At 36.3% G+C, this 59,322-nt stretch overlaps 2 protein-coding genes across 6 annotated transcripts; one reads left to right on the top strand and one right to left on the bottom strand.

Annotated features, from left to right (window-relative positions):
* Positions 1-4,666: 4,666 nt before the first annotated feature.
* On the bottom strand, positions 4,667-22,560 carry MIMS1 (mitochondrial inner membrane scaffold 1). 3 transcript variants are annotated; one of them, XM_034429398.3, is made up of 5 exons: positions 22,317-22,560; positions 18,804-18,983; positions 14,999-15,494; positions 10,973-11,084; positions 4,667-7,623 (listed from the first exon to the last, which is right to left on the bottom strand). In XM_034429398.3, exons 3-5 carry the CDS (start codon positions 15,466-15,468, stop codon positions 7,324-7,326), a joined length of 882 nt encoding a protein of 293 aa, XP_034285289.1. In that variant the 5' UTR covers positions 15,469-15,494; positions 18,804-18,983; positions 22,317-22,560; the 3' UTR covers positions 4,667-7,323. The 3 variants fall into 3 exon arrangements, with proteins under 3 accessions (XP_034285289.1, XP_034285290.1, XP_034285292.1); XM_034429399.2 differs by having other exon boundaries at positions 22,194-22,545; XM_034429401.3 differs by having other exon boundaries at positions 22,287-22,510.
* Positions 22,532-45,601, top strand: RNMT (RNA guanine-7 methyltransferase). 3 transcript variants are annotated; one of them, XM_034429397.2, is made up of 11 exons: positions 22,532-22,665; positions 25,827-26,050; positions 27,532-27,652; positions 31,700-31,822; positions 33,192-33,307; positions 33,878-34,059; positions 34,993-35,157; positions 37,014-37,131; positions 37,799-37,900; positions 41,560-41,593; positions 43,826-45,601. In XM_034429397.2, exons 2-11 carry the CDS (start codon positions 25,850-25,852, stop codon positions 43,858-43,860), a joined length of 1,197 nt encoding a protein of 398 aa, XP_034285288.1. In that variant the 5' UTR covers positions 22,532-22,665; positions 25,827-25,849; the 3' UTR covers positions 43,861-45,601. The 3 variants fall into 3 exon arrangements, with proteins under 3 accessions (XP_034285288.1, XP_087747426.1, XP_087747425.1); XM_087891300.1 differs by having other exon boundaries at positions 22,563-22,812; XM_087891299.1 differs by having other exon boundaries at positions 22,571-23,051.
* Positions 45,602-59,322: the final 13,721 nt, after the last annotated feature.

Genomic DNA, 59,322 nt, shown 5'->3' with positions numbered 1-59,322 from the left:
TCTTGTATTTGTCTGAGTTATTAATTAGTCTGGGAAACAAATGCAAAGTTACTCTTGTGGCTTATACAATCAAGATGTGTTAGTTCTACTTAAAGAAACAGCTTTATCAAAACTGTCAGATAACTGCTAAAAGTAATTAAGTTCCTGCAATTGTTATTATAGTTGATAGGAAAAATATATGAGAAAGAATGGAGTTTTTTTTTTTTTTAAGTAACTAGTGAAGTTGCAAAAAGGGGAGCAGAATATTAAACAAATGTGATTCTCCACCCCCGCCATCATGAGAAGAAAAATATACCAATCTGAAAATGGACAAGGTATGTGATGTGAAGACCTTGGGCATATATTAGACAACATCTTATTAGAATGACATATGGGATCAATAAAACATAATATAAATTTAACTTTGACAAAAAAGTTGTAAAATGCAGTACCAAGCTAAAATAGAATTAGATCTATTTTAGATCTAATTCCCTTCTCAAAAGTTAATTCTTTGACTCAAAAGTTTTCAATAACTATTGACCAGTCTCTAACTTTTCTTTTTCGGGGAAGGCTGTTGAGAAGATGATTGGACTGTAGCTGAGAATCTTGAAGGAAATACCATTCTAGACTTATTTGTCTGGTTCCTGACTGGGATAGGTTTAATTGTGGCACAGCTGGGACGGATATGGTGCATCTATCCTTGTGCTCTTTATCTCTCAATGGTTTTTGATGTCATGATATCCTGAGATGGATCTGAGAGTTTGGGATTGGGGCATTGTTTTATGGTGGTTCTCTTCCTTTCTCCAGGGCCAATTCCAATTGGTGTTGGTCGGACGGCGGAGAAATAGTTCTACAGGCCTCAGGGTTCTATTCTCTCTTTCTTCTTTATCAGCTTCCGTATGAAATTATTGAATGCAGTCATCTGCCAGTTTGGAGATTGATATCATATTTTGATGATATCCAATTATATTTCGACCCCCTAATTGGCCAAATAAGGCTGTTGAGATTCTGCCCAGTGCCTGGAGGCTGTATAGGTTTGATGGAGAGGAATCATCTCCAACTCAGTCCTACCAAGTCCTATCTCCCTATCAGTCCTACCAACCATCTCCCGCTCAGTCCTACCAAGACTGAGTGGTTCAGGCCACCCAGATCTGACGATATTCCATATCTGACCTTGGATGGGATTGCACTTCCTCATTCAAGGGTGATATGAAAACTGAGGGTCTTCTTGGATTCACAACTCCTGCTTAATTAGCAGAGAGCAGCTATGGCCAAGAAGGCCTTTGCCCAGCTTCACCCAATGTGCTAGTTGTGTTCTTTACCAGATTTTTTTGGGGGGGCTTCAGACATCATTCATCATGAGTCCGAAAGGAGAAGGGCGGTATAGAAGTTTGAATAATAAATAATAAATAAATAAATTCATGCCCTGATCATATCATAGCTTAATCATGCAATTTGCTCCACCGACCTTAAAGACCATTTAAAAACTTCAACAGGGTGCAGAATGCAGTGGTATTCAGCAATGATGGTTATACCTTGGTATATCTACGTTACACAAGCTGCACAGGTTGCCAGTTTGCTTTTGTAATTCAAGGTACTGCTTGTTACCCATAAATCCTTACACGACATAGGGGCTGATTATCTGAAGGACTGTCTGTCTCATGAAGTAACAAATCTGGCAGGGTTGGGTTCCTTTAAATAAACAATGTCATCTATCAGGACCCCAGAAATGCATTTTCTTTGCAGCAGCCCAGCCCTCTGGAATGAAGTTTCTCCACCCCAAGATTTGGAGAACTTCCTCTCTGCTGGTGTTATGAAGGACCTTGAAGATCTGGCTCCTTGGCCAAGCCTTGTGAAGTCCCATTTAGATTTTTTTTTTTTAATTTGATTTATATGCCGCCCTTCTCCGGAGACTCAGGGCGGCTTACAATGCGCTAAGCAATAGCCTTCATTCTTTTGTATATTTATACAAAGTCAGCTTATTGCCCCCACAAACTGGGTCCTCAATTTACCTACCTTAGAAAGGATGGAAGGCTGAGTCAACCTTGAGCCTTGGCGAGATTCGAACCTGCAGTAATTGCAGGCAGCTGGTCTTAATAACCAGCTTAATAACAGGGTGCCTTAGACCACGGTACTTCCAGTTTATACACTGCTCAAACAACTAAAGGGAACACAAAACTACTGTATGTAATGAACAAAGTATTTAATAAGGCTATTTCATTCATTCAGATCTCGGATGTCTTCCGCTTGTGTTCCCTTTATTTTTTTGAGCAGTGTATATATGGGTATATTTCCATATTTAAACCAATGTGATTTTTGGTAGGATTAAATTATATGAAACAGTTTTGTATACCTCCAACCCCCTTTTAAATGTTGACTGTATTTAACTCATTTTCTTTTGTATGATTTCTTGTTATTATTATTATTATTTTTGCCAACAGTAGAGAGCCCCTTTTGACAATGTAATCAATGTCACCAGTTTGGTCTAGAGCAGTGTTTCTCAACCTTGGCGCTGGCTGGGGGATTCTGGGAGTTGAAGTTCACCCATCTTCAAGCTTCCAAGGTTGAGAAACACTCAAGGCACAAGGCTAGAAAGCAAGAGACCATGAACTTCACTTTAGCCATGAAAGTCAGCTAGGGGACCTTGTGCTAGTCACTCTCAGCCCAACCCACTCACAGGATTATTGTTGTGGGCAAAATGGAAGGCAGGTGTCTTGGATATATTGTGTGTGTGTATCACCTTGAGTTATTTGTGTAAAAAAAAAAAAAAAAAAGCTGAGTTAAGCAGTTGCTAAGTGCTTACAATCTTACTTCAGCTTTCCTTTCCTTTCTAGACCTGCGATGGTTGTAAATATATATGTATGTATGTATGTATGTATGTATGTATGTATGTATGTATGTATGTATATACTGTGCCTTTGTTTTTAAAAACTAAACCCGGAAGAAATACTGTGTCAAATCAGTAGTGGACTTCACTATGCAGAAATAATTCAGTCCACTGGTCAAACACAGGCATTTTGTTTAAATCTGAAAGATAATATACTTTCACCTTTTACTATGTATCAGTAAATGATGTGTTTTATGCAACCATTAATGCTGGCATTTTACATTAGATCTGTGGATTTAACATGTAGAACATGTACAAACTGCTAGCACTCATAGCAAGAGTACTAAGACTTACATACTGCTTCGTAGTGCTTTATAGCTCTCTCTAAGAGGTTTCCAGAGCCAGCTTATTGCCCACAACAATCTGGGTCCTCATTTCACCAACCCCAAAAGGATGGAAGGCTCAGTCAGCTTTGAACCGGTTAGGATCAAACTCCTGGGGGGGGGGAGGGAGAGAAAAAGAAAAGAGGGATACACACACACACACACACACACACACGTCCACTAATTACAAATTAAAATCTGAATGCAATTCTATTCTGAAGGCGCAGATAAAAGTTCAAAATTAAAACCTAAATTGACTGAAATGCATAATTTCATAGTTCACATGAAGCCAGAAATGTTTTGAATAAAATTCCTACATTACTATGAAGCATTTTTATGTACAGCTATTATACACAGCAATCTGATAGCTAAAAAGGCTGAAATAGCAAATATTTTGTCTTCTCTTTAAGAGTCCAAAACCTATGCACCTCTAAAACAACGTTTTACTACTGAGCCAAGATAGCGCTATACGGTTTTTCTATAGATAGCTTTGCTAAGGAATATTTCATTCTTTTTGGATATGAAGAGCTTTGATAATTCTCATTTGAATAAAGCTCAACACTTAGTGTCAGCTTAAGTCTTTGTAATGGAATATATGAATGACCTCCTTGGGGAAAGAGGGGAAGAGATGCTGCCAAGGAGACAATCAGACAAGTGAGGCAGGAGCCCTCAATGGATTAAGAATTAGAGGAAGAAATTTAGCAAGCCCTTCTCTCATTTAATTGTTCAAGTAGTTAAAACGGTCGTGGAAAGTTATACTTTCAAATGTGCAAGATTCTGTTAATGCAGCCTTATAAGAAGATAGAATTAGTTCACCTAGTTGTGTTTACTGCCTGATTACCCACAAAGATAAACTCTATTGTAGTTAACATTCTGCTTAAAATACAGTCAGGATGATTTGACAAGTAGAAAAATCTAGCTAATTTAAACTATACAGGCTGCACACTCACTATATGTGACATTGTATGTCAATTTGAATATTAATTTATGATATTTTAAAAAGGAGAAACATGCCCTGCCCTGCTTAAATGTGATGGAATTCAAGCTTCTCATTTACCCTTGGAACTCCTATCAGAAATTCTTCAGCATCCCCTCCTCCACCTGCTCCAGGAGTCTTTCCCAGTTGCATAGAGCAGATTTGGTGGGTCAAGACCAGGGGCCTCCAAACTTGCCAACTTTAAAACTTTAACTCCCAGAATTCCTCAGCCAGCTGTTCAAGACAGTCACTCAGCTTTTTGTTGATAAAGCTAGTTCCTTCGGCAAAAGAACAATCCTGACGCAAGCCCAGCATTGTTGAAGTCCAATATGACTAAGCAAATTGCCAGTGTGATCATTTTAACGCTGCTTTCAAGTTTGGGAAATATAAATACGTGTGTAAAGTGTGCGGACGTGATTTGTAGCAACTTGTTTGGGGAAAGATAAAATGGTGTCAGAACTAATCCCTAAGCCAATTATTCAAAAAGAACAGACATTGTGATATATAGCAGGAGTACTTTAATTCAATTAATGTCATCTGCACTATTATTTTAAGAACAATTCCTCTGCAGTGAATATAATGAAAACAAATTTATGAAAGAACTAAGCAGTGGTTTGATGAATATTATTAAATACTGCTTTGCCCATTCCATAGCAATGGGCCAATATTGCTTCCATTTATATCGATATGGAACTACTATTTTAAATTCCTGATGTTTTTACCAAAATCAAGTTGAAATATTGAAAGAGACATATTTTCATTCTGAATACACTGACATTAAATAAGAATGTTTGTTAAAAAATACTTAAAAGTACAGAAAATACAAGAAACATTTTGTTCACTTTTTCCCAGGAGAGCTCCCATACTATTTCCTATTGTATAATTTGATTATGTCTGTTAATTTTAGGAATTTAATATCCATGGAATTATGGATGAAAAAATTTCCAACATGCTGCTTCTACAAAAATGGAATACGTTTAAGTCCAAATCAGCTTTTCCAAAATGATCTTGTAGAGAAGGGATATATATTTTCTATCTGTTTTTGTGCTCTTTTCTTTTGATTGTGTTTGCTAGTTGCCAAATGATTTAATTCTAAGCTTCAAGTTAGCATTCCTCTCTCTGCAGGTTTAGAATGTAGTAGATGCTCTGAATCTACTAAGAGAGAAATAGCTGAAACTTGCAAATCACAAAGATGTTAAGTTACCTTTAATAAATGAGTAGCAATCTATTTTACATGCCACTGCTTATAGAGGCAAATCATGGATGTATATTGGCTAAGATAATGTCTGACTTTTATTAAGCATCTCTTTGATAGATCAGAAAAGATAAGCTTTTGTGAATATGTTCTCGCAATGCTAGGATTGCAACTGGCAATAAGAAGATTTGCTGAGTACAACATTCATTAAATTTACAAGAAAGCATACTGTACATTTTAAAAACTTACCTGCATATTAAGTATCCGAAACAAGTATTTTACAGGAGTAAAACTGTGCTTGAAAACAACTGTAGTATTTCTCCTATTAGAATAACTATTGCGTAAATATAGCAAGGTTTTATTTCATGGTTTCACACAAAATTGACTTCATGGGACACAAGAGTGCTCAGCAATGCTGTCATAAGAGTATATAACCTCATAACCAATTCTCAAAGCCATCATTTTACTTTTACACAAGTATTATTTAGTAGTGTAGTGCTTTTATATTGTCAAACTTTACCAATTAAAAAAATACATCTTCTAAACCACTCCTGCTTTATAGCTAGGCAAGGTTGATTTTGGTAGCTGGCTCCTAGTCATCTCCTGGGTCTCTATCACCTCAATAACCACCTTTTTTATTGCTTCCTGGATAAATAGCTTCTAAGACTAACTAGTATCAGATATTTTGTTTTAATTTAACAGAACTGAAAGAAACAAATTATATATTTTTTTTAAAAATATACAGTCCCCAAGTAGTTGAATTATAAACCAACAAAGTGTTTGACTTACATTAATGTAAAGCACTTTGAAAACATTCCTTCAAATCACAACAGAGGTAGTGATATAAACCATGGATCTTAACATGGAGGTGACAGTCATTTCTAAAGTTCTTCTTACCCTGATCTTTTCATCCCTTATACCAGGGGTCTCCAAACTTTGCAATTTTAAGACTTGTGGATTTAAACTTCAAGAGTTCCCCAGGCAGCAGGAGAATTCTGAGAGTTGAAGTCCATGAGTCTTAAAGTTGCCAAGTTTTGGAGATCCCTCCTTATTCTGTTACCTGCCCATGACTTTTTCTCATTACAGGAGAAATACCTGAAATGCCAATGTTCAAAGCTGTGATCACCAAAATAATACATGGAAATTATAGCCTCTTGATCCCAGCCGTCTTCCCCAAAAAATCCAAAACCCCACCTGAGATGAATCTATAGTATTCAATAGTACAATGATGTTGTGTTTAGCCTCTAATAACAATATTGGATTATTTTCTACAAAAATGGTTGCAGTGTTTCTTTTCTTTTTTTTCACTTGGCTAAAAAGATGTAAACATTTATTCCATGAACAAAGATAGATCTATCTCCTTTCTTTTTATAGCTTTATCAGTAATATGAAATGTACGACTTACTTTAGCCTAAAGAAGAATCAAAATCCATTTTGCAATATAAATATGCAATTGCATTTAGTACCATTTCATTGAGCCTCACGCATCATTTTAAGTCAAGTTTTTATAAAAGGAATATGGAACATAACATAGCTTTCTAATTACCTGATCTTTCTAGAAATAGTAAGATTAATTAATATACAAATAATGACACAATTTCTAATATTCAGGACATTGTTTACATGACTAAGCCATTTTAATACTTTGTTTTACAACAAGGTGAGTGATGCCAGGTAAGAATATCAGCTTCATCAAACGTGCAGAGATTCATTCAAGTCACTGATGGGATGACCACAGAATATTCTCTAGGAACTGAGTTGTGGAGAAAACTGTTGCATTTACTACATCGTACATTGGAAAATGTTGGATAATTTTTATTAAGGCCAGTGCAAGTCTTAAGCATTATCTTTTTAGCTTTCAAATGTCTAGTCAGCCTGTAACAAAATAGACATGAATAGTAGCAAGAACATACATTTCAGACATACTAAAGGAATAAAAATATCACCTTTCACTCTAACTTTCCTATTCTTTCTTCTTTATAAATGAAACTTTATCTTTGGTTTCTTGTATCTTTTCAGTTATCCTCTCTTTTGTTTCTTCCATTTTCTCAGTTAATTTTTCTTTTGTTTCTTCCATTTTGCCACTAATCATGTCTCTTGTTTCCTCCATTTTTCCCGAGATTCGTTCTTTTGTTTCTTCCATTCGGTCTTGAATATATTCCTTCACTGGAGGTGGTGTGGACATATATTCATGCTTGCGAAGATACTTCACAGTGATGGACGTTCCTCCTAATGTCACTGTGTATCTGGCTGGAGTTGCAATCTTGCCAATAAAAGAAAAGTGTGTTAAAAACATATAAAAACATTAAGGTATGAAGTGACTTTAAATTCAATTGTCCAATAGCATTCACAGGCTTGCTTTTAGCTACAGCTCTTTAGACACTGACTGTGATAGTTAAAGTACTAATATAACCCTAGCAAGGAAGTTCTCCAAGCTATTCAAAGCATTTCCTAAAGAGATAGAGGCAGATCTATGTATTTTAATAAGTCATTCAGAGACTATAAGAACAAGCTGCTCCCATCAGCAACATCTGTGCCTCCCAAAATCTACTCTGAAATGCAGAATGCATCATCTGCAAAGTACTTTAGAGAACTGTTGAAAATGGAAGAGAAAGCTGAATTTAGTCTCATGGTTTATCTGAATTATTTTATAGCTCTTAAAGCTTTGATAGTTGAGTTGTGCAGTTTCATTTGAATAAAATTAAAAATAAAATATAGTCACAGAAATTACATTTTCTATGGGGGTACAATGAAGAATAATTCCTAGAGAACAGATGAAAACTTTCAAAATATTTAAAGAAAGAAAATATTATCTCTGTATGAATTAAATAGGACTTCTATGCAGTTTTGATTGTCCTTTTCAATTTTGTACTTTGTGTGCGTCTTCATTTTTCTTCCTACCCAAATCATTATTTCCTCTTTTTTAGTTTTATGTAATGACATATCATGACATATTAAATGAGAAGACATAAACAAATTCCTTGGTTTATGGTTTGGTGTTTTGTATTCATTTAAACATTCTCACTACTTTAAAAATTAAACTTAAAAATAGTTTTAAAAAATACCCTCCTACTTTATTTAATAGTTTCTTATTGGCAAGTATTTAGCAAATACTTCAGCATGGATGGATGGAAGAGATTCAGTTCAAAATACGTGGCATTAAGCAGAGAAAAAGAGATCCGAGAAAAATAAAAAAGAATTATGTGTGTGAGCATTTAAAATATCCTAAATGCTATTGAGCCAAGAAAGTAATTATTTGTCATGCAATAAAAACTTTTGTCTTTAAAGTACTAAAGTACTGAGATGCAGAAATTAAAAAAAATAAAATTATGGTTTTTGTCAAGAAAAATACTATTTTCCAAAGTTGTTCTTTAAGGCTGAAAATCAGAAAATCCATTTCAAACTAACTATTGCCAGAAAATATATTTAAACCTAAAATTTAGAGTGTGTAAAGATTAACAATATTTTACGTCTGGGCATTTTTGTATTATTTTTAAGAGATAATTTTAAAATTATGAATAATTCCACAGAGCCAACACTTTTAATGTTGTCAAATGGCATTGATGATGAGAGTCATACGCTCACAGGCACATAAGCAAATTAAACAGTATCGCTTTGCAATTATTTTTCGCCCTTTTTTATTTACAAAGAAAGGTCAGGATGCATTGCAAAGCAAAACTATTAACATTCCATTATTATTCCACCGTGTGGCACTAATAAGGGTGCCAGAATAGTAATGGAGACACTGATGGGAAAGCAAGCTTTTGTTGTGCCAAAGGCTAATATAGGGAACTGCAAATGATGTTCCTGGAGCAGCAAATCTAATCTTACATCACTTGTTAAGGCCTTTGAATGTCTGAAAAAATTAAGTTTATGACCAACTAGATATTGCAAAAGGTCACATTTTACTAAACAAGACTGTATAGTATAAAAGTTGTGAAATATAGAAAATTTAAATGGAACATTTCCTCATGACAATAAATATTTTTTAGATAATGATACACTATCCAAGAGCCACTGTCAACCCTTGAAACGACTTCAGCCATGCTTACTTTCGTTTAGTTTCTCAGTTGCCACTCTTGGGGGGGGGGGGAGTCAGAAGGTATTAGAATGTGGTGCCTTAACCTGCTAGACAAAACATCTACCAGAATCCGCGTGAGAGCCAAGGTCACGGCAATGAACATCTGCTGAGATCATCTGCTGAAACTGAGGGGGAAGCTGCTGACGGACTAATTGGTTAACGTAACCTAAGACACCTGAGGGGATGGGAAGTTTTTATTCTTTTAACCACCCTAAAGTACGGGAATTACTGAGAGCTAGGTTCAACTTTCTACCTGCCAATATGATGTTCTCAATAAAAGGTCTTTTGAGCCTGACTGAAGCCTCAGAGTCCTGATTTGATTGGATTCATTACTCAGAACCATGACATCCACTCAGTGAGTCTGCTGTAGAAGTGCACTTGGACAACGTGATTTTCTAAGGTTCTCCTCTCCCTGCCTTGCCAGTTGCACCCCAAATCTCCTCTAGAGGATCTCATGCAGGGAGGAAGAAGGCAATCTGATGAGCAGAATGATGCCACTGAATACAACCCAATGTCTTCTTAGTTTCTAAACAGGTGTCCTCTTCATTATTAACCTTTTTCCTTTTTTATTCCTCCAGCACTGTTTTTTTTTACTTTCTTACAAACTTTTAAAATGTGTTTGCATTGAACTAAACATTTTCTGTCATAAGCATCAAATTATGTAAATAAATTTTAGCATATTTTCTTTCATCACTACGTAGAGAATTTATTTTATTCATTATAACATTATTGTATCTATTCAGAGCCTTCATGACAGAATCTATTCCTCAGTAATTACACACACAGACACACAATTGCCTACTTTGAATGCAAAATCCCAGAGGCTCACTCGTAATTTTGTAGGGATAGTCTGGGGTTGATGGATTCAGTTTTCCTTAACCCACCTCTGTCCACAAATTCTAGCAGTCTGCCACACATCAGAATGCCCCAAATTAAGGAGGTCTTATTATCTAAAGTGATTCTTGGTACTTTGCTCTGTTTGCCCTGCTAATATTAGTGGGTGGTGATAGTTTTCTCCTTGGCAATTCCTTGATTAGGGTACAGTTTTCTGCTCGTTTGTCTGGTGCTAATCCCTGTTTATCAGGGTATTGTTGCTGGAGTGGATGTGTTCTGATCTTTTTGTTTCCTTCTTAGCTTTTAACTATTTCTTTTGAATGGTTTGTAAATGTGGTTTATCTATATGACTATTGATAGCTGATGTGTTTAATGCCAAACTTCCAGGAATTTCCTAGTGTTTTAGAATTTAGTTTTCTCTAGGATGCTCACAGTTTTCCAGTTGAAATGATGGTTGAGTCTGTCCATGTGTTGTGAGATTAAGGAGCTTTCATTGTGTCTTCTAACTGCTAGTTATGTTCATGGATACACACAAATCCCACATTCAGATAAGGAAACAATGGCGAGCAAACAATGAAGCTCAGAGAGCACCAAGGACTTCACAGTTCAACTCTGAGCTATAGATATTCTCTTCTATTGTAACTGTACATTAAAATATTCCTGTGAGAAGCGTTAATAAACCCATGGATCTACTTACCTTATACAACGCATAGGCAGTTAATGCATTTCCACTTTGAGAATGCTTTAGGATGTTTACAATGCTTTCAGGCAACCCTATGAATTCAAGAAATGGAACGACATTTACTCCCCTGTAAAATGAAGACATATTAAAATAAATTACATCATTCCTATTTCAGTAAACTTTTTTGTAGAGTTATAATAAAGAAGGATTTTTACATTTGATAACAAGTTTTATTTTTTTTCCTCAACTGATACAGAGTAATGAATGAATGGTCAATAGGTTATAAGAAGGAAAACATGAAGTATATCACGTACAGAAGATTTCCAGTTTTGAAATTTAATTTCAATATTCTAAAACTATGATTTACAACCTGTGTTCCATGCCCTAGGGATCTGGGAGGGTGCTTTACATGATACAGCTTCCAAATGAAGTGTGCATGTATATAGAATTATAAACATATCTAAATAGCAAAAATACCACCAGATTGTCAATTTGATATTTCAGGTGGGAAAACCAGCAACTTAGAAGATGTAATGATTTTGTATGGCTCTGCTTATTTTTACCTAAATTATGAATCCTAAGAGCATCAAATGGAAGGGATCAAGCTTAACATAGTACCTGCAGGGGCCAGGTTGATGTTCTTTGACTAATATAGTGGTCTTCAAAACTGATGATGTAGTGCTATGCATTAAAATGTTAAGAATCATCTTTTTAGGCTATTCAGACATAACTGACTCTTAGAGTTATTTCACTATTGTATTTATTGTGGTAACTCAAGGCCAAGATGAATGAAAGAATTAGTCTCCAGGGCAGACTATATGATTCGCATTAAAATAATTTTGGAATGTTTGCCTCAACCATAAAAGCTAATACTGATCTGGCATATGTCAACTTCTTATCTAAACAAGCTACACAATAAGTCTTAAGAGAAAAATATAGTCAAGTTCTTCTGAAAACATGAATTAAACATTATTCTGAACATGTAGTCTCCATAAAATTAAAACTGAGTATCAAATGTTAACCTTGGTCCATTTGTACCAATGAACGTTAGCTGATTTCAAACAATACCTTAACCTGTGCCTTGGAGAATTATTGTTGGAAACTTTATTGGATATAACTCACAATATGAAAAAGTGACGTGTCACAACCCTACATGTTTGTCTGAGAAGAAATTCAATTACTGTATTTTTAAGGCTTGTCGACTGGAAAGTGGGCAGTTCGAAACCCAAGTACTGGGTGATGGGGTGAGCTCCTGTTCTTGCCCTAGCTCCTGCCAATCTAGCAGTCTGAAAGCATGCAAATGTAAGTAGATAAATAGATATCACTTTGGTGGGAAGGTAACAGGATTCCTTCCAGTATAGATATGCTGGCCACAAGACCACAATAGTATTTTCGAACAATGCTGGCTTCCTTGGATAGGAAACAGCAACCCCTAGAGCTGCACACAACTGGACAGGGGAAACCTTTACCTTTTTATAATGTAACCATGCTTTTCTTTTCAGCTCACCTCTTTGAATTCTGTCACTTGATAGATAGAATGATAGAATAACAGAGTTGGAAGGGACTTTGGGGGTCCAACCCCTTGCTTAGGCAGGAAACCCTACACCACTTTTGATTGGCAGAAAGTTTTCAAGATCTTGAAACAAAATTTGTTAGGATAGAAACTTAACTATTGATCTGTTTGGAAAGGGGTAGTCATTTACCCCTAGATAACAGTAAATAAACAGCTAATGAGTCAATTACTGGCAATGCCGAAGTGAAGATTTATTCACTTTAAATAGGTTACAATTTGTGGCCTCTCATAGAAGAGGTAGAACAATGATAATTAGTGAGCAGAAGGACAAGTGTCTCTGACATCAGAAGGTATTATAACTGTTTTAGTTATTCTAACCAGATGGCATTAAGTGCCCTTTCTAAAAGCAATGGGTCTAAATGTCATTCTAAATTTATCCCTTCTCAGGGTAATAAACATCCAAGCTGTTTAAAATTTTGTTTCTAGATATATATTTATCTTCAGGTTTTAAGTAAAAATAAGTACCTTATTTATAAGTACCTTAGATATTACAGACATTAATTGCATTTACTTCTTGATCATGTAGTTTGATAGTTTGAAATAAATCTAAGGATCTAAATTGGGACGCTAGAATATTAATGTTTGGGATGGTTGTTTTTAGTTTTCAACGAGATATCTTATTTTAAATCTACATAGACATTCAAATATATTTAGGATCCTTCTTGCAGAACTACTGAATTCATACAGCACAGAGCCTTTAAAACTCATTTAAAGTGCTAGTCTATTCATATGTATATGGGATTAATCCCGCTGAACTTTGTCACACTTTTGTATATATGGCAGGGATTCCAATTTTGTAACTTAAGCCAGAGATATTTTAAATATTCACTAGTAAGGTTTAGAGCATGCATGCAAGCATGCAACAGAATTACTGAGCAGAGATCCTATATTATATATTAAGTTCACAGCCCTAGCAGATATTTTCTTAAGTACTAATTCAACCTGTACTACTTATTCTAGCTTCATCATTAGCATTTTTACATGTTACACAATACAAGAAACTGTTCACCTTTTGAAATAAAGCTAGGAATAAAACAGAAAATAAAACATCAGAACTGCTATAAACACAAGTATAACTTCCTATTTTATATATAGACTCCACATACTATTTTTTTTCATAAGATGACATCTTATTAATTGTCTTACTTTTACAGGTAGTTTCGATTTATGCTTATAATTGAGCCCAACATTTCTGTTGCTAAGCGTTCACTGAGTTTTGTCCCATTTTACAACCTCTCTTGCCACAGTTGTTCAGTGAATCACTGCAGTTGTTAATAACACAGTTAAGTGAATCTTGCTTCCCCATTGACTTTGTTTGTCAGAAGGTTGTAAGAGGTGATCACATGATCCCAGGACACTCCAACCGCCATAAATACATGCCAGTTGCCAAGCATCCGAATTTTGATCATTTGGCCATAGGAATGCTGCAACGGGTATTATACATCACTTTTTTTCAGAACTATTGCTTTCAACTGTCACTAAACAAATGGTTCTAAGTCAAAACCTATCCGCAATGCAAACATCTTATCAGTTTTAAAAACATTATGTTTTATTGCACAAAGCAAATAACTACTTAAATGTTGACTTTGTAATTTTATTTTGAAAAGTAACCATGATTTAAAAATTGCTGTTTTTTCTTATCTGGTAGGCCAGGAACTAAATTTGAAGCTTTCTATAACCTAACAGAAGTTGCATGGAAATAAATGAAGTATGGCCTCTAACACAGATTTTCTTCACCACCCACAAATTCTACTTTCCACTAATCAATAAAGTGGCACAGAACAAGAGTGAAGGAAGGAGACCTCCAACAGAAAGAACATCCAATTTGGTAGATTTAGGTAAGAAAATCACAATGCAATTTTACAGAATTGTATTAAAATTCCCAGTGAGTTCAAAGGGCTATTATTAGTATAAATTTACAACTTTAGTTAATCTAGTAAAATCAATTTTATTTTAGAGTATGCATAGGCACTTTATGTGTATTTGGGCTTCCTACTCAGAAAAGTTACAATTCCTTTAAGTGTTTCATTACTTCTCTCATACATCTAAATGCATTCCTTTTCTCATACAAAATCAAGTATTTTCATACCAATTGTTCAAGTATGATTTTGATAACGTTCTAAGATTTTTTTTCTAATTTCAAATATGATAAGCTCCAGGCTCTTTTATTCTACTCTTCCTGGGGACTCTTCTAAGGCTTTCAATAAGCAAAATAGTGCTTGTTAAATTTTCAGTCTTTCCTGCGCTAAAGTTGTTTGCTCCATCCTTCACTGAATGCTTGGCCAATTAAGATAATACACACTGTTGTTTTGAAATGAAATACAAGGTAGCGCTGGCTCTTCCCTTTCTTCAGGTCCATCCTCCCCAAATTTATGTACAGTTTTTTTTTTTTAAAAAAAGAACACAACGTGAATTACAACAGAGAAATTATCATCGGTGTTCTGCATATATAATAGTTCTGTACTTACTTTAAAGCTGCATAGTAAAAAGTTCCAAACCATATGCTGGAGGTCAAAAGGTGCACGGGAATCAGAACTTTGCCATACTGTTTAAAAGTTTTCTTGAATCTTTGCACAAGGCTAATGGATTTATCTTGTAAAGGGTCAAGTTCTACAGAATTGGGCTGTATAGGTGTTCCACTGGCAAAATTACCAGCCGATGTGGTAAGGTTTTCTCTCTTCGGTTCTTTATTTTGAGGGTCTTCAGGTTGGGAAGATGTCTTGTCCACCAAGCCCCCTTCTTTGGAAACCCAAAAAGGAGTGGACATATGCAGATATTGACTTTGGCAGCTCAGCACCCGGAACATCTTTTTCTGCCTTATTGGATGTAAGGATGTTTTCCCTTTGATGCATGGAAAGATACAGGAGCGATAGGATAGCAAACAGGTCCTAATTGCCAGCTGAAACGGTTTCTGCATTTTGGTCGATTGTGGCAGCATTGTGCTGATAGTTCTGTATACAGCTCCTAAGAAATATTAAGAACTGAATTGTTAAATTAAGCGAAGAATTATCCCTTCTATCATAATTACATTGTAAAAGCAAGAAAAATTGAGTCACTCCCTTAATCAAATTTTAAGTTAGTACAGTCAAATCTTAAGGTATGTAATTTGCAAACCTGATTTATACAAAATTCACATACAGTAATTCAGAAGGTGAACAGTTCCTTTCTCCAAGAATTCAGTCTCCCTGCTCTGGGTTGTTCACCAGCTATAATTTATGTACAAATAATTTATTTATTGAATTTATATTGCTGCCTATTCGCCCATGGCAACTCAAGGCGGCTTACAGAATATAAAGCCACATTTAAAACAATAAAAACTAACAAAAAGAATCAAATAAATTAATATAGTACTATAGACCTCCCAGCTCCGGTGACAGCAGATCACATGAGCCATTTAATGGGCTCCATCCCGCTCTGGGTTCCCCCAGGCCTGCATAGGATTATTATAATGTACTCTTTCTTCATATTTCATATAGCCCATAATACAAAATCATAGTAAAATAGCATCAGAATCCATCCAAGCGTTGTAGTGAGAATTAAACCCAGCACATTTATTGAAACACTTTTGTATATCAAAATCTTTCAGTTCTTTCCGCTATATGTTCCCTGCATTTTACAAGGGATCAAAGAAGCCCAGATATTTATAAAATACCAAAAATATTAATTACATTCTATTGGCAAATGCTTATGTTGCACATTATTATTAGTTGCACATTAATATTAGTTGTACATTGGTACAATGCATTAGACATAGCAATCTGAAGTTATAGCCTGCCCTCTAATGTATCACTTTAGCACTACAACAAGTGTTGTGAATGACTAAGAAACTTTTCCCATGCAAAGATTTTCCAGTGGTCAAATTACAATATAACTGTGGTTTTGTTTTCTCTTTCCTAAATAACAATTACATAACTTTTTCTGAGAGTTAACTCCATACATAATGAAATATACTAAACTCTGATAAGTTTTACTTAATTAAATAACTTTCAAATTAAAATGATTACATTTTCTTAAGTGTGACCAAATGTTGTCATGTAATACATAAGAAACATGCGTGGCAGTTTATATATGCAATGTGTTTTATCAACTGATCCATAATGATTCTTCTTCACCTAAAATGCTTTCTAATTTATAAAACATAAGAAAGAGGGGTAGTTTTGATATAATTTTATTCCAATGCAGATTATGTGAAGAATAATGCCAGCAACAATAATTTATCAAATATACCAAAGCAAAATTTGAACTCCCAATTTGAACTTGAATTCATATCAAAGTTACTTCTAAAATTGGATTTAATTTGCTTTATAGACTTGAGCAGTAACAGAATAACAGAACTTGAGAAGTAAACATATTATGACTGGAAAGTCAAGTTCAAAACATACAGAAAATTAAAACTAAAATCTTACTACTTAAATAATGCAATCAGTTTCTTGGATAATTTCCTACTGTTAAATAAAAACTTCAAAGTCCCAATATATTAAAGTGATGCTTTTCTTTGACTATTAATTAAACCATAAAAGTTACTGTACCGGCCGATAGCATTGTGAAACTTCACAATGCTATCAGTACAGTATAGGACTTATTATAAGGATTATAGATATTACAAAGACAAATTACAATGCTTATACCAGATAAAAGTCAAATGATTTTTCTGTAATAAATTAACAGCACAGTCATATCATTAATGTAGTGGCATACAAAAAAGCCATCTGAACTTCAGAAATATTGCACTATTTCAATCCATTTTTATTAGCTATACTTGATTCCAGCTGGTCAAATCACTCACTTTTAAACTTATGGTAATACTTAAAGCTCCTTACTGAATTCAAATATGTGATGTTATTTAAGGCTCATTGCCACTGAATGCTAATCTTGCTGCCCATACATAAAACACAAAAAAATCCTGTCTTCAATTAGATGCCCATAATAATTGTCTCTTTAAAAAGGACAGCCAATAGAACCACAGAACCTAAATAGAGTTTGTTAATCAGCAACATCACCCATAATTAAGAATAACTTTGGAGCAAAAATACCGTATTTTCCGGCGTATAACACGACTTTTTAACACATGAAAATCTTCTCAAAAGTCGGGGGTCGTCTTATATGCAATCAAGCAGGCAGGGAGTTGTGGACTTCAACTCCCAGAATTCCTCAGCCAGCAAAGCAAAGCTGGCTGAGGAAATCTGGAAGTTGAAGTCTACAAGTCTTAAAGTTGCCAAGGTTGGAGACCCCTGTTCTATTGGGTAAGTTTTTTCCCCCTTTGGGAGCTTTAAAAAAAAGTTAATTGGGGTTTTTTTTAGTTGTTCTTTTTTTAGACCTAGCCATTTAAAGTTTAGGAAGTTTTAAATGTAGCTGCTTTTATATAAAAATAAAATAAAATAATTTTTTTGTGCAGCTTTCTGAGATTTAGTGTGTTTTTGTAGTGTTTCACAAACACACAAAATCTCACAAAGCTGTATGTGGAATTTTGTGTGTGTAAAGTGTGAAAGTTGGTTTTTTGGACTTTTTGTGGCTGTGTGAGGTTCCTGCTTGTTGCAGGGGCCATTTTGGGTCTAGCACAGCTGCTTTTACATTGTGGGTAAGCCAGTTGTGTTGTGTTGTGTGTGTGTAAAGTGCCAGGGACTTCCCCAGCACTTGCTCTCTCTCTATTGTTTGTTATCTTCCTCCTGTCATCATCAGTTACAGTTTGATTGACAGCTTAGAAAACAAACAGCATGGCAGCTCCCATGGGTTTATTATCTTATCCTTTCTTTCAGCTTTAGAGTGAATTAGGAAAAGTTTAATCCAATTGCACTGTTTTATGTTTACATGTTTGATGACAAACAGCCTTATGTTTATAAGTGACAGTTTTCCTGCTAAGTACCTGCATGTCATAAACATTTGAATTAAAATTACCATTTTGAAATCAAATCTGATGTTTTTAAATTTTTATTTGGTGTGCATTGGAAAAGGGGTAGTTTTATATGGTGAGTATAGCCCAAACCCTGTATTTTAACAGGAAAAGTCGGGGGTCATCTTATACACCCAGTTGTCTTATACGCCGGAAAATATGGTACCATAATTTGAATATTTGAAAAACTTGTGCTCTGCAAGTGATATTTAACTGTGAGAAGATTACTATCGTAGAAAGCACACACATATTCACTTGAAAGAGAATATATGCTATGGTGCCTTTATGTCCAAACAAGTCATTAATATAGAATATCAAATAAGTAATCTAATTTGACAATAGTTGTACAAAGACAGCTATAGTAAGGAGAAAAAATTCCTCACCAGTTTACAGCACTCTTGGAACTAATTTGCCACTAGGACAAAACATTACAGATGTATTATACCATTGGAAGAGAGTCATGATCAAGTCATTGTCTTCAGGTATGTCATAAAACCTCACAACGAATATATCTAAATATTCCTTCAACCAAAAGGACCTTCAGCTTCCAGTAAGAGCAAAACCTACAAAAAAGATTAGACATTTTCAAAACTCAGACAATAATATCCTCACTATAATAAATTAGCTACTTTGGCTTACATTATAGACTAAGACAGACTTGATGTCAATTACTTGGCATTACACAACATTATTTCTCAAGTACAAGATAATGATATTATGATTATAAGCTAAGATAAAGTGCATTCTTGAAGGTATCCAAAACTTAAATTGTAAAGAAAATCTTCACAGTCCTTAAAATAAAGTCTACTCCTTGGAAAGCCTAAGGACTCAATGTAATGTAGTTTCAGTTTTGATTCAGTAGAGGGTAAGGGGCTGGGTGTGATTTTTAATAAAAACAGAAAGGCTAAGAGGAATTTTCCCACAATTGATTCTTTTTGAATTTAAAATAACATTTCCCTCCCCTCCACCCACATCTTCCCCTTGCTTATTTGGGAAATTAATTCCAATTAAGATGAACCTGATTGAACATGAGAATTGGGGCATCCAGGGAACAGGGAATTGGGGCATCGAACACGTGTTTCTCCTGTAGTAGCAGCAGAAGGAAAGTTTATCTCTTGCCCACAAAGCAACATCTGTATGGATGGCTTACTTTTGTTTGGAACTTCAAAACTGACTTTCATGTCATCATCTATCTTCTTGCACTATGCACTATACACACTGCATTCTCTCTTCCCTTTAATGAGATTCCAAAATGTACCTAAACATTCAAAAAGATTCTGTACTGCACTTTTCGGCTTGCTACGATCAGATCTCTGTGCACTTTGTGTGTGTTCTTAGTTCTTCTGGATATTTGGATTCAGGATACCAGTGTAATAACTATGTCGTCTTCAGAAGCCCTCCAAAAGTTCAATAACCATTAGGATTAAAAAGCAAGTAGAGTATGCATTTGTATCTAAGCTCATTACCTCCCCCCCACCCAAATTCTGTGTTGATGCTTTAATTTGGAGCACACTTTTGGAATTTTGATTGTGATGCTGTAAGATACAACTGAATGATCTAAGTTATACACCTTCACTCGTGACAATGTTAAAGTGTCTAAAGACTTTACAGATTGACCTTCTGTATGGAAATATGTACTGTAATGCTGTCTATGGTGTATTTTGCTGAAAAGACATTGGATTTTCTGGTTTCATTTGTTTGCCTCTGTTTTTTTTAGTACTTCAGGTATAAAACTTTTCCTGGAGTGTGTGTTTTGTTCTGTGTTCTATCAACCTTGCACATGTTATTTATTTGTAGGAAGCAAATGATGGTAGCCAAGTAGGGACATTTTTAGTATTCCAGGCTAGCCCTGTCTTAGATAATTATCTTTGCTCATGTTATCAGATAGAAATTAGCTTTGGCAGACAGCCAGGGAATGAGGGATAAACTCTGCAGATAAATACAGTGGGGAGGGGGGATACTAAGTCACATTTCTGTGAATGGCTGCAATGTTAGTTTCAGGAATAGTTTTTTTCTTATGCCATTGAATCACTCTTGACTTCTGACTGACTTGGACAGTACCTGCAGTTTTCTTGGCAAGATTTCAGAAGTAATTGTCTATTGCTTCCTTCCTAGGGGTAAGAGAGCATGACTGGACCAGAGTCATCCAGGTAGCTTCATGCCTAAAGCAAGACTGGAATACAGTCTCTAATTTTGAGCCTGGTGCCTTTACCACTACACCAAACTGTGTTCTTATGTATATCTTAGAAAAGAAGGTTTATTTTAAACAATTTTTAAAGTAACATCTCAATTGATAATTTAATATATAATGCCAGGATGTCCTCCTGCTCTGGAAAGAAGCAATTGCTTAAAAGGATTGTGTCTAGAGTGAGAGATCAAGAACATATAGCCTGTCAATTTATCTCTCTTCACATTTCATTCAGTTAGAATATTTTTATAGTCATGGCAAATGGTTGCTCTAAGTTCAAGACTAGGGCGAATTCTGACCTGTAAAAATTTAATAACCACTAGGAGGCAGCAGCTGTATTTAATTTATTTGATGCCTGCTAACAATTATCCAGATTTCTGCAGCCCAAGGGACTTCTTCTAAACCTCAGTGTTTCATGCCTAAAAGTGTTCTGAAGTTTTGCCTGGGTTGATGCCCAGAATGGGAAAATCACCAGAGATTTTGTTTCACCTCAATTACTTTTTCTCTTTCATGCATTTTCCTGAAAAATAACCTTTTCTTTTCTAAATACTCCTAACAGATAGTGGTTATTGCAACCACTTTAAAACAAACAAACTGCCATTCAAAAAAACAAACAAACTTTGCAATAAGCTAATGATTATGGCATCAAACCTGAACAAAAGGTTTTGTTGAATTTCTCACCTCACTCAATAATTCCTACGATTTATGTGCAACAAATGCTGTACTTCCAAATGGATATATAAAAACCTTTTAGTGCTCTCACACAACTGGGCTACTACAAAGAGAAAAAAACACTAACCCAAGCTATGCCAAACCTTTCAAGAAGGCGTTTCCAAACCTACACGGGAGAAAACTTGTTGGCTCTGTCTCTCTCACACGCTCCAAATAAATACAAGTAGCCCTCAACTTACGACCACACTTGAGGCCAAATTTTCCGTTAGGTGAGACATTTGTTAAGTGAGTTTTGCCCCATTTTATGGCCTCTCTTCCCGCAGTTGCTAAGTGAATCACTGCAGTTGTTACGTTAGTGACACACTTGTTAAGTGAATCCGTCTTCTCCATTGACTTTGCTTGTCGGGAAGTCGCCAAAGGAGATCACATGACCCTGGGACCATCATAAATATGAGTCAATTGCCAAGCAACTGAATTGCGGTCACGTGACCCCTTTGGGGATGCTGCAACAGCCATAAGCATGGGAAAAAAAAGGTCCTCCGTCCCTTTTTGTTCAGTGCCCTTGTAACTTCAAAGGGTCACTAAACGAGCTGTTGTAAGTCGAGGACTATCTGTAAAGGAGCTCAGTCATTCAAAAAAACCAAAAAAACAAAACCACCCAGTCTCCAACTTCAGGCACTGAAATGCCACCTGGTGCTGCAGTCACCGCCCAGGGGCATTTAAGGCGGCCTTTTCGGAGCAGGTGCAGTGCGAGCTTGCAAGTCCCAACACGCGCACATCCTAGCTGGGGATTATGGGGACTGGAGTCTCAGCATCTTTGATGCGCTTCGGACGGGAAAGGCTGACGTAATGCTACAGCAAGGCTGGCTAGCAGCGTCCGCGGAGCTAAGGCGACCCTCTCCCCGCAGCTTACCCGACAGGGGCTTCCTGGCAAGCACACAGGCGCCCCCGGCCCCAAATCCGACCCTTCCCCGGGTGGCTTCCTCCGGGCGCAGACCAGACGAACCTCGCCTGCTCTGCCCGGACCTCTCGGTACCTTTCAGAAGAGCTCTCCCTTCCCCTCGCAGGTGCAGCAGGAGAGCCGCCAGGCGCGCCGGGCCCACAAACTCCCTCCCGGCTGCGCCGCTCGACTCAGGCGGCCCACGTGCCTTCTTCGGACGTCCCGACCCTCGGACGCGCGTTTTCCCTCCCCCCCACCCGCCCAGCGCAGGAGCCCTTCTAGGATCTTTTCCGCTTCCCGCCCCGCCGCCCCGCCCACTTTCCCTGACCTTCCCGGAGAGGAAGTGGCCGGGGCGACCCCGGATGGAAAACGGGGGAAAGTGGCGCGGCGTCTCGTTTTCCTGAGAGCGGGAGGCCGAACGTCGCCGCTCCGGTCAACCAGGAGGGTGAGCTTGCGCTGACCTGCGGGCGCGCGCGGAAAGGAGCCGTTGCGGCCCAGCCTCAATTTTAGCATCTTTTCTCTCAGCCCGAGAGCGGGGAGGTGGGGGGGCTGCTTCTTCTTCTCCCGGTCTGACTGACCGCCTTCTCGGAAGGTTATTATTATTATTATTTTTAAGTGTCGCGCCAGGGAAAACGGGGCCTGGCTGGCCCGTTACCGTTGAGCGCTTCTCTCCTCTATTTTTTTTATTTTTATTTTTTTTTTCCCTCCCCCGGTCGCGTCTCCTGGAGGTCCCGGAGATGGAGCGGCCGCTTCTGGGGTCAATCAAGGACCCGAGGCGCAATGAGCACAGCTGCCAGTGAATCAATTGGACGCCAGTGTTGGGGATTGCAGGTAGTCCTCGATTTAGGACAGTTCGTTTAGTGACGGTTCAAAGTCACAACTTTGACTTGCGACTTGCGACCGTTTTCCCCCCTTTTGCGGCATTTTCCCCCCATGGTGATGTGATCCAAATTCAGATCCTTGGCAACTGGTTCTTGTTTATGATGGTTGCTATGTCCCAAGGTCAGGCGATCCCCTTTTGCGACCTTCTGACAATGGAGAGGCCAGATTCACTTAACAACTGGGTTACGGACTTATCAACTGCAGGGATTTGCTTAACAACTGGCAAGAAAGGTCGTAAAGTGGGGCAAAAGTCACTTAACACACGTCTCACTTAACAACAGGAATGGGGGGGCGGGTAATTGTGGTCCTAAGTCGAGGACTACCTGTATTACATGTCCCCCCTTTTTTTTAATACATAAGGCCATGAAGATAACTAATACCACTGACTCTTATTTTCCTCACAACAACCACCTGTGATATTGTCTGCATTGATAGAGTGTGTCAGGGCCTAAAATTACCCAGCTGGGTTTCATACCAAGAGAGGCCAAGGATTCCTAGTCTTCGCACCTTCATCAGAATTACATCAGCATCAGAATCAGAATAGAGCTGGAAGGGGCCTTGGAGGTCTTCTAGTCCACCCCCCTGCTCAAGCAGGAGAGCCTGCCCTATATTATTTTAGTCAAGTAGATTGTCCAATCTCTTCTTAAAACTCTAAAAACTTTTTAAAAAACTTTAAAAACTCATCCTCATAGCTCAGCACCTTAACCATTACACCAAATGAGCTCTCAAGATCCTTGCTTTCACCTCTTTCGCAGCCCAACTAGCCAGGAATAACCTCTTAAGATCCTAGTTAGATTAAGTCATGGGAGTGTTTCCTCTGAGGCTTATGCTATTTTGTTCTGTGGCTACCGGGATGAGGAGTGCCGGTTTGTTGTATGTGCTTAAGGCATCAAACCAGAACGTGGGAGATTGTGATCTCTACTCCTACCTTAAGGCACAAAACCAGCTGTGACCTTAGGCCAGTCACTGCCTCAGCCCTAGGAAGGAAGCAGTGGCAATCAATTTCCAAAATCTTGCCAAGAACATTGCAAGGACTTAAATAGGCAGTTTTCAGAAGTCAAATCTGACTTGAAGGGACTAAAAAAAAATCTTGAGATGATTGGGAATACCCTTGGTGATGGCTGAATAAAGCATATGTAAAGAGTGCAAAACAAGAGGAAGACCAGAGTTTAGACGGACCTTGCCATTTCAATAATTCAATCCTCTGGCTGTGTTTAAAATGTACCTATTTCCTAGTTCTTATTATATTTGGGAAAACTAGTTCCCCAAAAGTAAAGTAGTTCATTTATGGGCTACTTCAAAGAGTCAGTGCAGCCGAAATTCTTTTGATAAGGCAGTTGTTGTGATGAGACCTCTTACTGAGTTTATTCTTTTCCTGACTTGTGCCATTGCATTGTAAGCCCTTAACTTCTTTTCCATTCTCCAAGAATTAGCTACCATGAAGCTACCATTTTTTCTCTTCCATCTGCCTACCTACTGATATGAAGAAAATGAAATGAAAAACAGCTTAGGATATTAAAAGCTAGAACGGTGCAAAGTGTTTGAAATTGTTTTGTAGCTCACATTAATAAGAATGAAGCACCTCTTTGAACTAACAAAGCTGTCTTTTTTTTTTTTTTTGCAAGATTAATGAAGCTGCTTCAAAATTTAGCCTATGTTCTTTATGTGCATGCACAGGTGACATTTTTTCTGGATTTACCAGTAAAAATAGGATGAAAAATATAAATCTTGTATCCCAATAATCCAGTGTGGGTTAAGGTGCTTAGAGAGGAGGCTTGTGAGAAGAAAACTTGGTTGGAATGAGTTGTATTGTAATAGGATATTCTGGAAAGGTATAGGAATCAGCTTAATGTACATGATTTGATTGATAAAGCAGAGCCTGCCACTGCCTTTACTTACCAGAATAAGCAAAAAACTCATTGCAGTAGAAGTTGATGTGGATGTAAATAAATTGATGATGCAGCTTTAAGATTATATCAGTACGTGTTGCTTTAAATAAATTTTAGTATCAATTGTTTTGATTTGTATTTAAAATATTTAATAAATATTTAGTAAGGCATACAGGTAGTTCTCGACTTACAACAGTTCGTTTAGTGACCGTTCAAAATTACAACTGCAATGAAAAATGTGACTTATGACCGTTTTTCACAATTACAACATTTGCAGCATCCCCATGATTATGTGATTAAAATTCAGATGCTTGGCAACTGGTTCACATTTATGACTGTTGCCGGTGATCACATGACTGTCCCAAGGTCATGTGATCTCCTTTTGCAACCTCACAAGCAAAGTCAATGAGGAAGCCAGATTCACTTAACAACTGGGTTACTAAGTTAGTGATTCACTTAACAACTGTGGCAAGAAAGGTCATAAAGTGGGGCAAAACTCACTTAACAAATGTCTCACTTAACAGAAATTTGGGGCTCAATTTGGTCATAAGTCAAGGACTACCTGTATAAGGATGATTATTTGAATAGCATAGATCTTGTGGCTCAAAATTAGTTTGAGTGAATTGTTTTAAAAATCAATTCAAATATGCAAATTCAAATTTAACACAATTCTTTAACAACATCATTAATATGCTATCATAATTAAAGTTACGTTCAGGATTTGTTATTTCCCAGTTGTTTGGAACGCTTTATGACCCAGTAGACATTGTTTTATCAGAATGGTCTGTCAGCAAGGTCTTGTTTAATAATAGAAAATATTATTTTTTGTTTCCAGCTGAAACAAGCTCTTCAGCTAATATGGCTGAAGTAGAAGAGAGTGGAAAGCGAAAGCGAAAGTTGGCTGAAGAACCTGATAGCATAAGTATCAAATGCCCGCGTAGGGATTCTCCTGTTGAAAACGATGATAAAACTGAAAATAAGTGTGATGAAGGTCAAACAGGAGACGGAAATACTCTTCATCATGAAACAGAATCTGAAGAGGTTCCTAAAAAGAAAACAGTGAGTGTTTCAAATATTAATTTTTAAAGAAATCAAATTCTTCCAGGCACTTTTTCCCTATGTTTGAGGTTACCATATTTTTCGCACTGTAAGACGCACTCCCCCCCCCCCCCAAAGTTGGTGGAAATGTCTGTGCGTCTTATAGAGCAAATGTTGCTGAAGCTCTGCCGACTCGCTGGCTTCAGCCATTTTCAGTCTCTGTGTGTCCTGTTTTCGGCCCGTTCCAGGTGGTGGGAATCACTGCTGCCTATCGCCGCCGCCTGGAATGCTTATCAAATTAACAAAAACTGGGTAAGATAGGAGCAAGAACAAGTTTTAAGTTGAATGGGATTTCCATCTTAGTGTATAAAACACAAGAGCAGAAGATTTGCTTTTAACTACCCTGTGTCCCCCAAAATAAGACATCCCCTGATAATAAGCCCAATCAGGCTTTTGAGCGCATGGCAATAAGGCCAAGTGCTTGTTTCAGGGTTCAAAAAAATATAAGACAGGGTCTTATTTTGGGGGAAACATGGTAATAATATGATGAACCATAACAATTAATAAAATACCTGGAAGAGTAACTATTTGCATGCAAGCAAGTATTTGTGAGGTCACAATTCAAGCAGACAAGCATCTGCCACATAACATCCCAAACTTAATTATGTTGATAAGAGAAACAAAAAAAAATCTAGATAGTGGACAGGGCAGTATCTGGAGATAAAGACAGAGGAAAATGAACTGTAGAAGATTAGAAAACACAAACTTGCAAATAAAAGTAGTACCAATAGTAATAGCCATCTTGAGTGAAATCCCAAAATAACTGAAACACTAGTTGAACTCCATTGGCATTAACATTAATCAGCATCAATCAGTTGCAGAAGACTGTTTTACTTGGAACAGCTTATATCCTGTCACAGTATCTTTAATACCATCAGACAATATCTGCCTATCCCAGGTCCTTGGAAAGGACTTGATAGGTAGATAAAAATGCCAAATCCAGTGTAAACATCTGGCTGACTATGCCTTTGGCATTGCAAACAGAAATATCAACTTCACATTCCCCTTTATATGTAATATATCAGGAGAGAAAGAATATCTTGTTTACAAACTTATACCTCTTATTAATACCAAGGTAACTTGTGAAGAATATATGGAACTTAACCTCATTCAAAATGCAATAGGAAAATACATTGAGAATACATTGCTTAATATTATGTTTTGGCATTTAATCTGTTTTTTTCATGTTTCCTCTACTCGACAGAAGAAGTCCTGCTCTCTTTTTTTCTTGTACTCTGTTTTGTTTTGTTTTGTTTCTTTAGTGGGTTGGAAAGAATTTGTCAGGAAATATATACTCTATATGTAAAGATGTACCATATTTTTTTTAATATGAACCCTATTGCTATAAAAAGGTATGCAACAATTAAAGAAAAATGTTGGGGTTTAGATATCACCTACATATAAATATTTACATGCTATACTCAATCATTTATCTTATGTAGCATTCAGAAGATGTAGCAGCGCATTATAATAAGCTTGAAGAGGTTGGATTGGAACAACGTAGCACGAGTCGCATCTTCTATCTCCGAAACTTTAACAATTGGATAAAGAGCGTGCTAATTGGTATGTCTGTACATTAAAAATACAGTTCAAAATATCTATAATTCACACATCCACTTTTTGGGATAGCTGGCTATGAGGAACAAATCTCAAACTATTTCTAAATTCCAAATATTAGATTATATATTGGAAAATTAATATTTTGATCGCACATAAAATATGACTGCATTCTTCACTGTTGGTCTATAATTCAAGCATTGTATGTATTTGTAAGATCATTTTTCTGTTTATTGTTTTAGTCTAAAAATGAGATTATAGTCATGTATATATTATGAGATAAAAATGATACTTTTTGTCAAAATTACATCTCAGTCCAGACTAGTCATTCTTGGATATTATAATTCATCATAAATTTCATCATTGAAATTCTGAGAATTCAGTGATGAAATTAACTTTCCTAAGATTTAGCACATAAAGTAGAAACATTTTGAAGTGAATTAAGTTTTCATGTGGGACAGTCCTATATACTTAACTATAAATACATTCCTTTTTTTATGTTGAATTTTTTTTTTAAACAAAAAATGTATTTGTCATAAACATGTCATAAATGCATAGTCTCTTATCCATTGTTAATCATACATATTCTCTCTCCATTGTTGTATTTATTTTCAGTTTCAATATTTTCTATATTGGTATCTGAGCAACCCAAATTTTCTATTCATATATACTTTCTTTTCAGTTTCTTTTCTATTTTACTGATTTCACACATATCATAATTGTACATTTATATAGTAACATTTCCCCTCTTTTTCCCCCTCCTTCCCCCTTTTTCTTTTATTCAGGTGTCATCTGAGTTTCTATTTCTTTTTTGTCTTCTCTCTCATTTACTTTTACGTTATCTAATTTATTAATCTGTCATCTTTTATTCATATTTCTTTTCTAGCCACGCATAAAATCATCCCCATGTCTTGAAATACACTGATTCCTCTTTATCTTTAATTCTTAATGTTAATCTATTCATTTCTGCACATTCTAAAATTTTCTTTATTACCTCTCCTTCTAATGGGATTTTTTTCTGCCTTTCAATTTTGTGCAAATACAATTCTTGCCGCTATTATTATATAAATAATTAAATAAGTATCTTCTTTGCTACATTTCTCCGGTAAAATACCCAATAAAAATACCTCTGGTTGTAGTTCTATACGCTGGTGTACTATTTCTTCTAATCATGCCTGTATTCTAACCCAATAATTTTTTGCTTCCACTACATATGATAATTTAATAATTAATTTAATTTAATATTTAAATTTATATACCACCCTTCTCAGGGCGGTGAACAGCCATAGATAAAAAACATAGAATACAAAATTTAAAAACAATTTTAAAATATATTAAGCAATTTGGCCCGACAGTTACAATCCCCCATTTAAAATTCAAATTAAAATTACACCATTGGAAAGTTAGGCCAGCCCAGCCTGATGAAATAAAAAAGTTTTGAGGGCCCGACGGAAAGTACGTAGATCTGGAATCGTCCGTATCTTCGGGGGGAGCTCATTCCAGAGGGCAGGTGCTCCCACAGAGAAAGTTCTCCCCCTGGGGGCCACCAGTTGACATTGTTTGGCCGACGGCACCCGGAGGAGCCCCTCTCTGTGGGAGCGTACTGGCCGGTGGGAGGCTCTCGGTGGCAGAAGGCGGTCTCGTAAGTATCCAGATCCTAAGCCATGGAGCGCTCTAAAAGTGGTCACCAACACCTTGAATCGCACCCGGAGGACCACCGGGAGCCAGTGCAGCTCATGCAGGAGAGGTGTTACATGGGAGCGCCATGACGCTCCCATAATCACCTGCGCGGCCGCATTCTTGACCAGTTGGAGCCTCCGGGTGCTCTTCAAGGGGAGCCACATGTAGAGAGCATTACAGTAGTCCAGGCGGGAAGTGACGAGAGCATGAGTGACCGTGCGCAAGGAGTCCCGATCCAGAAAGGGACACAACTGGCGAATCAGGCGAACCTGATAGAAAGCCACCCTGGCCACGGCCGTCACATGTTCTTCTAAAGACAGCCGTGCATCCAGGATAATATGATCCTGGCAATTGAAAACATTTCCAATATTTAGCTGATTTATCCTTAAACATTTTTGCTAACTTTTCGGGTGACATATGCCATCTATAAAACATTTTATATAGGTTTTCTTTATATGCAGTTGCCATTGTTAATTTATAATTCCTTTCCCATAGTTGTTGCCATTTCTCTAATTCTATCGTGTAACCAACATTTTTTGCCCATGTTATCATTGTCTCTTTTACTTCTTCGTCTTCTAATCTGATTTGCAATAAGTAATTATACAGTTTCTTGGTCATTTTTCATCTGTCCCAGTCAATATCTCGTCCAGTTCTGATTTTCCCAGTTTGAAGCCATACTGTCTCAAATCTTTATCATATCTTGATTGTATTTGCAATCGTGTGTACCAATCTGTCTCGATCCCTAGTTTTTCTAGTTCTTGTTTCAAATTTTTAACTTTTTTGTCCTGTGGGTTTTTTTGTAAATCTTTCTCTAATTTCTTATATTTCTCCTCCAATTTCTTTTGAGTTTGTCTATTCTGTTCGTTCTGTTTTCCTAAATATATCATTGTCAATCCTCTAATATATGTCTTACTAGTATCCCATACATTTTGCAATGATGTATCCTCTTTTCTATTTTCTTTTAAGAAAAATGTCAATTCTTTTTCCATATGTTGTAGAAAGCTCTTTTCATTTAGTAAATTTTGATTTAATATCCATCTCATTCTTTTTCTCTGCCCCTTCCATGTCATTGTTATTGGATTGTGATCTGCCCATGTACTTGTTTCTATATCAAACTTATATATCTTAGATATTAATTCTATTGACATCCACATCATATCTATTCTTGACCACAAGATGTGCCTATTTGAGTAGAATGTATATTGCTTTTCCTTCAAATTCTTTTTCTCCATGCATCTTGCAAGCTTAGTTCATCTGTCATTGTATAAAATGCTTTGGGGAGAGTCTTTCTTAATTTTTTATTTACTTGTGTTGATTTGTAATCTAACTCATTATTGACAATCACATTAAAGTCTCCTGTTATGTAAATAGCTTCATCTTCATATTCTAATATTTTTCTGTGTAGTTTTGCATAAAATTATTCTTGATTTTCATTTGGAGCATATATCCCTACTAATAGTATTTTTTATGGTTCATTCCTTCCTTCCTCATCTCAAATATTTGTTTAGATTGAATTGTCTTTTTGATATAAAGTCCTACTCCTCTTTTGCTTTGGCAAGCCAGCATTGTATATAATGTCCCCAAGTTTGGTTGCTCCAAAAGTTTTTTGTGTTGTTTTCTAATGTGAACTTCTTGCAAACATATAATCTCTAATTTTAACTTCTCTAATTTGTTAAATATTCTTCTTCTTTTTATTGCCGAATTTAATCCATTTATGTTCATTGATACTTTAATTTCTTCTTCCATTTCATACTTGTTTACTTGTTTTGTAGATCTAGTCGTTCTTATCTCCCTTTGTTATTTAACTTCTTCAGCTCTCACTCCTTCTCTTATTGCTCTTTCTTCTTGTTCTTTACTTGTCTCTTTTAGTTGTTCTTTTTTTTTCTTCCTGGTGTCCAGCTCCTCTTTCTTTACTCAATCTCTCTTCCTCTTGGAATCATATATTGTTCATAAAATAACTCTGCTTTCTCTATTGTATCTAATCTGTGTCTTTGTTCCTGCCAGTTCACCAAAATTCCTTCTAGTACCAACCATCTAAACTTCACTCCTCTTTTAATCAAACATTTCGTGAGAAATTGATATTCTTTTCTTAAGTCTCTAACTCTTCTTGGAATTTGTTTCAGTGCCACTGACTCTCTCCCTTTGTGCTTTAAATACATTCTATAAATACTATAAATACATTCAATTGAGCAGAGTGAAGCTGAGATGAAAACTCAGGGTCCATGCAAGTGCATGATGATTTTCTTTTTATCTCATACCTCTCAAAGATAGGAACATAGGCTGGAGCTCTAAATCTCTGAAAATAACCAGAAAGCTATATTCTAATACAGGGAGAACATTTCATTTTTTCACGATTATTATTTTTTCTCTTAGGTGAATTCCTTGATAAGGTACGGCAAAGAAAACAAAACATTACAGTGTTAGACTTGGGATGTGGTAAAGGTGGGGACTTGCTGAAGTGGAGAAAAGGCCGAATAAGTAAACTTGTATGTACAGGTAAGAACAGCAAATTAATTTGATATGGGAATCATGTTAAATTGTAGATAACATAGAAAAGGAACTTTGAGATATCTTTAATTTTTATTCTGCAAATATAATTTATAAAAATAGTAAGAAAATACTTTAAATCCATGTATAGGATAAGCTACTTTAATAGTACCTGGCTCTGGTAGGGTGAGAAAGTAGAGAAAATTCCCAAAGGCATATTTTATATCCATATTATGGATATAAAATATGGAGTGTGTTCAATACACTCAAGTTTGCTAATAGTGAAAACAAGAAATTTTGAAATTAAACGAAACTTGGCTATTATACGGGTAAAAAAGAATAAAATCTGCAACACTAGCATCTAGAATCACTGATTTTATTGTGTTAACTCTGTTTCAGTTGCATAGTTTCTTGAGTGGTATAAGTAAAATCAGATCTGCAGTACTTAACAGTATCTTCTAGAAGGGATGTTTTAAATAGTACACAAATAGTACACAATATATGGAAGAGAGTCAAATGAAGTTGGCTGAAGTTTCTTGTATTTGACTAATTTTACATCCAGAATTCTATTTGTCTTGCCAACTGCTAGATTCCTATCTGGGATTGTAAAATACATTATTGTCCTTAAAAAAATGTTACATATGTCAGCTATGCATGCAATAAATATGTATTATATTATATGACTGAAATGCTTTCTAATTGTTCTTTAACTGAATCTCTTCAATGCACATTCTCTAACTGCACTATCCCATACTGTACTCACTGCAAATAATTGTGTTAAACATTTGCCAAAGGTATTACTTTTAGATTTGATTTGTTCTGAATAAACCAGGGGTGAGATGCTCCTGGTCCAGACCAGATCGCCCAATCCGGTAGCGATGGTGGCAGGTGGTTCGGAGAACCGATAGCAAAAATCCCCATCCATGCCCAGCTGAGCCATGAGATCGTCAGAGCTTTTTTTTTACTTTTAAAAGCATTTTTTCTACAACTTCTTTGGCAGGAGAGGTTGTAAAAAAAATGCTTTTAAAAGGTTAAAAAAAAGCCTCTGAAGATCACACCTGAGCCGCACTATAGTCAGAGGCTTTTTTTAACTTTTAAAAGCAATGCTTTTAAAAGTAAAAAAAAAGATTGCGTGCCACAGCTGATCCCTCCTGCGCGCTGTTCTACTTACTGCCTTTTAGCGTGCACTGCAACAAACCAGTAGTAAACCGGTTCAGATTTCACCACTGGAATAAACACTACTGAACACTGCCATACCCTTGATGTACTATAAATAAGAAGTATTTGGTTTTAAATAGAACTGTATTCGTTTGAATTAAGCCTCCATTTTTGCTAAATCTCACAAATAAGTGATATTTCAGCTTTTTTTAAAAAACAGATATTGCTGGTGTATCTGTACAACAGTGTGAACAGCGTTACCAAGATATGAAAAATCGTGGTCGCCAGAATGATAGATTTTTCAGTGCAGAATTTATAACTGCGGATAGCACCAAGGTATAGTTGTTTCATGCTATTTATTTTCTTTTTATTACTTTGAGATATGCTATTCTTTCTGTAAAGGATGGAAAGTAATCAATATGACTAAAGCAAAATTTTAGAAAAAGGTGCTAAACTCTTAGAAAAATAATTGCAAATTTTATAGACTGAATAATTAATCTAATTTTGTTGGCAGGGAGAGTTAGGAATTAGTCTTAAACATTACCTCTCTAAAACTGTCAAGATTTGTGGTACTGTATTTCAATGAGACAAGTACACATTTGTAATTTATGCTATGTGAAATCGTATGTTCAGATATTCACAATTTTATGTAACAATTTTTCTATATACTGTTATGTCACAAATCTACATACGGGTTGCCTAAAATTGTTCTCTTCATTGTTGTTTGTTTCCCTGGAAAAAAAGTCCGAATACTTTTTACTTAGAATTCAGTTCATAAAGATATAACAGATATTGTGATACAATAGATACAAAAAGGTAATTTTAGTTAGGTTTTTGAAAAGCTTTGTAGTTAGGATGCTGGAATAATATATGTTTGTTTTTATTTCCCTTTTTTGTTAATTTCAGGAACTTCTGTCTAAAAAGTACAGGGATAGCAATATGTACTTTGACATTTGCAGCTGTCAGTTTGTATATCATTATTCATTTGAGACCTATGAGCAAGCGGATATGATGCTTAAAAATGCTTGTGAGCAACTTTCCCCTGGAGGATACTTCATTGGCACAACTCCAGATAGTTACCAACTTGTGTAAGTTGATGAGAATGAATTATGTGAGAACAAATAAAGGAAATACTTTTTAAGTCAGATATTTTCAAATGTCAGTTTTTTTGGAATTGATTGGACAAAGTATTAATGCCATAACATTGATGAATATCATTATTAATATCTGCTCATATTATTCACCTTGACTGTTTCATTTGTTTGCCTGCCTGGCACATAATCAATCAATCCAGCTCTGGTCTGTGGATCTTGTGACTATAATCTAAAGTAAATGTACTAAATATATAATATAAATATCATTTAAATTAGAAACACTGTATGTCTAGTTTGATTCTGTATTTTATTAGTCCACAGAATTCCTAACTTTAAAATTTTCAGACCCCCTCTTAAAAAACACCCTACCCTCTTAAGATATAGAAAAGCATTTTCTGTTCATTAAAATATCCAATTTTCATTGTTCCAAACAATGAATATTTTTGCATGTCCCCATGTTCTGAAGCACCATTTTGCTTCTAATTTGAAGCCTTCCACAGCCATTAGACTTTGATTACCCTCTGTTAATTAACTTATTCAGGATATCCAAAGACATGCAGCCATCACATTTCTGAGTGTGCCTGTTGAAAGGTCACTTCCCCTAATATGTTGGAGCAAATCAGATGCTCCTTACTGAAGTGTCAAAGCTGTTGCATTTTCCACAGCTGCCTCACTATTCCATCAGTCTTGGCAGGCGTAATTTCCACCTGTACAAATGTTCAGATAGTCTTCAAAAAGTCCTCTGAGCAGCTGCACCATGTTTTTCCTAAGGCGTGGTTGCCTCACTGCTTTATTCTGTCTTTCTTCTGTCCAATAAGATTTTTTGTCATTGTTTTATTTGGCTTCTTAGTTTTCTTTGAATTGGCTGTAACTTCTCTTAAGTTTAACCAAATGTTGTAATAGTCTTTTTTTAATGTTTTGCCATAGAAAACGCCTTGAATCTTCAGAAACAAATTCATTTGGGAATGAAATATATAATGTAAAGTTTCAGAAAAAGGGAGAGTATCCTTTGTTTGGTTGCAAATATGACTTCCACTTGGAAGGGGTGGTTGATGTTCCAGAATTCCTGGTTTATTTTCCATTGCTGGAAGAGTAAGTTCTTACCTAATTTTATTTTTTGCATGTTAGTTTAGTTTTAATTCTATGCTATGCTATGTTGTGCTATGTTGTGCTATGCTATTTTCAGCCTCTTTGCTTTATATTTTAAATATTGTCAGCTACTTTGAGTAATTGACATAGAAAAGTAGGTTATAAAACAACAAAAGTACTGTGTTTTATTTAAATGTTTGTCAGAGTTGTCCATAAGTTGGCTTTGCCTATTTTAAGTCTTTCTGTGTAGTAATTTAAGCTTAAGTTTCCTTGAGGAATAATAGAGCCAGGAATAGCTGAATTCGAGCAAACAGACTTTTTGTTCACTGTTTGGAATTATATAGGTTGTCCTTAGCCTGTATGTTCAATGACTGTACAAAGATACGATGATGCTGAAAAATGGACAAGATTGGGCCTAACATTCTCCTGCCCACATTTCACATTTCATGCCCAACTGGGCATTCACCTCCCTGACACAGTACCCATCCTCCCATCTGTTGTTTCCACCTGCAGCTGTTACCTGTTTGCCTGGAATTTCTGACTCTTCCCATGCCATGGTCATGTGCAGTCTTCACTTAACAATCCACATCATTCTGGAGTTATGATGGGGTTGCCATTGTTAAGTGATGCAGTCTTATGATGTGGCACTTTATAACTGCATTATTTAATGATGGCAATTCAAGATAACCTGAGGACTAGTTGTAGCTTTCTTCTTCATTCCTTCCTCTTCTTTACATCCTCTTTTATACAGACAGAATTAGCACTAATTAAAATGAATGTATTTGGTCCTATGGTCTTAATATTGTATTCCAACTTACTTTCCAGTGTTCATAGAATCAGCAGGATGCTATGTCTGGAAAAAAGGCAAATGTAACTTAAGGCTGCTTGAATAAAAGTGCAGTTTCCAAAATCATGGAAAATAATTGTTCCTCTGCATTAGTTTACTTCACCTCAAGTATTGCTTCTAGCACTGGATGCAGTATTTTTTAAAAAATGGAGGCAATTTAAAACAAGTGTAAAATGGCAAAGAGGATGAGCAGGGGACTAGAAATTAAGTCTTTCCAGAAACAAGCTAAGTGGAGTTTTAAATCTTGAGAAAATATGCCTTTTCAAGTACTAGAATAGGTGACACACACAAAATGCCACAACATTGTCCCAAAGGTGCTTTTTGAAAAGGCAACTGGACTTTCCTTTGTTCTGTTTCTTGAAGATATTTTGCTTCCAGTCCCGGATTCAGGTGACCCTGAGGGCGTAGATAAACCCCAAATGACCTCAAGGACTCTCAGACAGAGTGCTAATGTCCAGTTGACTGCAAGGAATATAAATCATCCTCTCCTCCCCTCCCCCCCACCGTTCAGAATTGAGGAAGCTTCTTCGATGAGAAGTGAAACATCTTCAAGGAAAAAACAAAGAAAAGTCCAGTTGCCTTTTGAAAAAGTACCTTTGGGACAACAATGACCTGGATGACTGAGAATCTTCATGGACAATGCCACAACACGTTCTCTGTTGTTTCAGACTCAGAAAATAGAATAAAGGTATTATGTGAAAGTAGATTCTAATTAAATGCTGAATAAATTTCTTTACAGTTAGAACAGTTTGTTAATGAAACTTATTACTCAAGATAGTTGAATGTCTTCAAACAAAATTTAGACAGACAGTTTTAACAGATGCTTTAATTTTGATTTCCAAATTGAGCACAATTGGGCTTGGTAATTTAAATAATTCCTTCTGATCCTGTAATGCATGTTGCTGCAATTTTGATGCAGATTATGGTAGCTCTGGATACAGAAGTACTATTTGAAAACTTAGTATTTTGAGAATTAATAATTTCATGATATGCTATAAAATTTACTTTGCAGCATGGCAAAGAAGTATAAAATGAAACTAGTCTACAAAAAAACCTTTTGGGAATTTTATGAAGAAAAAGCGAAGAACATGGAACATAAAATGCTTCTGCAACAAATGAAGGCATTGGAGGTAAGTGCTTGATATAGATATAATATGTATAATCTTAAATTGTTGGTCTGGTCAACTTTTTAAATAATGTATTATCATTAGATTAAAAGGGAATTTTGTAATAGTTTCCATGTTTATTTGCATTTGAATCAAGTGCATTTAAGATTTTGACTTTTACTATTGGCTACTCACTTCTGTAATAAACATTAAAATGTGTTATTTAAAATCTAATTGATATATGGATACAACCATTGGAGTAACCTAAGTAATAGTAAATTACTATTTACTAAGTAATAGTAAATTGTTTTAAGTTTGTTATTGATAACTCTATTGACTTTCCCCATTTGGATGTCATCAGCTAGGCTCACTGGAAATTATAAGAAATGCAGTTCCATCACATTTGGACAGCATCTGATTGCAGAAGGTTAATCTGAGATATGGGGTAGTATAAATATAGTATCAGATCAAAGCTAAGTTGGGCTTATTCTGTAAAGATCTTGAATACAAACCACTTCTATCTCCTTTAATTCTGTAATGGGTGGAAGGAGATATACAATTATAAATTGGAAGATACAGTGTGGTGTACAACAAGTACGTTTTGTTGTGGAGATTATCACCTGCTCATATAATTTTTAGTTTGCTGTCCATGGGTTATATTTGCATTAATTCTACCTAAGCTATTTTTCAGAAATACCCCGCTGATGAAGGTTCCAGATTGGTCTCACAAATAAAAGAGGATTATGAGCATGCTGAAATGTTTAAGAAGGATGGAAAAGGAAAACTACCTTTTGTAAGTATTGGCAGAATTGTATTTCTCTGCCTGAAATGTTAAAACGTAGTCATTTAAGTCAATGTGAACACAGCAATACCTTATCTTTCAACCAGATCAGTTTGGTTGAAGTCTTGCAATTTAAGATATTTTTCTTCTCTGTTGGATAGGCTTAGGTCTCTATTAGATCGCCTATAGCACATATTCTCTTCTCTTATGGTGCCACTGTGAAGGAAGAACGTTTTCTCAGGTTGCTGACTTGATATAGGTTATGAAATCAGTCTGCCTCTTTGCCCAAATGTCAGGGAGAGATTCCCCCCCCCTTAATTTCTGTAAAATGGTGAAACTATTCATGTCTTATTATTGGTTTCTGTTTGCAGAAAGGGCAAGAAAGTACTGAAGCTTTTTGTGTGTGTCATGTTGGTACACAATGTTAATGTTAGGTTTGCTTGTGTAGCAAATAGCTTTTTAAAACAGTTATTATTTGGAACTTCTGAGCCTTAGAAGGAGAAAAAATATAGTGTAATCACAGTTGTATGTTTTAAGGTCTGATATTGGCATATAATAACTTACAAAGGTGTCTTTATGTATAATCAGGGCTGTTCAAAATGAAACATCAGCCTTGTAAATAAATTTACAAAAATTGCTAGTTTAATTATTGTATTTTTCGGACTATAAGATGCACTGGAGTATAAGACACACCTAGATTTTGAAGAGGAAAACAAGAAAAAAATAGTTTTTGGCCTCCGTCCGTCTGCTTTTTGCCCTCCCCAGCCCCCAAGAGCACTCTGCAGGCCTCCCAAACCCTCTGCACGTCCCGTTTTTGCAAAAAACGGGGCCATTTTTTGCAAAAACGGGACACGGGTGGTGGTTTTGGGAGGCCAAAACAGGGCCGTATTTGATCTATAAGACGCATTGACATTTCCACTCACTTTTATAGGGAAAAAAGTATGTCTTATAGTCCAAAAATACGGTATTATGTCTACCTTCTCAGAACATAGTAATTTTAAGAGAGTTCAGCTATTGTTTGAAGATAGAAGTAGTGTAGAAATGATTTGACAAAATCCTTTGTGTGTTTATTATTGAAAATGTTTTTTGCTCCAGATAACAAATAGTTACATTCAAGTAAATTGCTATCCTTTTTTGCTTGAGTATGCTTTATTATGTGTGGAAAGTTGCAGACAATATTTTTCTAAGAGAATAGAGGTAGTCATTATTTATTGATAGTTAAAAATTACAGTGAGGATGAAAAAGTAACTGTATAACCAATCCTTACATTTATGACCTTCACAAGAATAAAGCAAAAGAAAGCTGAAGTAAGATAATAAATACAGTTGTGGTTTCACTTAGTGACTGCTTCACTAAACAACTGGATTACTGTTCCCAATTGTAGTTGCAATAACAAAGACTACATTAGTAATATTAAGAAATTGAGAAATATTCTTATTTCCTAGGTTAAAAAAGGTAACTTGCAAGTTCTAATATTAAGCAATTGTTCTAGGAAGATAAATAGTTCTATCCAAGTTAGTTGCTATCTTTGTTTGCCACAGTATCCTTTAATATATGTGGAGAGTTGCAGAGAAGCTTTTGAATATTAATATTAAGGAAATAACCAGCAGTGGTCCAGTATTATGCACAGTGGATTGAGCAGTTGGATAGATAGATAGATAGATAGATAGATAGATAGATAGATAGATAGATAGACAGACGTTTATATATTCTCTTACTTGTTAACTGATTTATTGGTTTGAAACCCAGGGGCAAATCATAGCATAAGGTTAGGGTAAACCTAAAGATGTTCTTAAATTAAGTTTAAAAGGTAAAGGTTCCCCTTGCACATATGTGCTAGTCGTTCCTGACTCTAGCGGGCAGTGGTCATCTCCATTTCAAAGCCGAAGAGCCAGCACTGTCTGAAGACATCTCTGTGGTCATGTGGCTGGCATGACTAAATGCCAAAGGCGCACGGAACGCTGTTACCTTCCCACCAAAGGTGGTCCCTATTTTTCTATTTTACGTGCTTTCAAACTGCTAGGTTGGCAGAAGCTGGGATAAGTAACGGGAGTTCACCCCGTTATGGCACTAGGGATTCGAACAGCTGAACTGCCGACCTTTCGATTGACAAGCTCAGCATCTTAGCCACTGAGCCACCACTAAGTTAAGCTTAGCTTCTGGTAATTAAATAAAATCTTTCATATAAGGTGAATCTGCTTGGTTTCTAATACCAGACAAGGTCCTCCAAATTATTTTTTTAGATAAACATATATAAATGTGTAAAAACTCATTTTTTAAATTTTCTTCATGTAAAAATGTTTTTTTTAATTTCAGAGAGATGGAATTTCTCAGATATTTATAATTGGATGTTATTTATTTTTCTCACATCTTCTTTGTGAGGCTCTTGCCAGGTTATACCTGCAATAACAAAAGATCTGCAGAAGAAATTTTACATAATGATAAAAAATAATTAAACCACAGATAAAATAAGGCAGCTAACATTACATGTAAATGGCAGGTTCTATCAGCAGAGATTTTAAGAAGGAATTGATAGATGGGTAAAAATGCCAAATCCAGTCTAAACATCTGGCTGACTATATGATAAAGCATGATAATAATATTAAGTAATAGAAAATGAAGAAGCTAAAATGGGACTTTAGAATTCAGATAGACAAGCCCCTGCCACATAACAGTTTAGACTTCATGATTGTTGGTAATAAAGGCAAAGTCTGGAAAGTGGACATTGCACTCCAGTATCTGGAGATAGAATAGAAAATAAAGACCTTGAGAGAAAATCACAAAATACAAAGGCCCCCAAATGGAAGTAGAACAACTATGGCAAAAGAAAACAACAATTGCACCAATTGTAATAAGCACTTTGGGTGGAATTGCAAAACATCTGGAGTACCACTTAAACATCACTGGCATTGACAAAATGACCATCAATCAGTTGCAGAAGCGTCATGCGCAGTGGCTGGATGCGTCAAGCGCAGGCCATGCCTACTTCAGCTCCGCGAATGGGAAAAACATCATGAAACGTCATGTGATAGCAACGTGATGCCACAAGTTTGACACCTATGCAACAGGAGGACAGAAATGTCAAATCCAATCTAAACATCTGGCCAACTGTGTGACTCATGCTATTAACAAAATCACCAGTCCATTGCAAAAGGCAGTTTTATTTAGAACAGCTTACTTTGTGTCAATACTTTTAATATCAATCAACGACATCTGCCTATCCCAGGTGCTTGGGAGGGACTTGATAGGTGGACAAAAATGGCAAATCACATCCAAACATCTGACTGACTGCAACCAATAATAACAATAGCTGTTTTTAATAATTTCCTGGATCTTAGGAAAGTAAGATCATATTTCAAAGGGCAAAGAATTCAATAATATTGCTCCCATCACAGAAAACAATATTTGCATCCTCCATCCCTCTAATTTAACAGAAATTGGAGGCTGCTTCTGGGAGCTTATCTTCAGATGGCATGACATTGAAAACTGGCAGAAAGTTTTTAGATATTTTAACAGTATGAAATCTTAGTATTAATCCAATGTTCAGCTTCTAACTGCTTAGGGTCAAAGAAAATGCTTAAGTATTATTGTAGAATTTGGTTTAGCTTTTTGAAGTATAGGAAAACTTCAGAGAAAAACAATCTTGTAAATTTCTTTCTCTTTCATTTTAGGGAACAATGAGTAAACCTGAATGGGAAGCAACAAGTATGTATTGCAAGCAGTGTTTGAAAATTCCTGGAATAGTTATCAAATATCTGTCAAATATACATATGTTTGCTTAGCAGCATTTCTGCATTTGTCTTGCTATTGTACTATTATGATAAATTTATTGAGTGGAAATATTTCATAAATCTACAAAGTGAATTTTTGCACAAAAGGACTGGTTATTCATCATAGTATTTCCAATTTCATCAGTAGGTACTGAGATTAAATTCAGTCATTTAACTTTGCCTAGCATTCAAGAACATGGAAATGAAAATCACTTTCACACTGTTAAAAAAACATTGTGAGTATATCCATGCAGGCAGTCAGTGTTGACTGTTTCTGGAAGAAATGCTTACCTTTCAAATTTATAATCAAAAATTATAAATAGGCATTAACATTTATTATATTTTACAAATAACACAAATTAATTTTCCTAATATTTTGGATGATGTTTATTGAAATTTATTCCTTAGGTCAATTCCACCGTCAAACATCAGTGGAATTGACGTAAGGAATAAATTTCAATATAGTAATATCCTTATGGTTTCAAAAAAATGGAATGACTAAAACTGAATTATGCTGAATTATTAGTTTTAAAATGTTTGAAAATTATGAGACATGCTTGATTATGCTTTATTCTTAAAGTGTAAAATAGGAACTATGAGCCACTAATTATAGCTGTTGTTGATGGTGATCAACCTAGCACCTATACATTTTGTTACATATTATCTTATCTTTCATGACATGAACCATGTACCGTATTTTTCAGAATACAAGATGCACCTTTTTCTCCCCTAAAAGGGGGTGAAAATTTGGGTGCGTCTTATACGTAGCCCCGCCGACCCATTGGCCCTCACCATTTGGCCTCTGTCTCCCAGCAATTTACCTCCTTCCAGCAAGCAGCAAGAAGAAACAGTCCATTTCAGCTTCAGCAAGGTCTAATTAGCACAAGTTGATTATCAATTGGATTGGCCTCCCGACTCTCAGCTGTTTCAGACTGCAGAGATTGCCATTGCCTATTGCTGCGCGGGCCTCTGATGCTTGCTGCAAGGAGGTAAATTGCTAGGAGCAGATTTTTTTTCTGTGCTATTCAAGCAAGCTGTGCTGAAAACGAAAATGAAAGTAAAGCAGGCTATTTGCTGTTTGCTGCAATGAGGCAAAATTGCTGGGAGGCAGAGGCAGAGGCAGATTTCTTTTTCTTGTTTTCCTCACCAAAAAAGGTAGGTGCATCTTATAGTCCGGAACGTATTATACTCCGAAAAATACGGTATGTTAAGTGCAACTATATATATTATTGTTTGTACTATTAATAGATTTATAGAAAAGTTTCCCATTAGTGTAGATATTGTAGATATAGCAAAAGAAAAAAATACAAAGTTGAGACCAACTGATTTTCATTTAATTTAAATTTTTAAAAAATCAATGCAATTACTCACTCACTAGGTAAGCAGTATCCTTTTGTAATCTGTATCATAAATTAAAATTCTTAGCAATTCTTAGAGAAATCCTGGGGTTGTAACCAAGGCTTGGGTGAAGGGTGCTGCAGGTTCTGTGCTTCTGTATTAAGTGAATACATGGCTTTATAATAGTTAAATGTGGTTGTATATATCAGCTAATTACCTTTGAAATATCAATATGTGGTACAGGTAATCTACAACAGTTCATTCAGTGACTGTTCAAAGTTACAATCACACTGAAAAAAGTAACATGACCATTTTTTATACATGACCGTTGCAGCATCTCCGTGGTCATGTGATCAGAATTTGGGAGCTTGGCAATTGGTTCATGTTTATGACAGTTGCAGTGTCCTGGGATCATGTGACAATGGGGAAGCCAGATTCACTTAACAGCTGTGTTATTAACAACTGCAATGATTCACTTAACTGTGGCTAGAAAGATCACTTAACAAATGAGTCACTTAACAACAAATTTTGGGCTCATTTGAGGTCGTAAGTCGTGGACTACCTGTATTTAAAAAAATAATCATCTTTTCTTAAATATATCACCAAGTACATGTGCTTTCTGTATATACACATTACTAGAAGTAGTTCTGTCTGGCTATGTTATGAATGATAACAATAATGATAATGATAATTGAGTAGATATGAATAGAACTTGCATAGTTTCAGGTTTGAATATGTACAAAAAAAAAATGAGTATTAGGAACATCTTAATTGTTGAAATTTTTGACATGAGATCAGGCTGTTAATATTTTACTTTTTTCCCTTCTAGGTCTATACTTGATTTTTGCATTTGAAAAACTTTAAAAGGAAAAAGAAAACAATGAAATACAGAGGATGTGAACAAGCATCCAAACTGACAGCTATTTTATATTTTTATGTTTAAGCGTGTGCAGGAAACAACCAAGATTAGGCATGCTTATATTTGAGTCATGGCTGCCTGTCTGTGACAGATGGATTTTTTGTTGTTGTTTGTATGTGGTGTATATACAGTATATGTGTTATGCCTTTTACTTTTTGTGTGGTATGGCTAGGTTCCTACTTTCAACGAAAGATGAGTTTTCTGGAATACTCAGGGTGTTTTCAGGTACAGAGTTGCCACATTGACTCCTTAAAGCTGTATCGTGACAGTTGTCACAGTACTGTATGAAGATCTGAGCATATGTAACTGCTGCCAACTAAAATGTTTAAGGAATAGTTTGGTAATTATATTGCTACAAATTATAGGACTACAAATTACATTGCCAAGGACTACAAGTTCACTTATTGTTACACTTCTTGCAAAATAAATTTCCAAGGGATTATCATTTGAGATCTGCTGCAAGATGCTGTTGGGTTGTATAAAGTTGTAGACTAGTAAATTTGTAAGCACTGAAATGTGAGTCTGGATCCAGTATTTGCTGCAATCAGTAGAAATGTTACCCTGTTTTGAAACCTGTACTAGTGGGCATTTTCTTTAGACAACCTTGTAAAGAGCTTACATGATTCAACAGCTCTTTTATGTGTACGAGTTCTGTGTGTGTTGGGATACCAGAACTTCATTATTAATGGCTTGGATTTTCTATTTCACAGTGGAGTATTTTCACTGTTAAATTAATTGTGGTTGGTATGTAGGATGGGTAATATTTGGAGAAATACTATTGTGCTGTTTGTATTCCTTAGATTGTAATTTCTTTTAAAATAGGTAATGAAAATTAAAAATATTTCTCTTCTTATCACTTACGTGTATCTGAGAAGTTGGAATTCCCAACTATATGGCTGTTCATACTGTATATATTCTTTGAAAAATTATGATACATAAGTAGCAAAAGTCATTGCCATGAGATTTTTTTTTTTTTTTACAAATACTATATTTACACAGAATTGTCCTACAAATCATGATTTTTCTGAGCTGGATTTAATTGGATATACACTTTTAAATGAATAAAGGGTAGGTCAACACTACAGTGAATGTACACACTAAATAATGGTAGGGGCTTGCAGGAATGTGGGTTGTGTGGCCATGGTGTTCTGGATGAAATAGGCCAATTTTATAACATCCAAAATACTACATCCTGTTTTTGGTTTAGAGGTTTAACTTCTTGAAAACTCTGGGACAATGGCTTAGCTAAGTATGGTTTGGAGAATTGGAATCTTGGGAAGCTCATGGAATCATAGGTTTTGCACTTATCTACATGTTTACATATGTAAAAGCAGTTTGTGGCATATGTTTCCAATATGTAAGGGATATATAAAGAGATGAAACTTATTTTATTGAAATGAAAAGATTTCCCACTAAATTCTGCATATATAGATTTTTATTGTAACCGTAGCTTTAAATTGTAATCTTAAAAATGAGTTCACCACTCAGCTGCTACATGATACATTGATAGGAGATAACTCATGTGACTTAAACTGTGATACTTTAAATGAACAACTTCTGTCTTCATCTTAAATGAACAACTGCTCGATCACACAACTTACATGTTTGTTCTTGGTTCCTTTTTCATTCTCCATATTTTGCCAACTGGTCAGTTCTCATAATAAAGCTATTTACAGCTGGTGTAAAGGTGGATTATATTATGTGACTGAATGAAAATCTTGTAGAGATGCTTTGGAACAAGAAGGAACCTATACAAAACATATATTCGGGAAACTTCCTGGCTTTTTCCATATGCATGTGTAACTAGTTTTCTTCCCTGACAGAAATATTTTCTGTATTGTTGCCTAATTTCTTAAGCACCCAGTAACTTTTCTCTTGATAAGACCCTGTTCTAAATTTGCATATTCAAGATAAGAACCACTTCCTTGTCATTAATTAAAAGTAACCTAAGCAATAGTAATTAAAGATCAGTCACATTTTGTCCTCTTTCATATTTATTCTATCATTTCTCCAGATTTCATTGTATCTGTCTCCCAGACAAATGAAAATTTTTTGCCAGGATGTAATGTTAGTCATGAACCCTGTTTTGGACCCTAATGTTAGCAACTGATGTAGCAAGTGGAAGAATTCTTGCTTTTTTGTTTTGTTTTGTTCTAAAGAGAGGTATTGGGCATATTTCAAAATTGTACAATGATGAAAGCCTTGAAGGGGTATCTGATATTTGAGTGGGTTAATATCTTCTACCATTCCTATTATTTTACCTTTCTACCAAAAAAGAAAAAAAAAATTGGCAGTTCACAAATCTTTTTTAAGAAAAATATCATAGTGTATTGGACCAAAACATGTATCTCAGATTATATGTTCAAATGATACAATATTCAATCTTTTCAAATACTGAATTGAAATTGAATTGGAGCTGTACCTAAAAATGAAATATTTGTAAACATCTATTTCACAATAACAGTGAAATTTATTATATGTATGAGTTCTTGGGCCTGCTGGATACTGATAGCAGTTTTCTCACCTTTCCTAAGAAGGAGAGGTAGAAGACTGAATGAAAATTGTCCAGATAGGTTGGATCCAATGATTTTTTTTTTATTGAAAAGTTTTACAAAAAAAGAAAAGTTTCCCCCCCCCAATATTCCCCCCACCCTTTTCCCTCCCCACATCCCCCCCCCAGACTTCGCAGAGCAGAATACAGGGTATTTCAGTTAACAATCATAAGCTAATTCAACCTATCTATCCTTAGACTACAAAATCCCTCCCTGAAACCTTAATTCCACTATAGGTAACATAATACTAATACTTAACATTCATTCAAAAGCTATTTGATATTTTCTTGTCTGATACTTATTTTGAATATATTCAATCCATCTTCTCCATTCCAATACGTATCTTTCTTGTGTATAGTCCTTCAAATACGCTGAAATTTTCGCCATTTCTGCTAAATTCATTACTTTCAATGTCCACTCTTCAATAGTAGGCAGAGTCCTTCTTCCAGTATTGGGCTACCAACAGCCTAGCTGCTGATATTAAGTTCAAAATCAGTTTAGTCTCTAATACTGTACAATCCGTCGTTATACCCAATAAAAACAATTGAAGAGTAAATTTCAACCTTTTTTTCAGAATATTCTGCATCACCCACCAAATTTTTATCCAAAATGCCTTGATTTTCTTACAAGTCCACCATATATGATAATAAGTTGCATCCTCACATTCACATCTCCAACATTTAGCCTGCAAATTCGGGTACATACATGATAATTTTTTAGGATCTAAGTGCCATCTATAAAACATTTTATAAAACTTCTCTCAAATTCTGTGCTTGTGTAAATTTAACATTTCTAACCCAAGTCTTTTCCCATGTTTCCATCATCACTGGTTCCTGGAAATTTTGTGCCCATTTTATCATACAGTCCTTAATCAATTCCGTTTCTGAATCTATTTCCAGTAAAGCATTATACAACCTTTTAATATGCATCTGACTTTGATCTCTAATCTGTTTTACCAGGTTTTCCTCATTTTGCATGACACCAATTTTTTGATCTTCCCTCCATCTAGCTTGAAGCTGACCATACTGAAACCAAGTATAAATTATCCCTTCTTCTTTTAATACATCTAAAGATTTCAATTGCAGCTTACCCCTTTCCATAAAAAGAAGCTCTTTATAAGTAATCACCTCTATTTTTTGTTCTATACTTATATTTTCTATTGCATGTCTGGGATTTGCCCATATAGGTATCTTATAGTTTAGCTTATATTGATACTTTTTCCAAACCCTCAACAAAGCATTTCTAAGTATATGACCCTTAAACATTTTGTCCACTTTTTTTCATATAACAAATAAGCATGCCATCCATATAACAGATCATAACCTTCTATATTTAACATTCTCTCTTCAGTTAAATTAAACCAATCGCTAATTTGTGATAAAACAGCTGCTTCATAATACAATCTTAAATTAGGCATTTTAAGATCTCCTCTCTCGCGTACATCCTGTATAATTTTCAGTTTCACTCTTGGTTTCTTCCCGCCCCCCAAAAAAGTATTAACCCCTTTCTGCCACTCCCTCAAGTTTCCATCTTTCTTAAGCACTGATATCATTTGAAACAAAAATAAGAACCTAGGTAATACATTCATTTTTATTACTGCTATCCTTCCCAGCAGAGATAGTTGTAGCTTTTTCTATATTTTTTTGAAGAGAGGGCAGACCAATCCTTGATTGGTGGTGGGAACATCTCCTCCTGCATCAATGCATTAATCATTGCCTGAATCCACTGGCAGATCACTATCCTGGAAATTTTTACCAACCACAAGGGACAAGAATCTAATGTATTTGCATTGACAGCCCCAAAGATTCTGTTCACTTCCTCATGTTCAACAGAGTCAAACTGTTCCCAAATAATCGGGTAAGTTTATTTCCTGGGCATCTCTAATGGTCCTGTTCCATGTTTGGTCTCCTAGTGAGAACAGATCTGACTTATTTTATTCAAGTGTTTGACAAATTCTTCGGCATGAGCATATAAATGATCATCTTCCCTTGAGGAAGAACCAGGTGACCCTGAACAGGGTTGTTGGGTGACACTGCAGTAGCTGTGTTTTGACTTTTCGCTCTCATCTTCCTAATTCATGGGATTTCAGGAGCAATGGGCCAGGAGATAACAAGCACTGGGCAAATCTGGCAATTCTGGAAATGAGTATAAAGATTTATTGCAAGTTTAAGCCCTCTACAAGAATCTGAGCTACTAACGGTCAAGGGAAATGAGCGGGAATTAAAGCATTCAAGGTGGGCTGGATTTAGATCTCTTGTGGGACTCATTTATTTATTTATTTATTATTTCTATTTCTATACCGCCCTTCTCCCGAAGGACTCAGGGCGGTGTACAGCCTATTTAAAAACACAAAAACAAAAACAACAGTTAAAATTTAAAATCATTAAATAATTAGGCTCCAATTAAAATCCCAGGAATTTAAAAATACCCCAATTTAAAATGTTATGTTAATAGCCCGGCCTGGCGGAACAACAGGGTCTTCAGAGCGCAGCGAAACACCCGGAGGTCGGAGATCTTACGTATTTCCGGGGGCAGTTCATTCCACAGGGCTGGGGCTCCCACAGAGAAGGCCCTCCCCCTGGGTGTCGCCAACCGACATAACTTGGCCGATGGCACCCTGAGGAGACCCTCTCTGTGGGAGCGGACTGGTCGGTGGGAGGCTATTGGTGGCAGAAGTCGGTCTCGAAGGTACCTGGGTCCTATGCCATGGAGCGCTTTAAAGGTGGTAACCAACACCTTGAATCGCACCCGGAAGACCACTGGGAGCCAGTGCAGCTCGCGCAGGAGGGGTGTCACGTGGGCGCAACGAGTTGCACCCATAACCACCCGCGCGGCCGCATTCTGGACCAGTTGGAGCCTCCGAATGCTCTTCAAGGGGAGCCCCATGTAGAGAGCATTACAGTAGTCCAACCGGGAGGTGACAAGGGCATGAGTGACCGTGCGCAAGGCATCCCGATCCAGAAAGGGCTGCAACTGGCGAATCAGGCGAACCTGATAAAAGGCCCCCCTGGCCACGGCCGTCATGTGCTCTTCTAAAGACAGCCATGCGTCCAGGACTCATGACTTACGAGGCATTTGCCTGTCCCTCAGCCTAGTCATCTACAGGAGAGGGTGCGTAGATGTGATCCTGCTTAAGGCCTCAGCTGCTTTTTGATTCATGGTTGTAACTAAAGCTTCCACGGGTCCATGCAGTGGAGCCTCCAGGATATCCCCAGCTCTTGGAAGTCACAAAAGTCCATCAGTTCCTGAGGGAGGACCATTTGAATAGATCCTGCCTCCCTGCAGAAGGGGGCAGCAAATCTCAAGGCCACCAGGGCATGGTCTGACCATGACAGAGCTGATAATGACAGATCCCTGACCAGGTCACATTGTTGCTGCTTCAATAAGATACCCAGAGTGTGACTGCTGTCATGAATTGGGCCATAGATAATTTGCATAGGCCCATGGCTGCCACGGTGGCTCTGAACTCCTAAAGCTGCTTCCAAGGCTGATCCTCCAGGGATGGCAGATTAAAATCTCTCAAAACCATAAACCTGGGCAACTCCAGTGCCAATCCTGAGATGGCCTCCAGCAGCTCAGGCAAGATGGTTGCTGTGCAGCAGGAAGGTGGCACAACAGTAACACTGTCAACTGATCCCTTGAACCCCGCTTCAGGAACTAGTACTTAGTAGAATGGACACTAGCATTTCAGCCTTGTTCCTATGCAAAAAGACAAAGGATAAAATCATACAAGCACATTATATTCCAGTTCTTTTTTTATTCCAGTGCTGGATTTCTTGGCAATTACTATTTTTTAAAAAAGTAAAATTGACGTACTCAAAGCTATTCTAACATGCTGCCACCTCATGCTTAGCAGCAGATGTATATGGTTTTCATCCTTAACAGAGTTTTAGAGATAGACAGAAGGCATGTAGGGAATAAAAAGACCAGATGTTCAGTATGAGTCTCTATTGTGCCACAGATAAAAAGCAGAGTCTAAATCTATTGCATATTTTCCATGACAAAATTAATGAAATAAGTAGATGTGAGATATATTTTATGGCATGTTCCATGGGCTACTTTATTCTTCTTTAGATATCAACTTTAGTAGAATTCAATGTGAAATGATGGAGAATTTCTAACTACAAAAATTTCTATCTAGTGATAGTTACATATTGTTTTGATTATTGTAGTCAACACTAAACTCTCATTGAGTGCAGGAACTTACTGTATTTTCAGGAGTAAAAGACACACTTTTTCCCCTCCTAAAAGAGGCTGAAAATTTGGGTGCGTCTTATACTTCAAATGTAACTCCGCGCAGTGCCCAAAATGGCTACCCGGAGCAGTTGCTGCCTTCTTACCCCTTCCGCGCTTTGCCTGCTTTAGTCACTGGAACTCCCTCCAAGGATCAGCTGTGCTTTTGAAGCTGTTTTTCAGCCCCAATGCAAGTGAAGCTATCTTCCGTGCTTTACCTGCTTTTCTAATTGCTGCTCCTTCCAACAATCAGCTGTGCTTCTAAAGCCCCAATCAGCCCCAACCTCAAAATCAGAAAGTGAATTAATGTGCTGAAGCTGACGCCTCAACCAGACCCAACCTCAAAACTAGTGAATGAACTAATGTGCTGAATCTAGCCAGATGGATACTTGGTAGACAGAATCCCCTCACCCATTTTCCTCCCCAAAAACTAAGGTCCGTCTTATACTCAAGTGCGTCTTATACTCTGAAAAATACGGTAATTTGATGCCAAATGCAGTAACCAAAAAACTTCTTACAAATTTTGTGCTGAAAATGGAAAACAATGTATTAAGTGATGTATGGATTTGCTGTTTAAAAAGGATTGACTATGGAAAGAAGAGAACCATGTAATGTAATGTTAAAGAGGGAAAGAGATAATAAGTTTGTAACTGCGGTTAAAGAAAAATTAAATGTAATTTCTTTATATATAAAGAAGTCACTTCGTTATATATCTCTTTTTCCCTTTTTCCTAGTTCTACTTTTTAAAAAATCTTTAGGTATTTTCATGTTCATGTTTAACTTTTATAAATCTCTCCTCTCTCTCTCAAAATAAAAATGAAATATGGCCATCGGCTGTTAACTGGTTCAGAGATTAGGAGCATATTAACCTATACTGGTAGAACATTTATTCCCACACGTTTTACAGATACAATTTAAGGTAGCATTTAATCTATGAAACTTTAAATAATTTTGGATTGATTATCTCAGGGACCATCCCTCATAGTATGATGATAAACCATGCTTCAATTATCAAAAAGCTTTCTGCTGATAAAAATCCATCATTAGTGGTTTAGGAGAGTGAAACAATAATTTTGTAGAGATCCAGTAGTTGTGTATGTAAAAAACCAAGGCTAGGAAAAAGTGAAGCAATTTAACTATGGAACAGATTAAATGTACTTCTTTGAGTACATTTTGTTATTTTGCACACATGAATTACAAAGTCTAATCACTGTAGCTGAAAACTAAGGAAATGTGTAATAAAATGACTAATGAAATGTCTTGGTATATTCCTGGAAATATAATTTGTAAAAAACAGCTAATAATAAATTTTGATCTGGGTTTGTAAAGTGGCAAACCTTGAATTTTCCTTTTAAAAAATTCATATCCACTGCTACATAACTTTTCTAGATGAGATTGCACTCTCTGCAGCCTTTCAGTTGTTAACAGACCTTCCTGCAAATCCACAGAGAACACCTGATTTTTAAAAAGTATTTTTGTGATCATATTTGAGTTATCATGTTCCATCCAAAAAAGTACTGAATTGCTCTAATTCAAGGGCCATTTTTAAAGTATTCCAGTAGCCGGTGCAATATTTATCATGAAATAGTCCCATAAATGCTTTACAGAAAAGTTTCTCTTAAATGAATTTACTAACGAGATTCTTAAATTTTATCATTACGAATTAGTATTTCTGATTTAGAGGTAAACTTTCCTATTACTAATCTCTGTTCAATAATTTGTTCCTGTTTTCTGCAAAAATCAAAGTTTCATTATTCTTGGCCAATGAATCTAATTCATTAAAGAACACAATGAGAATAAACCCTATTGATTACAGGACTGCTGAGACTGTAGAGAGTAATCGAATTCCATTGTTAAGATAAAATAAACAAAAATTGGAATAAAAGGAATGAAATAATACATGTTAAGATAAAGAATAGCATTAAACCGAACTATAGCAATAACAATATTTCTGGATAGGGAAATTATCCAAAATATTTTTTCTCTTATCAGTTTTGTTCAATTTCCTATTGTCTCCAGAAATTCTCAAACAGCATTTTAGAGGAACATTGAACATAGTGTTGTTAATTTAATAATATTATACAATAGCTTTCACTGTATAATTTTGCTTTTAGCAGTCAGCAACCTGCCTTCAATAGATTCAGGATGGAAGGAACAGCGGAACGTTCCAATGGGGCTTTTTCTATAGCAGTGGTGCTGTCACCATTAGAGGGGTTTTCTATGAATGAAGGAAAATTATATGTGTCCCAGGATAATGTTATAAAAATCCAATCTGGGTTGATCACTGGGACCAGAAGCTTTTTTATGTTTCAGAAACTTCAGAAGATTGCTCTAGTGACATCACAACATTGGTAGACAGGCCTCCTATTGCAAAGCAGATAGTCACAATGTCACTCGGAAGCACATTTGGTGAAAACGAAATGTACAGAATTCAAGATGAGTTTTTTAGAACCATTTTGGTGTCGTGGTTGATATTTTGACCTAGAAACCTAGAGACTGTGAGACTAGTCCTGCTTTAGCCATGAAAGCTGATAGAGTAACATTGGGCCAATCATCTCTCAACCCTGAAACACCTGACAGGATTGTTGTTATGGGGAAAATAGGAAGAAGGAGTATTATATATGTTTGCTGCCTTAAGTTATTTATTAAAAAAATAATACAAGTGGGATAAAAGTCTAATAAATAAATATTCCCATACCTTTTTACATTGTGCAATTATACAATGAAAAACACTCTGAAAGACAGATTACAGGTATTAAATATATTCTTCTGACCTTTCTAATTCACTGAAGTATTTTAGGGTAGATATAATTTAAGCATTTATGCATAGTTACACTTTAAAGTCATTCTAAAATAATTTACTGAGTTCTTGTATCTGCCTACAGTACATTGAAATGACTTCCTTAAGTAGCTATGTGACCTGTAGGAAGCTCATCATAAGTGTTGTAGGGGATTTGTAAAATGGAGCTTAGGAGCTTTGTTAGCTTTAATACACTGGGCAAAAATTCCACTTGCCTAAAGCAGGCACAATGCTTGTCATACATATTTTAGTTCTACATGGGGCTACCCTTGAAAAGTGTTCGGAACTACAGTTGGTCCAGAACGCAGCCGCGCGAGCTGTCGTGGATGCACCTAGATACACCCACATTACACCAATTCTCTGCGAGCTGCATTGGCTCCCTATTGGTCTCCGGTCACAATTCAAGGTGTTGGTTATTACCATACATGGCTCAGGGCCAGGTTATCTTCGAGATCGCCTTCTGCCACATAGCTCCCAGTGACCGGTAAGATCCCACAGAGTTGGTCTCCTCCGGGTCCCATCAGCTAAACAATGCCAGCTGGCGGGCCTGCAGGGGAGAGCCTTCTTTGTGTCTGCCCCAGCTCTCTGGAACCAGTTACTTCCTGAGGTCCGGACCATCCCCACCCTATTGGCCTTCCGAAAAGCGGTGAAGACCTGGCTTTTCCGGCAGGCCTGGGGCCGTTGATCTTGAAGCTCTGGTGATCTGGTGAGATCCGGCCATGAATGGCGTGAATGAGTTTTTAATGTTTTTAATTTTTAAATGTTTTTTTTATAATGATTTTTAAAAATGTATTGTGAGCCACCCTGAGACTTTGGAGAGGGGCAGCATATAAATTGAATTAATTAAATTAAATTAAATTAATTTAGAATTGTGCTTACAGAAGAATCAACAATTGCAGGGGCCCCTTCCATCTTTTAGTTCTTTCCTTGTTTTAGACACTAGTTAATACAGGTTTTTCTAGTTCCTCCAGGGAGGCTAATTGTCATAACGGTGTTGTAGTTTTACATTCTAGACATGATAGTTATCATTTGACCATTATTCTATGGAACTTAAATGCATTTAACAATTTCTGAATCTTTTTCAGAAGAACAGATAAAAATATGCTGAGATACAGTACTTTTTGTGTGCACATATACAATACTGATATGCATATTTTGTCATCTTTTCTTCTCTATTAAGATATATTTTACTATTTCCTGAGGATAGGGCAAGAAATGGCTGTTAAGATAGTTAAAATGACGCATTTGTGTTAACTATTATTGTGTTTTGATGAATCCATATAAAGTAAAATATTATAGTTCCTTTGGAACAAGAAAAGGCTGAATAAAGGTTTTGGTTTAAAAAAAATAAATTATAGTAGACACAAAGTGTTCAGGAAAAATTGTTAGGTTAAAGTTGTTAAATCTGAACAAACTATAGAAAAGTAGGAATTAAATACTATGACTAATCCTTAAAAGTGCACAGGGTCTCTCTGGTTGAAAGATTTTGTCTGAATGGAAGTGCTACTGCTTTTAGAGGATGTGGCTGTGTAGAATTAGGATTAAGAATGATGGATAAACATAAAACAAATCAAAAAAATACCTCTGTGACTTATGCAGGAGCTGGAAGAAAATGGCAAGTAGAACATTAGATTCATTCAATTTAAAGTGAATTAATTTAAAGTAAACTTAAATGGAAAATGCTGCCCTGTAAAATACATTTATGCTTTCAAAAAGCCTTGGTATGCCATAATGGAATAGCACTGTATCTGTATAACCAAGATAATGGTACTCAAGGATAGATTTTAATTTGATTGCAGTCAAGAAGAATTAAAGCTTAGCTGGATTAATTGCTTCCCCCCCCAGGCATTTTTAATGAGAACAATCTTGGGATAGATAAATAAAGCATTCCATGTATTATTACATCCTAATCAGGAAGATGAAGTTCTATGTCTCAAATGATTTCATAGGATAGGGTCACTCTAAACTATGAGTCATGATGGGGGAAGATTGACAGAATAAAGAGAACAAATACGCTGTTTTTGGGAAAGAAGACCCTCTCCTAGGAAAGTGTTAAAATGACATAACAGTAGGAACTGAAGATTATAAAGGAATAATTGAAGATCCAGTGTGGTGTAGTGACTAAAGGGAATGGGATAGGAATTGGAGTAGGAATGGGGAGAGTCAAATTCTGGTGCATTCCTAGTTATGGAAATTATTGTTTCTTAGTCAACCTATCTAACAGGTTGTTTGGGGGAGAAAAAGGCCCTTGTGATGCACTTTGATATAACTTGCTTATTTATTTATGTTTATCCCTTTGCATCCCTTTTGACTCATGGTGACCACTTGCTAGCTTGTTCGGAAATGACTTGCCATTGCCTCCTTCCTAGGGTTGAGAGAGACCCAAGGTTATTGAGCTGATTTTGTGCCTAAGGTACAGCTCGAATTTATAGTCTCCTGCTTTATAGCTTGGGGTCTTAAACAGCTACACGAAACTGGTGCTGTATATGCATTTATTAAATCCAAACAACACTAACAGGAACAAAACTATTAAAAAATTCTCCAAAGTAAAACTATTACCCAAAAATAAGTTAACCAGTGTTAAAAGAGATTTTTACTAACAATATTAGCATTAAACATTTCCTGTGGAAGTAGACAGGATCTTCTGTGGTATAAATTTTGGCCATGTGTAGATTGTGATAAAAGGAATGTGGTGGCTCAGTGGCTAAGATACTGAACTTGACGATCAGAAGTTTCGCAGTTCAGCAGTTTGAAACCCTACAGCACGTAATGGAGTGAGCTCCCGTTACTTGTCCCAGCTTCTGCCAATCTAGCAGTTTGAAAGCACATAAAAAATGCAAGTAGAAAAATAGGGACCACTTTGGTGGGAAGGTAACAGCACTCGTGCGCCTTCGGCATTTAGTCATACTGGCCATATGACCACTGAGACATCTTCGGACAGCGCTGGGTCTTAGACTTAGAAATGGAGATGAGCACCACTCTAGAGCCAGAAACGACTAGTATACTGTACATGTGCAGGGGAACCTTTACCTTTAGCTTAGGTTGCGATACATTATCTACCTGGCTGGTGAAAGCTGTCATGGAGATTACTGGAGGCTGGGGTTCATCCTTGAAGGAAAGACATTCACATCCTGCTCTGAAAGAGGTGATGGTACACTCCTTTCTCAAGATTGCTCAATCTGGCTATTTTAAACCAGTGGTGAAATGTAAAATTTGTTGCTACCGGTTCTGTGAGCGTGGCTTGGTGGGGTGTGGCTTGGTGGGGGAGTCATGTGACTGGGTAGGCGTGGCCAACTTAAAAAAAACTTTTTAAAAGCATTTTTTTACTACTGTTTGGGTGAATAGGTAGTAAAAAAATACTTTAAAAAAGTAAAAAAAAGGTTCTGATGATCACAGCGGTGCCGTGCGATCATCGGAACATTTTTTTTTTACTTTTTAAAAGCATGTTTAAACTACCTATTCACCAGAACCGGTAGTAAAAAAATGTTTTAAAAAAGTAAAAAAAAGGTTCCGATGATCGCGTGGCACAGCTGTGATCGTCAGAACCTTTTTTTTTATTTTTTAAAAGCATTTTTTTACTACCAGTTCTGACGAATAGGTAGTAAAAAAACGCTTTAAAAAAAAAGTTCCGATGATCGCACAGCACATCTGATTGTCAATCAGTCAATTGTCAATCAGCTGTGCTGTGGGATCCTTGGAACCTTTTTTTTTCGTTTTGAAAGCATTTTTTTACTACCGGTTCCGGCGAATAGGTAATAAAAAATGCTTTAAAAAAATTAAAAAAAGGTTCCAACAATTGCGCGGCGCAGCTGTGACGAGTGATCATCGGAACCTCTTTTTTTTTTACTGTTTAAAAGCATTTTTTTACTACCAGTTCACTCGAACCGGTAGTTTTTATCACTACCGGTTTGCCCGAACTGGAGTGAACCGGTAGCATTTCACCCGTTTTAAACCATCATAATCCTGTAGCCTACCTTTAGTTTGAAATAAAGGTTGGTGAGAAGGTAGTTGACATACAACTCTATTTGGATTTCCATCAGTCAGGATTCCGGAGTATAGAATGGAAACTGAGGTGGTTGTTTATTTGGATAATCTTTGATAGGACTGGGATAGAACAAATACAGTCCTTCTGAATCTGATGGGTTCCTCAATAGCTTTCAATACCAATTCATTTCAAGGGTTATGGCATCCTAGATTGACAGTGAGTGGGACACTATATTGCCATAATTCTTTTTCTTCTTGAAGGACCAGTCCCTGTTGATGATTGGGGGGGGGAGGAGCTCAATTCACTGTTGGGTGCCACATGCTTGGTCCTTTCTCGTCTGACCAGGTATATAAATAATACCTGGAGGCTGGTAGATCAATGGTGGGTTGCTCCCGGTTTGGTCCGGTTCTATAGAACCGTTAGTAAAACTGGTGGGAGGCTCCGCCCACCCACCATGACTTCATCATGGGTGATCTGCACATGCGCAGAAGCTTCTGCGCATGCACAGAAGTGTGCACACACACGCTCCCATTGCAAACCAGTAGTAAAGGTAAGTAGAACCCACCCCTGCACTGGATAGTAAAAAAAAGCAGCTCAGGGTTAACCCTAGCAAGATAATATAGGCTGTGAATTTAAAGACCAACTGATTCTGGGGTTAGCTCATTTTACTTCTGAATGGGGCTTGCTTCCCATCAAAAAGAAATGGCTTGCAATCTGGGGAAGGGTCTTCTTGTATTCATGGCTCCTCACAGCAGGTGGAAGCTGTAGCCAAGTGAGCATAATTTTGTCTAGTGTACCAAATGTGACCTTGCCTGCAGTAGAAGATATTGGGAAGTTCCAGATCATCTTGTAGCTGGACTATTGTATTTTGATCCACATAGGGCTGTACTTGAAGATAATCTGGAAATTTATGATAATCTGACACAGTATGTGGTAGTTCAGGTAGTAATGGGTTTGCCTAAATTCACTCAGACCCACTATAGGTCTACATTGGCTACTAAGATGCTTCTGGGTAAAATTCAAAATGTTGGCTATTACCTTTTAAAACCCTATATGGATAAGAGCCTGAATACTTGTAAAGACTTGTAAAATGTCCCATTACTGAGTGAACAGAAGTTGAACCCTATCATTGAGAGATCCCTCTTATAAGGAACTGGTGTCCTCCTTATTGAGCTTTTGAGTTGCCCTGAAGATAAATCTCTTCAGGAAAACATTTGGAAATAATGAAGATTGATTGAATGGTGCTATTAGGACAGGGGGTCTCCAAACTTGGCAACTGTAAGACTTGTGGACTTTAACTCTCAGAAAGGTGGCTGAAGAACTCTGGGAGTTGAAGTCCACAAGTCTTAAAGTTGCCAAGTTTGGAGACTCCTGTATTAGGACATAGCATTTTGATTATTATAATTCTATTTTAATGGTTTTTGTTGCTTCATGTGTGCCATTCTAAATCATTTGGCGCTGAATATAATTATATAATTTAGAACAAAGGAGCAGAGTGCAAGGCATAGTATCCAGGTAAGTATTTTTTTCTCCAGATGTGATTTTTTTTCACATGCTGAAAGACTGAGCTGAGTTGTGAATTAAAACTAAACAAATAGTTTGATCAATGAGAATCTAATATATATATATTCTTTTTAGCTTTTCATGAAGTCTTTTAAAGCCAGGCTTTTTGGAGGTTTATTGTCAACTGATTTAGTATGTGTAAATTTTAGAAATTTATTTCATCTTTATTTTAGCCATCATCTGTAATCTTTGTCACAAACAATGTATTCAGAGAATATGCTGGGAAAGAGAATTCAATTCTCATCCATCTCCATTCAGGTTAGGCTGAAGATTT

This window comes from Pantherophis guttatus, chromosome 3 (assembly GCF_059756535.1).
Source record: "Pantherophis guttatus breed Tessera chromosome 3, ASM5975653v1, whole genome shotgun sequence".
Lineage (NCBI taxonomy): Eukaryota > Metazoa > Chordata > Lepidosauria > Squamata > Colubridae > Pantherophis > Pantherophis guttatus.
Note: the sequence above shows the minus strand (reverse complement) of the source record. Positions and strands in the feature narration are given on the sequence as shown.

Coding starts and splice junctions, on each gene's coding strand:
- MIMS1 (XM_034429398.3), bottom strand. CDS start 15,468: ATGCTGCCACAATCGACCAAAATGCAGAAACCGTTTCAGCTGGCAATT. Junction 11,085..14,998: donor TTTTACTATGCAGCTTTAAA/GTAAGTACAGAA, acceptor TTCATTTTACAG/GGGAGTAAATGTCGTTCCAT. Junction 7,624..10,972: donor CTGCCTATGCGTTGTATAAG/GTAAGTAGATCC, acceptor TTTATTGGCAAG/ATTGCAACTCCAGCCAGATA.
- RNMT (XM_034429397.2), top strand. CDS start 25,850: ATGGCTGAAGTAGAAGAGAGTGGAAAGCGAAAGCGAAAGTTGGCTGAA. Junction 37,132..37,798: donor AACAAATGAAGGCATTGGAG/GTAAGTGCTTGA, acceptor GCTATTTTTCAG/AAATACCCCGCTGATGAAGG. Junction 41,594..43,825: donor ACCTGAATGGGAAGCAACAA/GTATGTATTGCA, acceptor TTTCCCTTCTAG/GTCTATACTTGATTTTTGCA.